Genomic DNA, 62,409 nt, shown 5'->3' on the forward strand with positions numbered 1-62,409 from the left:
TCATTGGTGCTGTTATATCTGAGGTTTTCTCTGACTTCTGGGCTTTCAATTAGGTAATACTATACACAGCTCATATTTCTAGTTTCATCCTTACCCCCAGATCCTGTTCTTTTCTTCTAACAGCATTCCATTTACCAGACTTGCTTTTGCCACTGCACTCAGACACATGCACAAGAAGCCACAGAGTGACTGAAGTCCTGATACAGTCAGCAAGAACCTTGTCCCTTTAATGCTTTTTTATATTCTTATCTGCCTCTTTCCCGATATCCTCCCTCCTCTCAGTCCTGGAGGTCCTACTTCAGTACTGAGTGCTTCTGGTTGCTGGGCTATACAGCTTCCAAGGGTTCTCAACAGTCCCTCTGGTCATGTGAGGCCAGGAGACACTCTCCAGAGCAGGGGAGGCTATGACTCAGCTCCTTGCCTGGGCTTAGGCAAATCAGGCTCTGGGCCTGGCAAAACTCTTTTGAGAATCCAAATCAGGTAGGTCTACACCCAGCCAAATCCTCTGGTCAGAGTGCACCATTCTGCAGATGAGCAAAGCCACTGGTTGGGATTACTGCTTGGGCACTGCAGGTATGAACTCAGTCTGCCAAGATTCGTGTGCTGGTAGTAGCATGCCCCTCCCCCCTTCTCCATTGCAGTCAGATTACCAGTGGTTGAGCCCCTGCAGATTCGACTACAATCCCTGTGGGATGAGATCAGAGTAGGGGTTCCCACAAAAAGGCCCACAATGCTGTGGGGAGGTGACTAGTTTTTCCTCTGGGTTCTCTTTTCCCACTGGAGGAACAGAGGCTCAGGGAGACCTCTGCTTATGGTGCTGTGCTGGCCTGGAGAAGGGGCAATGCAGTCAACTTATGGCTGCTTCTCTTACCCTTCTAATGCAGTCTGTCTTCATCTCTGTGGTGCAGGGGGTGCTTCAGTCTCACCCCTGTTTTCTAGGATTCTCTCAGTGGTGTCTTGTTCTTGAAAAATTGTTAGTTGTTCCTCTTGTGAGGGGAGCAAAGTCAGAAACAACCTATGTCGTCATCTTGGTGAAGTCACTCTCCTAAAGCTTGGCTTGTATTTATAAAATTAGAATTCTATTAGATAAACTCATATCCACTACAATAGTTTCATAAAGATCAATGATATTCCTTTAACTTTTTTTATTATTCTTATTGCTATATTCTATTCTTCCTGGCAAAAGACCTTGGAAATTCAATAGCATCATTGCACGTGAAATTTTTAACCTAATTATCAAGTCTCTTCCTTAACTGGGAAGGGGGTCAGAGGATGAGGAGGCAAAGAGGATGAGGAAGATGAGGAGGTGAAGGCAGAGGCAGCTAGTAGACTCAGCAATAATAAAATGTAATATCTTTGGATCCAAGAGGACACAGAGTAATATTCCTAGGGACCATGATAACTACTCACTAACAAATTATTCTTTGAACTTGCAAGATTAACTTTGTCCTAAGGACCAAGTCCTTCTTTATGTATGCTGAAATATCTGCTCCATAATTCAAAGAAAGTCAGTGGCAAGTAAAATTAGGAGTGCTTCAAAATGTATTTTTAAATAAAATATGAGGGGTGTTTTTTACAATTACAATAGTCAGTACTATAATATAGCATCTGTAAAACTTTAAATTTAAAAATTAATATTGCAGAAATGTAGACTTCTTTAAACTGATACTAAGTTTGAGATTCTTCTTTGATATAAAACTACTGATATATATCACTTGTTAATAGATTTCTAAAAGCAAGTGAAACATTTTGAAACTGCCTGACAACTACAAACTACACATGTATAATACCAAGAAGAGGCAAGCCCTATTTTAACATTTAGGGTGAACATATCAGGTTACCAACTTACCTTGAGGGATTACTTTTGAAGTTTCTCAGGGTAGGGGCGGAGTAAGAAATAGTGTACCACTGACTAGGCACCATCAGACCTAAGAGCTCTGAGTATAAGCACTCCACCCACAAACAGCTGCATGGCCCAATTTAAGCATGTGATTTTGAGAGGGAAACGTTGGGAAAAAACAGAGTCAGAGATTGCACAATTCAGGAGATTTTTGCCAAAGTGCTCCCCAGCTTGCCTGAGACACCCTGGATCTGGCTCTCAGACATGCTGAAAGGGCTTTCCTTGATCTCCACAAAGCCAGAAGCAAGGCGGCTGTAGCAGCCAACTGATTCTCCTGGGTCACTCAGACCCAAGTTCAACAGCCTCGTAACATCTGGGCTACAGCAGAGAAAGATTTTTCTCTTTTTTGTTGTGTCCAACATCAGCACAGAACAAAACTAAACTAGCTAAATAATATTCTGTCTGCCTTTTGATACTTCCATGTGTGATTATCCTAAATAAAAATAGGGCAGAGTTGGTTTTTTAATCAAGTTGTAGTACTAGGCTCCCTTTTCTTTATATTGTGCTTTTCTTAAGAAAAACTTTTTAAGAAAAATTTCTCACAAGAAAACATTAAATATACTTATTCAGTGGTAAACTAGTTGAAAAAATGGCCATAAATTTTAAAAATGGAATTCTTCAATGGTAAAACCTGATAAGATCAACAGAAAGTTAGAGGTAGAAACAGAATTATTAAAAACATCATTGTTCCCATGAAGATAAAAATGACCCTTTATTCTATGTTATACTCTCTATAGCAAAAGATACTTAATAGCTTCAATATATTTGATTTATTTTTTTTTAATCTGGTTGTCAAGTCCTCTTCTCTAAACAAAGAGAGTAGCCATGGGGGAGAGAAAAGAACCAAAAAAAAGAAAAAAGGAAGAAAAAGAAAATGAAGAAAGAAGGTGTAAAGCCATAATAAGATTTCCTTTCTTTAGTATCAGAGGGCTTGCAGAGAAGCTCCTGGGATGATGACAAGCACTTTGATAAAGTATGGTGTGCTTTAGGACTTTTGTGTTTGGTTCTTCATAAGCAATAGAGAAGACAATCAATGTATGACTATCAGAATTGTCCTGGGGTCCTAAGAGCAAAAATTCGCAACCAACATAGTTTTTTCCAGCACAAATAGGTATATAAATATCACATATGGGAATTCCCTGGTGGTCCAGTGGTTAGGACTCAGTGCTTTCACTGCCGAGGGCCCAGTTTCAATCCCTGATCAGGGAACTAAGATCCCACAAGTCACGTGGCATGGCCAAAAATAAATAAATAAATAAATTATTTTTTTTAAAAAATGTCACATATGGCCGTAGTGTGGTTTATAATACAAAAATGCACTTTAAGACACTGATTTTCCAGTACAATTTTTACTTATTAACCCTGGTATTATCTTAAACATGAGTTTTCTCTGTCTGCACTTTGGCAGGGAACCAGCTTAATTCTCCTCTAATGGATGCCTGGATGATAGATATTTTAAGCTTCTTCAGCAATCTACAGCCTCTGCCTGCTTGAATCCAAACCGGAAATGGCTCTTGTATTTATATAGAACCATGACACTTCCTGTGTAACACAATTAACTTTTCCCTGGAAACAGTTAGCTTAATATTTTAACATTTAATTTCTTTATGCTAAGGGCATGTGCTTTATAATAGATTCACTAAATCCAGTAGTTGATCCACATGACATGGGTCTTCCTGATCATGGCCATAAGAAGATACAAGATATAGGGAGACACTGTCTCTAAGGTAACCAGAAGATTTAAAGGAGTCCAATAAAGATATTTGTGCATCCCATACAGTTGTTTACTAATAAATAAATTATGACTTGTTCAATCAATGAAACCTTAGGCAGTCACTGAAAATGAAGATTATAAAATATACAAAAACCATGAAAATGTATATTCTATAATACCAATTTTTAAGAAAAAGTTATATTCAAAATTAAAAGTACATATATATGTGCATTGTGTATGTATGTGTATATACACATTTGATTGCAGTCTTGAAAATATATTGAAAAATATACAGGGAGAGAAAACAAATCAAAATGTTCGCAGTGGCTATGTCAATGTTGAAGACTATATACTATTATTTTTGTTCTCTCCAGAAGTTTTGATAATTCATTTTTTTAACCTTTTTGAAAAGAAAGGCTGTGGAAACCATTGTGAAAAACTTCTCAAATTATTTTTTAACAAATCCAGTATGGCTCATACAATAGGTTTTATCACATTGGTAGATATCTCTAGAATATATCCACCATGATTCAAGTAACTCTTTAACAACAGATGTATACCCCAATTAAAATATACAAAATAAAATCCCTAAATGAAATGAGTTTTTTAGTTAACAAAAGGCACAAATTCTTTATTTATGACAAAAGTTTAGCCACGAAATGGAAATTCCCTTTTCTTCTGAAATAAGAGAATACAATTGGAATTTTTAACATATATTGCAGATGGGAACAATTTTTAAATTATTTAGAAATGTTTAATTGTATGTTTTGAGAAATTGTGTTATTTCCTGACATAACTTTTTAATTTAACCATTATTTTCCCATTTTTATAAAATGGGGGTCATCAGTCCAAAGTGAAGAAGATAAAATGGCTACGTTTATAGAGTTTTTAATGTTTAAGGATTTCTAAGCATTTTATGCTGAAGGCTAATCCCATATCTCCAGTTCTGTCTATAATATTATTAGATATCTCCAGTTCTGTCTGTAATATTATTAGCATAATATTCTCTTAGCACAGCTTTACCAGCTTGTAACCTGCCTGACACTTTTCCTGTATTTGTGCTCTGTTTAACACAAGCAAGCCCGAAGCTTCCTGTGTGATGGTGATAACATATGCCTGGCTTTGTTGTTGGCTGCAGGAGTGAAAGGGAAGACAATGCCCTTTAACCTGTGCAGAGTAGAATAAGGCTTATCAGATCCTCCCCAGATATCATTAAAGGAAATGGGCTATGAAGGTTGCCTCTGTTAGGAAACATATATTTTAGAAAACTGTCACTGCTAATCTTTTTTGTTTGGGCACTAGAAAATTACATCTACAAATTTCAGTCCTTGTAGACAACGAAACCATACCAAGATAAACTGAAGAAGGTAACAAGAAAAGCATAACAGGCAATAAATTTTCCTCTTGCAATCACTATGGCAAATGCTCTTTACCAAAAGAATTAACTCACTATGACTATTGGAAATTGAGTCTGAAATCCATTGTGTTTAAAAAGTAAGACCTAAGGAAAATTTTTATAAACTTGTTTATAAAATACAAATGTATAATTTTACTTATATTTAAGTTGCAGTTGGTTTATTCCCAACTAAGTTTATTTAGTCTCTCAGGATATTCTACTAGGCAGAATATTGATGGTTGCACATTCAAATCTCCTTGCCCCCTCCCCATTTCCATCTTCACATACACAAGAAAATTGTTAGTCCTAGTAAACAAAGTCAGTAAATTTGCAAGACAGAAAATCAACATACAAAAATCAATTGTGTTTCTTTCTACTAACAACAAGCAGTCTGAAAGGCAATTAAGAAAACAATCCTATTTATAATAGTATCAAAAAAGAATAAAACACTTAGGAATAAACTTAACCAAGGAGGCAAAAAACCTGTATACTTAAAACTACAGAACATTGCCGAAAGAAATTAAAGTAGACACAGATAAATAGAAAAAGATCCCATGTTCATGGATCAGAAGACATACATTGCTAAACTTTCCATCCTACCCAAAATTATCTACAGAATCAATTCAATACCCATCAAAATCCCAATGGCATTTTTATAGAAATAGAAAAAACAATCCTCAAATTCATATGGAACCACAAAGGACCCCAAGTAACCAGAATAATTTTGAGAAACAACAAATCAGATGCTTCCAACTTCCTGATTTCAAAACATATTGCAAAGCTACAGTAATCAAATAGCATGGTACTGGCATGAAGACAGACATATAGATCAACAGAACAGAATAGAGAGCCCAGAAATAAACTCATGCATATACAGTCAACTGATCTTCAACAAAGGTGCCAAGAATATACAATGAGGAAAAAATAGTTTTCAACAATAGGTGTTGGGAAAATTATATATCCATATGTGAAAAAATAAAATTGGACCCTTATCTTACACAATACACAAAAATCAACTCCAAATGGATTAAAGACTTAAACGTAAGACCTAAAACTGTAAAACTCTTAGAAGAAAAAATAGGGAAAAATCTTTGTGACATTGGTCTTGGCAATGATTTCTTGAAAATGACACCAAAAGCACAGGCAACAAAAGCAAAAATACACAAGTGGGACTACATCAAACTAAAAAGCTTCTTCACAACAAAGGAAACAATCAACAAAATGAAAATACAACCTATGAAATGGGAGAAAATGTTTGCAAACCATCTATCTTATAAAGGGTTAATTGCTAAACTACATAAGGAACTTCTACAACCCGATAGCAAAAAATAAAATAAAATTAGTAACCTGATTTTAAAAATGGGCAAAAGATTTGAATAGATATTTCTCCAAAGAAGACATACAAATGGTCAACAAGTATATGAAAAGGTGCTCAATATCACTTATCATCAGGGAAATGCAAATCAAAACCACAAATCACCTCACATTTGACACAATGGCTATTATCAAAAAAAAAAGGAAAGAAAAGAAAAGAAACCCAGAGAGCAGAAAATAATAAATGTTGATGCGGATGTGGAGAGTGAAAGATTTGTGCACTGTTGGTAGAAATGTAAAATGGTGTAGCCTATGGAGGACAATTTGAAAGTTCCTCAAAAAATTAAAAATAGAATTACCATATGCTCCAGCAATCCTACTTCTGTGTACAGTATTTATCCAAAAGATCTGAAATCAGGATCTCAAAGAGGCATCTGTACGTCTATATTCATTACAGCATTGCTCACAGTACCTAAAGTGGAAACAAGCTAAATGCCCATAAATAGATTAATGAATAAAGAAAATGTAGTATATGCATACAATGGAAAATTATTCAGCCATAAAAAAAGAAGGCAATCCTGTCATATGCTACAACACGGATAAACTTTAAGGACATTACGCTAAGTGAAATAAGCCAGTCACAGAAGAACAAATACTGTATAATTCGACTTACATGAGGTATCTAAGTAGTCAAACTCATCAAAGCACAGAGTAGAATGGTGGTTTCCAGGAGCTGGGGGGAGGGAGAAAATGTGGAGTTGCTATTTGATGGGTATAAATTTTCAATTTTACAAGATGAAAAAGTTTTAGAGATCTTCTGTACAATATTGTGCTTATAGTTAGCATTACTATACTGTAGACTTAAATTTTTAAGATTGTAAAAAAATACTGTACTTGGGTAGCACACAGATCATTTTGCTTAATGATATGGTTGCAATCCAAAGATGTCATTCAAGAAATAATCATCGGAATAGCATTTGTATCAGTTTGTTCAATTTTTTCATAAGAATTACTCAGGTAAAATATCCTCTGTGTCATGTAATGTATAGTACTCAACAAATTCTGACCATCTTACAAGTGTCAAATAATAGCACAGCCCTTTTTTATTGGAAAGCTCCTACAATTGACACATCACTCCACTCCCTGCTCTTAAATTCCAGAACACTTTAAAATTCTGAGCCCAAATCTGGCACACATCCATTCTAAGAATTTCTAGATTTGCAACATGATCTGGTTATTTATAGATCCTATTCTGTCCACCCTTGCACTGTTTCTGTAATCCAGATCTCTTACCTCCAGGTAGAGATGGCTTTGTTAAAATGTTACCCTGTCTGTATTTTACATTTTATATAAATAACTTCAATGTCCTGTTGGTAAAACTCTCTATATAGTCTACTCTCAGCCTCTGTTTTCCCAACATGTAGTAAAGGATTTTGTTTGTTTGTTTGTTTAATGAACAAACAGCTCATGTAAAAAGGTAGAAAAAGGACTTCCCTGATGGTGCAGTGGTTAAGAATCTGCCTGCCAAGACAGGGGACACGGGTTTGATCCCTGGTCTGGGAAGATCCCACATGCCGCAGAGCAACTAAGCCCGTGCACCACAACTACTGACCCTGTGCTCTAGAGCCTGCGAATCACAATTGCTGAAGCCCATGCACCTAGAGCCTGTGCTCTGCAACAAGAGAAACCACCGCAATGAGAAGCCCACGCACCACCATGAAGAGTAGCTCCTACTTCCCGCAACTAGAGAAAGTCCATTCGCAGCAACAAAGACCCAACGCAGCCAAAATTTAACTAATTAATTAATTAATTTTTAATTAATTAATTAATTAAAAAATAAACTCATCTTTAAAAAAAAAGTAGAAAATAAGGTATATGATGAATCTCACATATCTCCAAAGCATGAAGAATACATAGATTTATGGAAAGCCAAGCCTAGAAACTGGAAAGTTATTAACATAAGGTTGTTCTCCATATCTCTGCTTTTCTCATTGCTTAGGAATGTGGGCCTTGAGTCAGACTACCTAAGTCTAAAATCTTGTTCCACCATTTTCTAGCTATATGACTTTAGATTAACTATTTATTATATCTAAGCCTTATTTTCCCCATCTAAAAAATGGGAACAAAAAAGTACCTCTCTAATAAAGATATGGTGACATTAGAGATGTAAAGTTCTTAGAATAATACTTGTAGTTATGTAATAAGTGCTCCATAAGTGTAAGTTCTCATATTATTATCTCTGCTTCTTTCTTTGTGTACACTGAATCACTCAAGTTCAACATGGCTGCTGCCCAAACTCTACAATCACAACCACCTGGTCCTTCTCCCCAACTGATTCATCATCCTATTTGAGCAATGCAACACAATGATATGGTTAATATTGGGTCAACTGTCCTCTATTGCTTAAATAATTGTTGCCCACAGCTAGGCTTTTGAGGCGTGAAGGGTAGGCCTGTCTAGGAGATGTGAGCATGCTGAATTCACATGGCAATGGGTCTTGGACACTGTGTCCTGAGTCTGTAAACTACATACTCTAGGTAAGTTATTGGTCATAGTTACAGTCATTTTTCTGTTGCTGTTCCCAACAAATTGGTGGCACTTATAGGGCCAGATCCAAAGTGCACTGATTTCTACCTGAGGGTATTTTCCTCTACCCTATGCCTCTAAATAGCTATTTTATACTAAGCAAGTTATTGCACTTCTCTGATCACTGAATTTCTCAACTATATAACGTGATTTTTTTTTTTTTGGCCACGCCACACGGCTTGCAGGATGCTAGTTCCCCGACCAGGGACTGAACCCGGGCCATAGCAGTGAAAGTGCCGAGTCCTAACCATTGGACCACCAGGGAATTCCCATATATAGTAATTTATATAGATCAGTGTTTCTCAAACTCTATCTCTATGCAGCCATGGCAGATGGCAGCTCACAGGCACAACACTCTTGAACAGATGAGATGGACAATAGGTTAGGAGAAATTCCTGGTACTTTCTCTGTAATTTTACCCCTTTTCCTACAACTCAAAAAATATATGCATATTGGTGGGTAAATCAGGGCACTTAAAATAACATAAGTAGATAACCTCTAAAACCTCTTCCATTCTAAGAGTTCTAAGACAGCTCAAGAAAAATTCAAAGAAGTTCCTTTCAGTAATCTAAAGTAGCATAAATTTGCTGCATTTCTCCAATAATCTAGTAGCCTTATTATTTTAAATGAACAAAGATTTGGGTAAGCATTCTCAAGAATAAGTGTTTTATATGTATTGGAAACAAAGGAAAGTGGTTGTTCCTTAGACTGGTTGAATGGCTAATAAAATCACAAAATTATTCTTATCTATTAACATTTGCAGAATTATTTTATGAAATATTGACAAAGATATATGGAGTTTACTATTCAATCCCAAACACAGGTGACTTTATTATTCTTAGCACTATCTCAAGAAATAATTCATGGAACTTCCCTGGTGGTGCAGTGGTTAAGAATCCACCTGCCATTGCAGGGGACATAGGTTCGAGCCCTGGTCCGGTAAGATCCCACATGCCGTGGAGCAACTAAGCCCATGTGCCACAACTACTGAAGCCCACGCGCCTAGAGCCCATGCTCCTCAACAAGAGAAGCCACCGCAATGAGAAGCCCGTGCACTGCAGCAAAGAGTAGCCCCCACTCACTGCAACTAGAGAAAGCCCGCATGCAGCAATGAAGACCCGACACAACCAAAAATAAATAAATAAATTTTTTTAAAAAAGAAATAATTCATTGAGTATCTTATATACAAAAGAATTCATTTCTAATATCTTTCAAGTATATTTTGGGGTCATTGTTGAATATGGGCACTTCCTTCAGTCAAAAACTTTGGCCCTCTTTGCAAAAGAGTTTGACAGAAAATAGACAAATCTAAAATTATCTTCCTTCTAAAGTATTAGGATGTTTTATTAACAAGAGCATTTCATAGTTTTATATTATCTTATTCCAATATTTCTACAGGACCAATTGCCCTGTCAGGCTATTCCCAGTGGGCACATCCCTACATTAATGGCAGAGAGAACAGTTCTTTAAGCACAGGATTTCCTGTTCAGTGGCTACAAAATTGCAAGGATCTTGGTTTGGAATAACTTTGAACCAAGTATTTAATAGTAAGTAATAATAGCATATATTTGACAGACCCCAGACAAAAATGTGGGTCTACCTACTAAAATAATTTTTATTCATTTTCTATTTTGTCTTAAAGACATTAACTTATATTCCTTCAATTCTCCAAAGTAAATGATACATTCTAGCAACCTAACTCCAATAAAAATTAACTAAAAAAACAAAAAAGGTATATTCTATTCTTTATTTTAATATTATATATGCCTAATTCAAGATAACAAAATGTATCAGTTGAGCAACTTTATATTAACCATTATAAGACTATAATAATGGGTAGCATGGCCAGTACATTCCTATCAAGACTCATTATATTTTCTGGTTAATTCTCTCCTCTTTTTAGAGAATAATCTGAAAATTATGCTTAAATTTGACTCTAGAAGAGAATTGCAGTATCATAATCAGTTAACAATATATTTTTCACAATTCTGCAACCAATCCAGAAAATATTGGAGCAAGCCTAGTAAGATCTCATGACAAATCATAGTGGTGTACAATTGTAATTGTTTAAGTGAACTGATAGGTTTAAGAATTCTCCAGGAAAGTGTTTAGGTGCCAATCCATTTTATGTACAGCATGAAGTTACTGTAGAAAGTAGTAGTGGACATTTTCAAACTATAGTAATCAGAATTCTGAAACTGTGAGCCCCAATTCCACCCTGAACTGATTTCTAGACTAGATGATACTTTCTGAGCAAGGAATGTCAATGACTGCAAATAACATAATAAAATGGCTTAAATAACAGACATTGTTATCTCACAAAGTAAGAAATTTGAAGGTGGGCAATTTCAAGGTTTGTTGACAAGCTAATGATGAAAAGGTTCTGGAATTTTATCTCTACAGTTCTTTTGACCTTTCCTTCATGCTTGCAAGATAGCTGCCATAGTTCCAGACATCATTTGTCTAAAGCAGAATTCTGGAAGGGAGAAACCAATGGGACTAGAGTATGATAAATTTGTATTCCTCCCTCCTTTTCATAAGAGAGGGGAAAATCTTACCTAAATGTTCTCTAACAGACTTCTCCTTTCTTCTCATTTGTCTGAACAGTTTCATATGCTCGTTCTTGGGTGCAAAGAATTATGGGAAAGGAACTACATGGCTAAGGAAAATGTGATTGCCGTGCTTGGCTCATACCACTTTTGAGTCTGCACAAGTAAATTTGAGATTCCATTAGTATTTAAAGAGGGTGAGTCTCAGAAAAAAAAAAAAAAGTTTTGATAATGTAGAGGAAAATAAGGAGTGAGAAATTGTGGAACCAAAATGAACCAAGTAAAATTTTTATTTTCGAGTAAATTTTGTGAAACAGTTGATAGGCACTTGAATAAATATTTGTGCTCTTTGAAACAATGGACAGTCTCCAATATCTGTTCTAAAATTTGAATGGTGATTTGCTACTACCTTGCGCCCATTATCTTAATGTGGTTAACTTGAGAGGTCAGTTAGAGGTCAAGAGTACTCTGTTGGGTTAGCTTTACAAGGTGCAGCAGCACCACCAAACTTCCCAAGCTTGTTAGTTAAAGATTCACGCATAATCCCCTTATAAACACATCACTTCTGCTGAGTAACCAAAGTTAACCTCTCAAAACAAAGCATTTCTATTAAAATCACTTGTTTGGCACATAATTAGGGTTGTACTATTATTAGTTCCAGGCAAACAGATGTCTTCCTGGATGAAATCCAAGCCAGGCATCTTTTTTTTTTTTTTTTTTTTTTGGCAAGTGGGTGAGATGCTAAATTATACTTTTTCCAGCTCAGTAAGTTTTTAGCATTAGAAAGAGATAAAATCTTGCAATTCCATTTGATTTGAATCGTAATCTATTCTTTTACAGTAAATACTACAGCAATTTGATTCTTTACAAAAGCAAGATAGTAAACTCCATGCTTTCTAAAAATGTAGATATACTGGCTGATGACATAAAAAGTTCAAGACCAGAGTATTTATAATCCTTTTGAGAGTTTCAATATCCATTTTTAATGAAAAATATGTGCAATTATTATTTCTAAAATGTGCATAGTAATATCAGAAATTAAAGCATCCCTCAGGAGTACTACCATGTGTGAAGGACTTTTAAAATGTTCTAAACACTTACACTGCAACTTTTTCTTTTAATATAGAAGCAGAAATCCCCTTTTCTCTTTTTCCATATAAATAAAGACACATTTTAGCAATGTTTTCCATAGTAAGAGTAATTTTAAAAATTTACTCTATTTAAGTTTGTACATCTAAAAATTAAAAGAAGTAAGTGTTGCAAAGGCAACTACTTTTCGCATTATGCATTCTCACCTTTTTTCTTTTAGTAATACAATCCTCCTGAACACATCATAACCCAGGTAGATGCCATACTTCTCAGCTTCCTTTGCCACCAGAGATGGTCATATGACTATATTTTGGCCAATAGCTTATGAACAGAAGTGATGTATGCCACTTCTGGATCATTTCCTTAAACAGAAGTCGCTTTTTCTTTTTTTTTTTTTTTCCTTCTTCCTCTGTGTCCTCTTTTCCCCTCTGTGGGCTGTTGCCAATGAGCTAGCTTTGGCACTAGGAAACAAGAAACAGTATAATAGAAGGAACTTCAAATTCTGATTGACCTTAAGAAGAAGAGCCACTACATTACCTAAACTGCTTACTTATCTCTGGAATGTTCTTAGAGGGACTGAACCACTGTATATTTAAGTTTCTTTGTTACAGCTGCTTAGCCTATTCGATGCATCAGTTTTTAATCAGTACAAATAAAATATGTGAACGATATCATATTATTTTGTCTGATAATCTATTTGGGGGTATTTTCAATCCACGTAATTCAGGTAGGGATGCCTTTATCACCAGCCTTTTCAACAAGGATACAGAGAACCCCGATCTGGTCACTCACAGTATTGCAACATGCTGACCATCATGAATGTTTTATGGCTGGAAACATGGCCCGTGCCAGGCCCATAAAAGCCTTCCCAGCTTTTTTTCGTTTAAAATGTCAGCAAAAAGATCCATCTCCTTCAGAACTTAAAGGCAAGCAAGCTTGGATTCTTGAGGCTCTCTTGGCCACCAAGTGGGGAACATCCACCTAGAAGTTCAAATGCAGCACAAAAGAAAACATAGCTGAGAGAAGAAGAAAGAAAAGGTCTTGATGATATTATCTAAGCTCCTGCATCCAGCTGTGGTAAAGCTACATGCATCCTGGGCTTCCCACTTTTCTGAGCCAATAATTTCCCACTTTTGTTAGAACTAATTAAAGTTGGATTTCTATAATTTGCAATTAAATAACTCTTGACTAAAATAGCTGTTAATTAGTCATTTTAATTGACAGAAAATATCAAGACTTCTAATCTAAAAATACTTCTTAACTTCAAAGTCATCCCCATGTTCCCAAGAATGTCAGTTGGAGATTCTTATTTTACATGATCATTCTGGCTTATTAAAAACTAAATCTGTGACATTTTTAACTCCATGACACCAAGTCTGATCAGCAGTTTTAGGCCATTACTTCTCTACCATAATCCAAACACATAAATACTCTTTAACACATGATGCCATAAACAAATAATTCAAGTATGGTATATAGAATGTAATTTAATAACATTATCATTTGAATTAAACTTTTTTCTGCTATTTTGTAGCATCACCATCCTTTATTTTAGATAATGAAAGAGATATAAGATTTATTTGCAAGAGAACTTTCAAACTGAATTATATAAGCAAAAGTATATAACTGGAACCTCTTTTTGTTCCATTCTATATGGCGTGAACAAATAATTCATAAATTCAAATAGGCATTATTACAGATTGGCAATTCAAATTAGTTCCACTAAGTTAAGACTCAGGAGTCTTGGGTACTTCCAATCACTGCCAACTCATTCAACACAAAATACTTGAGCACCCTGTGGCAAGCAGGGTTCTAAGCATTGAGAATACTGTATTGAAGAAAACAGTCAAGCTCTTATTCCATCAGAGGTGAGTTTTCTTAGAGGTTTTGAATCCCCTCATACCACCTGATGAGAGGTTCTCTTCAGGATCCATCCAATTACAGTCATTGTTGTCTTGAATACATTTCTAAAAGTCATGAATCCTGAGGAGAAACTAAAGTCACAGATAGTTGGCCTCATTGGACAGCTGACATCACCTAAGGCTTCTGTCTACATCTACTTAGAACCTTCAAACCTGGCAGAATTAATCCCATTCTATGGCTGTTTATCCTGTTCAGCACAAAATTCAGACCCCTTACTGAACTTTCCTTTCATATGCTCTCATTCCTGGACCACTCAACGCTTCTTCAGCCCTCACTGCCAATGCTCTTCTCTTTCCCAACACTTTCCTTTGTGTAATATGTCCTAGAATTATTTTTCATTGTTGTTTTCTAATTAGTTTTTGTAACAATGAATAAATATCACTTCTGTAGAAGGCAGTGTTAAATATGGATTTAATTCCTATTTTGTTGTTTTTATAAATACTGAGCAAAATTGTTTGCATAACAACGTGGGATGAGACAGAAGGGAATGAAAATTTTGGTATTAGCAATATAACTCAACTGTTGAACTCCTTTCAAGTTATTTGCCAACTATCACAGTGATTTATTATCAAAAAGTGTATTTTAATGATCAATTAGCTCCTTTAATTGTTTTGAAAGTGACAGCTAGAAATGCCTTAACTTTCAAAAAGATTTGTTTCTGAGCCATTAGAGACATTCATTGTCTTACCATCAATACAAATTTTCCTTTTGTTTGGTGTCCCAGTGATTTTCACACCCTGGGGTGATGAACACCAGATTGGATCTAAGATATGATTTTGTTTTCTAAAGTGAGAGAAGTATGATTGCAGAGGAAGTGGAAAAGGAAGACAAAGCGTGATGTTTTAACTCAAGTTCTCAGGCCGATTAATATTAGGAAAGAGTGGATATGGGATATGGGATCAGCACATTGAATCTCTTAAAATTATTCTAAGCCCATGTACTCTGTAAAGTCTTCGTGGACTTTAAGAAGTACACATATCTCAGTTTGAAGACTGCTGGTCCACTACCCCGTTAAATCCCACCTGTAGGTCAGCTGGCTTCAGCAACATTGAGTGCCATGTTTTCTCTCTCCCTTTCTTTGAATATCTATATTCCATCAAAATGTAGTCTACAGTATATAATCACTATCTCCACTTACTCACTTTTCACATATTCCTCAGTCATACTGTAAACAGTACGACTGCCTCAAAATGGCAAAATCTGAACTCATCATCTTTCCTGCCAAACTTGTGCCTCTTCCTAGAGTCTCAAATTTTAATGAATGCCACTACAAAGGCTTCTAAATTAGAAAACCCCAATAGTCTTTCTCAATTTCTCAACCTTCTGCTTCCATACGTGACCAAGTTTTATTGATTAAATCACACATGTATCTTCTCTATTCATGTCTGTTAATTTATCCTTTTAACAAATATTTATTATGTACCTCTTATATTCCAGGTACTATTCTAATCATAATTAACAGAAGATAAATATAGACATGTTCCTTGTATTTCTAAATGTGTGTATATATATGTATATGCATATGTATGTGTGTACATATACCCTCCATCTTAGAGTTGTATCATAATATTTATTCAACTTAAATTTTTAAAAGATTGTTTTGCCAAAAAAGGAAGGCCTTTAGAGATATCAGTTTACCTAACATTTCTCTATACTCTTTCCCTACAGTATGGAATAAGTTAATATCCTAAAATTTATATAGTTTACATTGTTTGATATTGGCTTTTTATTATGTAATTGATTAATATTGTGAGTAAATTAACACTGAAAATAAGTCTTTTACTATGAAAAACTAGCATGAAGGAGTGGAATTTCCTGTGAATTTCAAGGAAAATTTTCAAAGAAAAATGACAAGATTATAACCCAAAATTAACTAATTGAGATTTATAATACTTTATTAAAATCAGAATACATTGCCACAGGATCCCCCCTTACCTTCTGTGGCTTAAAACTTATTACAATGTTGACCACATTAAAAACAAGTGCCCAAAATGGTGCACTTTAATGCATTTCTATGTACTGTTATTTGAAAAATAATTCAGCATGTCATTTTTTCCCTCTAAAATGTAGTAACAGTTGTATTAAGCAAAATGACAAAGTTTTTGCATACTAAGGAAAACAACTCAATATGAAATAACTTTCACAAATATAAAGCTATTTCTGGCCTTTGAAGATATGACCTAAGGCACATCTTCACTATTTAATGTGAGATGAAACTGATGTTCAGATGAATTAAAGTGAAGTCAACATAAAGCCAAAACCAGAGATGCTACATTGGGTAGTCATAGGGGGAAAAAATAAGTTTAAAAATATATAACTCATAAATTACCCAACACATCCTCTTAACAAGAAAGTTTACCAGTCAGCATGACACTAAGCTAGTCAATTATTGCTCATATCCTTTAAAGCATATTTAAAAACTAGATAACAGAAGGGGGAAATGTCATATTTTTGATCTTCTCTATTGGTAAAATGTCTTTCATAACCTACTGAAGGAAAAAGCCACTGACAAAACCCAAAATACAGATGCAGGAAACATACTCATGACTGTCATTCCTGTGTGTGATTGCTTTCTTTTACTATTCCCTTGATGTAGATTACCACCCCAGCAGCTGACATTAATTTGAATAGGAAAAACAAAAATGAACATTTGGGTAGACAATAATTATTATAACCACACAAACTGATTACATTATTACATCTACATTTCATATCATCATTCTCAGAAAGATGAATAAAAACATGTTTATGAACAAGCAATGATTTAATAATTGTTCACCCAGCAACATTCAGATTCACAGTGCTATGCTGACACCTAGTGGAATAAAAACAGGAGTCCAGGGCTGCCAAGAAACCTGTTTTTAAGCTTTTCACAGTTTAACCTATGCCGTAAATAACACACACACACATCCGATACACATATAACATATGCCGAAAGACAATATGGCCTTGGGGCCAATTTAATAAGAAAGTAATTAAAAACAGATGCTATTGGATCTCAAATAATAATACCTTACCAAATCCTGTGAAAATTATATTTATTTAAAAGTAGCCATGAATTTTTCTTTATTTTTATTTTAACCAAAGTTTAAATGAATATATTTATAAGAATCAATGTTTATTAAGACAAAAATTAGCCTCTGCCCCGTCTACATCCCATTTCTCCTTCCCCAGAGGCAAATATTTTAAGTTATTTTACTAGTTGATTCTTTTTATTTTTATGTCTGTATCTTCAAATGACTTTCTAATTTTTCCATTTACTTCCCACAATGGAAGTTAAAGGTTTAGCTTTTTCTCACCCCTACACTACCACACACATTTACCCTTCCCATCCTCTCATTCTCACAAAAGAGTTCCAGCATACTTTTATTTAGGTCATTATTCAATGTGTTAAAATAGTGTGTCATGAATGTGTAAATACTAATCAGAGTAAAGGCATGTAGTAAACTACAAATATGTTTTGCATTTCTGTACAATATTTTTACTATTAGAACTAGTATTTGTTGAAGAAGTGTTGGTTGGTTGGTTGGTTGGTTGGTTGGTTGGTTGGTTGGTTGGTTGGCTGGTTGGTTGGTTTGCCGCTAAGCCTGGTTCCCTAGAAAACCAAGCCTAAGGTGAAACTTGTATGCCAGTATTTTACTGGGGGGGTGAAAACCCAGAAACACAGGAATAAAGGAAAGGAGAGAGGGGCAGGAAAATAGTATAAGCAAATATGAGGGAATGAATTATTGAAACTGATCTCTGCTTGATATCAAGCACAGCTGATTGCTCCATCTTGCAGGACCATCTTCAGAGTCTGTATTTCAGGAAAGTATGGAGCCAGGGCAGGGAAACAACTTATCCACCAGTTCCTGTCTCCCATTAGTCTCCCCAGGGATGTTAAATTCCCAGCATTTCCAAGCCCCAGTCATACTGGCTTGCCCATGGTTTTACCCAGTTTAGAGTTGAAAGTCCTGCTTCCTGGGCCCCCCTCTCAGATCTGGGCAAACCAGGACAGTTGGTCACCTGAAGGACATCTCATACCTAACAGCAATAGGTCAGACTGAGGAATCCAAGGCTGGAGATGAGCTGCTGTCAGATTGGACCCACATAAGGAAACAGTTACCCAAAAACCACCAAAAGAATTGTGACCAAGATAACCTGAGGTGGCACATAAGTGGTCTGATAAAGTTTACTCCTTAATTTTCTGTTCCTATCACTGATTTAACCAGAAACTCTGAAAATCATATCAAAAAATCCTCCCAAAACTTTTAGACACATCACATATTCTATGACATATTCTATCAATTTTATCTTTTTGAAAAAAATCTCCTGGTGTTTCCTCAACTGCTCCAGTCTAGACGGTTTTTCTTCTACTCCTTGTGCAGTTATTATCCTGGGTATTCCCTCTATGTATATCTTCTGTTAGAATTCCTATGTCCAATAGTGTGTGTCTTTCTCTTCATTAGTTTACTTCTGTGTTTTGCTGGAGTATATGCTCCAGTAGCTTCCTGAGGGGGAAAAAAATTGATGGAAGGTAAACATTCCAAAATCTTGCATGTCTGAAAATGTTTTTATCCTATCTGCACAATACTAGATATGGCTAGTTATAGATCTCTAGGTTTTGGTTTTTGGGGGTTTTTTTTATAAATTTATTTATTTAATTTTATTTTTGGCTGCTTTGGGTCTTCGTTGCTGTGCACAGGCTTCCTCTAGTTGCAGTGAGCGGGGGCTACTCTTCGTTGTGGTGCATGGGCTTCTCATTGCGGTGGCTTCTCTTGTTGCGGAGCACGGGCTGTAGCTGCACAGTCTTCAGTAGTTGTGGCTCGTGGGCTCTAGAGTGCAGCCTCAGTAGTTGTGGTGCACGGGCTTAGTTGCTCCGCGGCATGTGGGATCTTCCCAGACCAGGGCTCGAACCCGTGTCCTCTTCATTGGCAGGTGGATTCTTAACCAGTGCGCCACCAGGGAAGCCCTGATCGCTAGGTTTTAAATCACTTTTCTTTAGAATTTTGAAGTCCATGTCTTATAGTTTCAGTGTTGTTGATGAAAAGTAAAATTCTGATTCCAGATCCTTTAGTCAGATGCACTCTCTCTCTCTCTCAGTCTCTCCTCTCTCTCTCTCACACACACACACAGTGTAAAATCTTCTCTCTGATTCCATGATTATGAAATTTTACATTCATGGGCCTTGGTACTAGGCATCAGGGCCACCATATGCAGCACACACATAAGCATTGCACAACTCCACTTATGCATATAGGGTGCCCCCTTAGGGTGATTCAATGCCCAACCTATCTACCCACCTCAGCAGATGTGCTTTTCCACTTTATAAGCCCTTTCAATCAGTTAATTCATGCCTTTCAGTTCCAGCAAATGTTTTGTATCGTTTAATGTTTTCTTCTTTCTTTTCTTTGGTCTTTTTCTGGAATTTCTATTTATGAGGTATTACACCTCTTGTACTGTCTTACAGTATTATTTTCTCACTTAAATTCTCTTCGTTTTTTGGTGGTGGCGGTGGTGGTTAGTTGGGTTTTGTTGTTGTTGTTGTTTTGTTTGTTTGTTTTCTCTGGGGGGTAGATTTCCTCAGTTCTTACAATCCTCTTGGGCTTTCTTGTGTCATATTTTAAATTGCTAAAAGCTATTTTTTTGTTTTCTTAAATTTTCTTAATGATAGCATTTTGTTCTTTTTTGTAAGGTTTCGATAGACTTATCTCTCTGAAAAGATGATGCAAAACTTTTCATGTTTTCTTCTCCCTGCTGAGTCTCGGTTTCTTTTCAAAGTTTTTTGCTTTTAGCTATTTTATCTCTATCTTTTATGTTAAAGGTCTCCCTTAGGTTTCTAATCCTTAGTTACCAGCTCATATTTAAGAATGGGTGATGGAAAATCCCAGTTTGAAACTCTGAGTGTGCAGGTGGGGCTTGCTGACTGTAATCAGTACTGCAAGTGATCTGGCTGGGCCATGTCATTGTCACTGGGGAGCCCCTGTGGTCAATGTTTAGATCTTTCATCTTGGGGAAGATTCCCTAGAGAAGACTCTTCCTTCTTCTTGGAAAGTAAATATCTGACAACAGTGATCTAGTTGTGGATAGAGTAAGGGGCTGGGATTCAGCCTCTAATACATATATGCTTACTTAATACCTCTCTTTTCAGTATGATAGCACCACCCTTGATTATTCTTGGGGTCCCCCAATGTAGATCCCTTCTGTTTTACCTCCTGCAGAGAATAAATCTCTGCTGATTTACCTGGGTGGAGGAAGTTGTCTAAATGTTCAGAATGAGGAAGGGGAACTGGGGGTATAACTCCTTCCTAAGCAGCTTTTAATCAATTTTTCTTATTTTAGAATATCATCCCACTGCATCTTCCAACTGCCAGAGGTAGTTGATCCCATTAATCCTTAGGCTCTTTTGAAATTCTTCAAGGTAAACTGGACTGGTTCTCACCTTTTGCAACACAGGTTCAATATACAGCTATCACCAGCTGGCTATGACAGCTACCATTTTCCAAAATTATGTTGCTGTTGTGTCCACTCTCATCCTTTTGTACTTGTGGGTTCATTCCTTTTAAAACATTCCTTTACTATAACGTTACTGGGGTTTGGGAAGGTAGCTTAGTGAGAGTCATATGTTTCATTTATCAAGCAGCAACCTTGTATTCTATTCAGCTAGTAGATTTTTTTTTTTTTTTTTTTTGCCACTTAGGGCCCTGAGAAGGAAAGCCAAAATATATTACAGATATCAGTTTATAAGTGTTTCAGTGCAACAGAACTAAAGATGATATTTACAGAGTCCAGCCGTCCACGTCCACACCTGAATCACCTTGGAGGCATCATAAGCTCATGACTGCTTCCTCAAGTTTGTGCCTCTAGAAATATAATTTTATTGGTGGCTCAGAATTGCTCAGTCCTTTGGCAACTAGCTCACACTAACAAAAAATTTCACAAAGGACTCCTGTATAAAAAAGTATTATAATTTATTGACTTATAGTAAGAAATATACTATCAAATGAATAAAATATTCAAGTTTTATGAATTACAATTCTGTGCTCAAAGTACAGAAGGTCAAATAGTATGTATTAAAATAATATGATTATTTTAAAAGAATGAAAGCTTAATTAATAATAGTATGTTGCTATATTAGTTGGATGTACTCTTACTATGTCAATTTGCCGATCAAATCACTGTCAAAATCCTTAGTTATAAATAATTCAACATAAAAATGTTTCATGACAATTAAGTCTTATTTCTGGGGGAAAAAAGAATATTGCATTAAGATGAGTCCAAACTAATGTATCCAACTTTTTAATATGCATCTTCATTGAATGTCCCACAGGCACTACAGTCTTAACATGTTTAAACCTGTACTTGACATGTTTAAATCTGGACTCAAGATCTTTCTGCTCAACTCTATTCTTTCTTCTGTGTTACCTCTCCCAAGGGTTTGAGACTCATCTTTGACTCTTCCCTCTTGCTATCATCCATATCTCATTGGTTTCTAAGGCATTTTGATTCTATGCTTGAGACCCATTCTTTCTTCTATATCTCGACAACCACTAAGTTCATGAAGAGCCTCATTTTACTTACAAAAAAGTTACCTCATTTGGTAACAAAAAAGCAGAGACTCACTCAAGCTAATTAAGACAAGAGGGTTTATTGTACCAAGTAATTGATGAATCACACAATAAGCTGGGATATAAAAGAACAGGCGTTGATTAATAGAAACCATTTAAGCATAAAATTAAACAATAAAATATAATAATACATAAATACAAATTTAAACAACCCTGGTTTATCTGGTAGACATCCTCTAGTGCCTTATTCATTAATCATGCATGGGAGGTAAGCTTTCTAAATCCTATGTGTCCTTATATTTGTTTGATAACTTAGCTAGATATAAAATTCTAATGTTGGTGTCATTTTCCCTCAGAACCCCTCCCTGTCTTTTAGCATCCCCTGATGTAAATGAAAAATTGGATGCTTATCTGATTTTTGCCTTTTTGTACCTATTTTTCCCATAGTGTAAACAGTTAGGTTTTTCTCATTCTCTTCAATGTTCTGAAATTTATTAGCCAAATATCTAGGTATGATATAAATCATTATTCATTCATCTTTACTCAGCACTTGATAAGGTCTTTCCATGTGAAGGTAAGTTCTCCCCCTTTGTTTTAAGAAATATCTTTTAGTAAATCTTTGATAATTTCCTCACCTTCATTCTGCCCTTTGGAAATCTTAATAGTCTGAATTTGTCCATCTTAGATTAACCCTCTTTCTTTCTTTCTTTTTAATATTCATCATCTTGCTTCCTTTCTGCTTTATATTCTGGATTATTGACTTCATCTTTCAAAACTTCTATTGAACTTTTTATTTGACAATCATTTTTAATACTGAAAAGCTCTTTCTTATTCTCCGAATGTTACTTTTGACTGGCCAAACCATTTTTACCTCTCTCCTCTTACCCATTTTGGTAGCTTTCCAATTTGTTAATACCCCCTTTCCATATTTCTGAGATTTTTTTTTCTTTTGGCCTCTAGATTGTAAACCCATGACTAGCTTCTGCCAAGACTTGAAAGGCAGAAGTGAAGCTTTTGAGACCACCCAGCCCAACTAGCAATCACAGTTTAAAAGTCCTTTGGTTTTTCTGTAGCAATAATAGTGGAGGTACTGATATCTAATCCTTAGCTTCTAGAGTGACTGGGAGGGATTTCCAAAGGAAAAATCTCATGGAGTGAACAGTTTTCCTGAGTGCCTCACTTTAGAGTGGGATCAAACCTTGATTCTGTGGCCTTTCTAAATATTCTGTAAGCTAACTTATATGCTATAATAAATTTCTTTATACTTAGAATCAGCCAGAGTGATTCTATTGTCCAACCCAATGCTGGCAGATAACAAGGAGTAAACTGTTCCATGTTTATACCTTCACTTATCCCCTTTTTCACCAGTCAGTACTTTCCATCCATATACTCCTGGTAGTTTGTTGAAATTTGCCAATTCATTTTCTATTACTGTGTAAAAAATGACCACAAACTTAGTGGCTTAAAACACCACCCATTTATTAGTTTACAGGTCTATAGGTCAGAAGTTGAGGCAGACCTGACTAGGTTCTCTGCTCAGGATATTACAAGGCCAAAATCAAGGTATCAGCTAGGCTGTAGTTTTATCTGGAAGCTCTGGGGAAGAATCTGATTTCAAACTCATTAAGGTTGCTGGCAAAATCAAGTTCTTTGTTGCTATATGTCTAAGGTCCCCATTTCCTTTCTGGCTATTAGTCAGAGGCTGCTGTCTTCTTCCAGAGCCCCCACCACCACCACCACCACTGCTTTATCACATGGCCCCCTCCCTCTTCAAGGCCAGCAAGAGAATCACGTTTTAACCCTGGCCTCTCCTTCTGCCACCAGACAAAGATAACTATGCTTTTAAAGGACTTGTGAGATTAGATTAGGATGACCCAAATTATCTCCTTTTTATTAACCCAGTCAACTGATTAGTAACGTTAATTACATGTGCAAAATCTCTTTTGCCATATAACATGACATATTCACAAGAGAGGGAATTATGCAAGGGCAAAGGTCATTGGGGTCATTCTTAAAACTCTGCCTATCTCAGCCCTCTCTAGTTCACTTTAATATCAGAGGTTGAAACCTTTTTAATTTTTTTATTATTTTCATAAGCTCTTCAGATTGAAAAGGATCTGACATTAACTACTCAGTTTTGCATCTTAAACAATAGTATCAATCACACTCATAGTTGGTTGCAAATTTATATTAGACTTGGATGTGCAAAATATTTAAGTATGTTCTCTCTATAAATGATCCAATCACTTGCTAGCCACTACTCCCCTAATCACGGCGGCGGGGGGGGTGGGGGGAAGCATACCTTCATAAACTCATTTAGTCTGATTTAATAAAGTCTTTTTAGATAAATGGTATATATTGCCAAAGAAAAATTGCACTGGCAGAGTAAACAGGCAAAGAAGTCTATTCAAGACATTACAGCAGGGGAGAGAGATTGACCTCAACTATACTGGAACAAAAGGTGGGAGTTTTGAATCCTTTGGTAAGCTAGTTGGAAAGTACTGGAGGACCTTAAGGATAAGATTGGTCACTGCAATTAGACCATTTATGTTTGCTATTTAGTGATTATCAAAGTTAGGCACCAGCTGCCACAAAAACTGGGAGATAGGAGCAATATTTTTCTTGATTCTATTTCAAAAGGATGGCTAGCAGGTTCTTGAGAAAGATATTACTAGGTTGTAAAACTGGCAAGATTCTGTGAGAAAATTTGCATCTCAAAGGGGCAGTGAAAGAATTTACAAATGAAAGTTTTCTGAAGTAAATGCTCTACAAAAAGGGAGGTCAGGGACTTAAAGTCCAGCAGAAATCTGTCTGAAGTCTAGTCAAGGTGAGAGGAATGTTAAGGCTACTTTGGTCACTATTAAGGATAAAATGTTTAGCATTTCAGTTTTCTACCCATCACCTATTTCTCTCCACAAATGTATATGAGTGTTTGAGGAAAGTGAAGCTTATGTAACCTTGTGTCTGATGACAAAAGATGGAGACCTTGAATCCATACAATGTCCCCTGGATTCTTGCTGGTCACTTCTGTAGTGTGGCCACTGCTGATCACCTGTTGGTAATCACTGAGTTGTGCTGGACCTATTGGATTTTTTTTTAATGGAAGGTATCATGTTGGTCCCTCCCACTAGAGTCCTTGGTTCTATTTGCTTCCAGTCTTGAAGTCATTGATTCTGCACCCTCTTTGTATCCACTAGTATTCTGCCTTTCTTTTGTGACCATTCTCTAAGGGTAAACACAAATTCCTATATTCATTATATATCTTTACCCCTTGAGAACCAGGGCATTACCTCCAGTTCATTTACCTGTCTTCCACTGGCACCTCTGCATATTACTTATCGTGTTTTAGGGCACTAAGCTAGAAACTCAAGTTTCCTACTAGCCTGTACCTCCCTAACACTATTTCAGAAGTAAGCATACTACTACTACTACTACACACACACACACACACACACACACACACACACACACACACACACCCTAGATGTTCTCAGTCTTCCCAAACCCAGCTCATTGTTTCAATCATCCCTCCACCTACTCCCACTCTTACCCCAACACACACATACCCACCCCTGTTGAGATTGGCAGCTGACTTTTTCCACTGACTTCTGTTATTCTTCTTCCCAACCCCTCAGGGCATTCTCTTTCATACAATTCCCAGGCCTAATACTCTAAGCCCAGTTTTTTATATCTTAATCTGTAGCTATAATAATTTTTAATTCCTGTCTTTTATAATCAAATTATATTGCTAAAGGGCCTAAAACTTAGTTCATGTAATTCAAAGCTTATCAATGACTTTCTAGCACTAACCACTTCCCTCTTTCCTAGGGCATTATGCTTCAAAATGGACCTTGGAGGGGAAAAATTCCCTTAAATATTTGCAAAATATTACCCCTGTCACACACTCTTAAGAGATGAAGCAAACATATGGGATAGTCACCTGGCTATAAAAATGTTTTTGAAGTCTTAACAGACAGATACAAAAACAAATGTCTTATAGCTAAAGTTCTGTCTAGCAACCTGTGCTTTCTCTTTTTAATTTCCATAAAAGTATGAATACTGTTACTTTTATCATTTCCCAAAATAGAATTTATGAACCTATATTCAGTTGACATAATGACAATTGTGTCTTAAAGATGTGATCTTTTGAGAATGGTGTTTATCAGTTACACGTGTAGCAAGTATTATTACCTAATTATAATAAGTAAAACAATTTACTTATTTATTTACAAAAATAATTTGAACAATTATTTGCTATTGTTTGTTTCTTAAAGTTCCCTTCAAGGTAATTCTTAAATAACTATATACATAATATATGTAATATATATGGAGATATATTATGTATGTATGTGTGTATATGGAGAGAGAGGGAAATGGTGGTTGAATAAAGTGCCTTCACTCTGAAACCTTACTCACCTTATCATTTAGAAAGTGTAGATTGTCATTTATTTGGAGTTTTTTTAATTATAAGTATTAATAAATAAACTAAGTTAATTCAATTTATAAGTTCTTTTGGTCTCAATATGAAGTTTTTTCTTAATGCATAATGTTTAAAATCTAGTACCATTAATTAAATTGATGGTAAAGTTGGCAGTATGGTAGTACGTACATTAGTTGTTATTAGTAAAAATAGGAGGGTAGAGATAAAATTTAGTTAAGTTAAAACCTTAGACCTAGGATTGGATGCTCTTTATCCAGATGTCTCACATGTGAAAGCTGCCATTTCCATCATCTTCTTTCATACTGGGGCCTTTGGCCATTTTCTCCTTCCTGCTCTTGACATAATCTAGTTGTAAGTTCCTCCCATGATAAAATGAGACAAATATCCCCCATCTTTATGTTTGTGCCACCAACTGGCTATTTCCTGATTTCAATTTCTTAAAGAAATATTCCAGTAATATGGCTTCTTTACTTGATTCATACTGTATTACAGCTCTCCCCCTAGAATGTAGTAACAAAGCTCATAGACAATTTGAACTATTGAGTCAACATTGCATAGCTTATTCCTTAAATTGGGATTTTTAAATTTAGCGGGCATAGAGGCAATGGATTCCGCACCCCACCCCAAACACCCATCCCTACACAAACATGTAATTTAAAGATGCTCCCCTCGTTTAAAGACCATCCCCCCACCAACACACACATCCCTACTTAAGAATCTAATTTCCCAGGTTAAGATCCTGTCTTCCACATCATTGATCTTCCCCTAGCGCTTCATTCAGATTATGCACCTAGTAAGCAATCGGAAAATGTTTGTGGAACACTGTTGAATGTCAACAGTCACTCTGGGCTTTTGGATAAAAATGATGAATCATCACAGGATAATTTCAGCATCCAGAGCCCAAACTGTAACCGGGTTGTGCGACTATCCTAACACAGAATTCACAAGCCCCCGCCTGCGAGGAACCAGCAGAAGGAACGCGAGAGATTTGACAGCGATGACTTTGGCCACCAGCTTTTAAATCAGCCAGTTGGGTATCAGAAACACTCTACAGTCAGGAGTGTCGCTTCAGGAAGGAATGGAGGCGGGTGTGAGCTGCGGAAGCAAACTTCCGCGCAAGGCACTCTGGGACACTGCGACTCAACCGCCGTCTCCAAGGCAACCGGCGGGCACGCGGTTGTCATGGAGACCGGCGGGAGACTCTGAAAGCCTTGCGAAGGGGCTGCCATCGCCCCTACCCAGGCAAGATGCTTCGCGGAGGCTGTAAGGCCTCTGAAAGGCGAAGACACTTTAGCGACCGCCTCAGCTGGCAACAAGACCAGGCGCTGAGCAGCAGCATCTACCTCCTACGAGAGATGGGCCCCACCTCCTTTCTACTGAGAGAGGAAGAGCCGGAAAACAGGGATTTCCGAGTAACTACCGCCCCCATCCCTCCTCGGCTCCCTGCCAGGCCGACCCGCGAGGTCCCCCCAGGCCCACCTTGTATGTAGCCACTCGCTGCCGAACCCCACCCGCGAGTGTTCCAGACTCTAAACATGTGCACATTGCAGAGCGAAATAGTATTTGTTAGAAAAGTTCCATTATTGGAGGTTAGGACTCCAAATTGCATCCAACTCTTCTAAGATGATGGCCTTTGATCTCTGGGCTTAAAAAAGGGAGACATTTTATCTGAATATATGGTTTGCATTTATGTGCATTCTCAGATCCGTTAGCAGTCAATAACCCTGTAACTCAAACGAAATGAAAATCGTACAATCTGTTTACAAGCCGTATATATTTGCTAAATAAATAAAACCGGGTTTTCTTTACTTTTTAGTCAGTCTGAAGCTATAACAAGACCCTTTTAAAGTATGGCTTAAATGGTGATTCCTTGGAAATGTCTTAATGAATAAAAATTCTTTTTCATTTTGCTGAAAGACCACAGATATTTCATATTCGCATATCCTACTCTCACCACTCAAAAATCAGCCACCACTCTACCTCCCAGGAGTTGACTTGAAATTTTTTAATTTAGTGTCATGATGCTTATCTCAGACGTCCTTTTTTCACTATAACCCTTAGGGCATTTAATAAATAGTTTAAGCCAGTATAGACTTGGTGAATAAAATTAGTTTTCTTGAATAAAATTAAATAAAGTAAACTCACCAATTGAAATGCACAAAACAAAAATCCCAGAAGAACTACTTTACAAAAGGTCTTTAGCTCCATTGCAAAGTAGAATTTCCTTTCAGTTAAAAATTTATACATTTTTTTTCAAGTTTTTAAAATTAGATTTCTTTTCACTTGCCTGAATGTAGGTCTCTTAAAAACAGTCTTAGCTGACGATGCAATTTGTTGAACAAGGCAAAGAATAAGGAAGTGAAAAATTAGACTTGTGTCAAGAATTAAGATGTTCCAGTAGACTATGTTCAACCTTTTGGAGTCACCTAAACTAAAATATCTCTTGAAATCTCTTTTAATCCAATTATCTATTAATTTTACTCTATAACTCTAAAAACTGACTGGAACTTTTTTTTAAGTATGCATTTTTCTTTTGAAGGTTTCTCTAGGAAATCCTCATGTTTGTAATTGTTCCATATTTCTGAAAGGAGGGGAACTTTGTAAGCATATATGCTGGTAAGTGACATTGTGATGAAGATCTTCCACAAAGGAACATCTTGGTATATTACATGTTTTGCCTTTTTCATGGCTTGAGTACTGCAAGATTAAAGAAATTTGGTGTTGGGAGAACTTAAAGGTAAAATGGTTGTAGCTTGTCAATATCGTTTTGGATATTTTATTTCATCCCAAAAATTAAGTGAGGTTTAAAAATTAAGTGAGGTTTAAAAATTAAAGTGAGGTAAGCATACTACCACCTCTACATGTTTGGAATGTTATTGTTTTTAATAAGAAAAAAATCAGTGTTTAGATTTTCATTATGTACAAAGGTGAAATCTAACAATAAAACAAAAAATCTCCCCAGTTCACATCACTGATGATAATTGCATGGTTCATTATTATATTTTTAAATTTTACTATTTTCCTTTTCAATAAGCATTTGACTATGAATCTTTTAAGATTGAAGTAGGACTCTGCTGAAGATTACTTCTGTCAAATCTAAAATTTTTCCTCTAGAGTCAGAACCTGTTTGTAGGTGATCCCAGAAATGAAAAACAAAAAAATTCCTTCCATGTAATTTAAACCCACATCAACTCATTTGTTTACCTACTATACTTATACCAACAAATCACTAATTATATTATTATAGAAAATTTGTAATTGATATTTTAAGAGAAAAAAATCAAACAAGAAATTAAGAAAAGTGTGTATCTCATATTTCTAATGCTTTTCTTTATAGGTTAGAAAACAGTATATATACATATGGCTGTTATTTTTAATGCTTTTATTTACCAAGTTTTTTGTTGTTTTGATCAGTTTTTATTGAGCATCTACTAACACAAGTTATTTGCTCTAGTTAGCATAAAAATATAAAATATGGTCCCTTCAAAATTTGCAATTTGGTTTTATTATTATACATAAAATAGGTTTTTTCCATTTTTATTTTATGCCAGCTTCCTCAGAGCAAGGGCATTCTGTTTTGATTTTTATGTAATGTAACTTATTTTTTACAGTATATTTACCATAAACTTAATGGAAATATAATCCAAGTATTTAACATACTAAAGTATATTTAATATATTTAAGTAAGAATTTAATATATATTTCCCAGTTTTTTAAAAAAAGTCATATTCCATTTTAATTTGTGATATTTGAAAGTATTCTGTCATACGTTAAAGTGGTATGTATAGGAAAACAGTCATTTGTTACTCTATCCAGAAAATTCCTCCATTTCCAGGAGTAAGAAACTTCCAGGGAAGTTTAAAAAGAGTGCTGTGAATACTTAGATTCCCTCACTAACCTCTCTTTGTGAGCTACCCTATGTCATAAAGAAATACATGGACTCTCTCCGACAAATCTCTTTACTGCAAATGTCTTTTGTTTCCATGTATCATACTTTTTTCACATATGCTTATTTTAAAACAAAAATTTAACGACTCTTGTAACAGAAAACTGATGAGAATTTTAAGTGTTAGGGAACACTTTCAGCAATATAAATTCTGTAATGCCATTCCTATTCTAAAATTAATAATACCTTTTGAGGTTATGTCAGAAATAAATGTTTTATTTTGTTTTTCTACTTTCGAATATTAGGGTCTTGTTGAAAAAATTCAGGCTTCCAAGGAATCATGAATGTAAGTTGTGTTTGTGTGTTTTTACTAATTTGAAGTTAACGAATTTAATAATTGTTTATTTAGACATATTCTAAATTTAAACAGTTATTGTCCAGACAATCTGAAACCTGTAACACAGTTTGTTACATTTAAGACAGTTGGAACATTTTTCTTCCTATTTAACAAAATATGTAACTTTATATGCCATTTCACATTAAAAAGCACTTAATAAAAAATGAGGTGAAATAATGGTCAGGTTTTCAGTGGAAAAACTTTCCCTCATGAATTCTAAGCAAGGATTTACAGTAGTTTCTGTATCTAAATTTGTTTTAATTATGAGAAAAATGACACATGTAATTTTTCAGGTCCCAGAAATAGTTGACATGGTATATAATTTCATTTAAAAATGTTTACTGACAAGTTTTTATGCAAAAAATATATGTATTTTACAGTTAAATAGTTTTTATGTCCGTACCTGCATTGAGTTTAAAGTCAGGCATATGAAATTTTTTATAATTTGAAATTTGAAATTTAATTTAAAATTAAATTCTAGAGTCCTCAAAAATGAAAGAGAAAGAAAAATAATTCTATTACAGGTTATTTAGATTTATACATTTTATAATAAAGATGCTGTCATTATGGAAATGTTTCCTACAAAGATTTATTTAACCTATACTAGATTCATCTAAGAACTGCAAAGGCATTTAACATTTATTAATAAATGTTTATAATATTCATAAAGAATTAAAGTGATAATCAGTTTTCAATTTTTTTTCAATTCAGGGTATTGGTTCTATTTAGGCAAGTTCATTCCCCCCAACTATTATATAAGTACAAGCACAGTTGACATTTAAAAGTCCTACTAGATAATAAATTAATATTAGTGTTTCACAGGGATTTTTCTTTTGTATTCTTCTCTCTACCCATTTTCTTAGAAACATCTCATATTTTCTGTCTCCACCTGTTACCTCTGTAACAGTGATTTCCACATCTTATCAGCAGACCAGTATTTCCAGCTGCCTTCTGAGCACCACAATTTTGGAGGTCCCACAGGCATTTTGAATAGTAAATTCCCCCCATATGTGCTCTCCTGTTGTATTCCCTACCTCACATATTGGCTTTCCTTTTTCTTTAGTGTCCAAAGCTAGAAACCTTGGCATTCTCCTTGTTTTTCCTTTCTCATCCTCTTCTCTCATAAACAAATCCTGTTTATGTTACATCCTACCTACTTCTCAACAGTGATTTTACTTCCCCATCCTCATTCTTACCTTTGTTCAACCTTCATCAGCCCTTACTTAGTACTGTTCTTTGTAGCCTCCCTGTTTCCAGCACCTGCACTTTGTTGCTTTCTCCTTCGCATTGTAGACAAAAGGTTCTTTCTGAAATGTCACTTACTCTGTACTTCATCCTCTCTCCCAATCCCTTCATACACAATAATTAGGTTGGATGAGTTCATGGATATTGTTTTCTTCTCTATTTCTCCATTGTATACACCTGAAGTTAAATGTTCACATCCTCTCCAAAGTCTTAGTTATTATCTACACTATTTTCCATATCATTTTCACAAGCTTCTATACTAGGGCTACCCAATAGAAATATAATGTGAACCACATATGTAATTTTCTGGTAACATATTACAGAAAGTAAAAATAAACAGGAAAATTAGTTTTAATAACATATTTTAATTTAACCCAATACATCAAAATATCATGTCACCATGTAATCAATATAAAAATTATGATATTTTAATGTTCTTTCATACTGCCTTCAAAATCTAGTGTGTATTTTACATTTACAATGCATCTCACCTCAGACACTATATTTTCATTGGAAATGCTTGATCTGCATTTAGACATCATAAAATATTCAGTTGAAAAATTCATATAATACCCAAATTGTAATAAACATAAATTTTCCAGAAACTATAGATATCAGTTTTCCATTTAAATTTAAATAGGACAAAATTTAAAATTCAATTTTCAGTCACACTATCCACATTTCAGGTGCTCAGTAGCCACATATGGCTAATGGCTACCATATTGAACAGTGCAGCTCTACCCAATTACATTCAACAAATATTTATTGTACTGCATATTAGTCAGGAACTCTACTAGGTGATTTTTTTTATAAATTGAATCATATGAATTGCCAATATTTTTTCATCTACGAAAATAGCAATTTCATATGGATCAGTCTAATACTTGATATCATATTATCCTTTGTGCTCTTGAAGGCAGAAACTACATCTAATTCTTTTTATAAATATCCCTATAGTAGGAAATTTTTTAAATGTTTAAATTTGATCCTATACATTAATTTTGAAAAATTATATTTCCTACTAAAATAAAATATTTTTTATACCTCATATTTAAAAGACGTTTTAGCTACTCAACATTGAGAAAATCCTTTGTGCACAAATATTCAAAGAAAGTATAAGTCTCAATAATGTTGAAATTTATCATTTAAATGAAAGTTTGAAAATTAAAGTAATTCAAAGAAAGCTATAAACAATTATTCAATAATATTATGTAAAGTATGTACACAAGTGTGGAGAAGAAGGTAGTGAAGCAGAAGCACTTTGAACCTCATTCATAGATTCTTTTCTAAAACAAATCTGGAAACAATTATTTGTGCCCTAGTGTTGCATACAGGAAACCTGAGACTCTCTTTTATTTTTGAAGACCTATAAAGTTGATTACATAGGAAGTTTTTATAAAGATATCAGTTTTTGAACACTGAATATTATTTCCCATCACCCAACAAATGCTTCCCAGTAAAACCTAGCTTTATTACCTAATGGTTTTTCCTAAATACAACGTCTAGTAAATGCCATCTTGTCCTTTTTTCAATTAAATATTTATGAATAAAATAAAAACTGCATTTTAGGAAAAATTTTTAAATCCCCACCACAAAGATATAATAAACTTTTTATTTTCTATTTTCTTTTTTGACCTTGTATTTATGTATACCTAATAGTCGGTGGGAATTCTGTGTTCTGCTTTTGTCACACACTGTTACTTTATAAATATTTTCAGTGCTATGTAGTCTCTCTCATTCAAGTCATCAGTGAATGTTAAATAAATTATAATATACCATGTTAGTGTATGGTATATCATAATTTATTTAACATTCTTCCATTTTAGGCATTTAATTTACTTCTGATTACCTGTTATATTCTTTGTAAATGAAACTTTTTCTTCTCTCAATTATTTCTGTAGCCTGAAGTCTCATTAACTGGATCTTGCAGTAAAAGTATTATTTTTTTACTGAGATATAATTGACATATAACATTATATTAGTTTTGGGTGTACAACATAATGATTCAATGTAAGTATATATTGCAAAATGATCACCACAGTTAATCCAGTTAACATCCATTACCACACATAGTTACAATTTCTTTTTCTGAGATGAAAATTTTTAAGATTTATTCTCTTAGCAACTTTCAAATATGCAACAGAGTACTATTAACTATAGTCACCATGCTGTACAGTATGTCCCCATGACTTATTTATTTTATAAGTGGAAGTCTGTACCTTTTGACCACCTTCAGCCATCTCTCCTACCTCCTAGCCGTCCCCTGGCCCAACATCTGGCAACCATAAATCTGTTCTCTGTATCTGTGAGTTCGAGTTTCTTTTCCTTTTTTTAAGTATTAATATTTTTATGTCTGTCACCCATAGGTATTGCTTTATAGCAATATTTTGCTGGTTTATGATTTCAGCAGTATATCAATTTTCTGCTAGCTTTGATTTTGGATTCATGTTTTAGGCATATTTAACCATATTACTTAAGCAGAAAATGGAAGATATTAACAGCATATTTAAGTCTCCAAAGAAAATAAAGATACATGGAAATATTTTGAAAAGCTAATAATATTTCTATAATATTAGAAAAAAAGACTAAGTCACACAAAGTGGGAAAAAATAACAGATACAAAGTTCATAGTAATCTATTCATTCCTAGTAAATTAAGTAAGAAAATAGTTTTCATTCTTCCATACATCTAACATACCCTTAGAATCTAAAATGCCCTGAAATAACTTTTTCAAATAAAAAGAGAAAATAACATAAGGCAAACAAGATGTAACATTCTATTTACTTATTACCTTTTATTTAGATTTTATGCTGTGTCTGTACCTCATTTTGATTTTAACTCACTTTTCTTTTGATATTAATAAAATTGAACATCTGTTGACTTTAATATTTGTACTACATGTGTAAATTAAACTTTGGCTATTTATTTATTGGGATAAAACTACACACTCTTCCTAAATATAGGGATTACCCCTCTTTGCAAATGTTTTCCTAATGTCATAATTCTTTTTTATATGGTTTCATTAAATTTTGTTTTATATATATGTATATGGATTTTTGTGTGTTGCTAAATCTGACCATTTTTACTTTTCCTGTATATTGTTTTGATACTTTGAAAGTTGTCTTTCTTCCATAGTATTTTAGAGATTTTTTTTCTGCTAGCTTTTCTATTTTATTTTTATTCTTCTTTATAGCATCCATGTGTAGTTGTATTGATATAAATTGGAGGTTGGTATTTGGTTTGAAGTAATTAAATTTTCTCCATATTTCTACCTAGTTATCTCAATAACAGCTATTAAATAGTGCTTCTTTTCATCCTTGTTTCATAATTTTTATAGTGAGTTTTGTTTTTTTATAATACATTGTGATATCTGATAAAGTTAGCTGTCTTGCTCTCCTTTATAAAAGAATATTCTTTTATAGTCGCATACATTAATTTTTCCAAATTCATTTCAGAAGAGTTTATTTCTCCCTTTTATTCTCCAATTCATGTTATACCACATAGAACCGTTTGTAGCCAGCTCCTCTTATGAAATTTTATGTTTCAGTATTTCTGCTGCTCTAGAGAATCTTTATCCCCCAAAGCACAATCTTTTGTTCTTCATTTTCCTCCTCATTTTTTTAGGGAGCAGATGGTGCTGTGTCTCTGTGACAAATAGCCCTCATCCTCCAAAGTAATGGTTAATTAAAGTATGATATCCTCCCACATTCCACCTGCCACGCCACCTCAGACAAGGAACAGAGATTTCTGTAATGAAATGTAACTGTGATGTTTTCAGTATTGTTAGTGTTTAATTGGTAATCTTTTTAGAGAAAATGGAGCTTTTCATTACCTTGCAAATGATTTTTTAATCTCTATGTATTAAAGAATATATAAAATGAATAGAACTCAAGGGGACCAATAACAACTGGCATTTAAATTATAGCATGTTAAGAAAAGGGAAAGAGGAGAGGCCTGGGAATGGGCCAGAGAAAAAGGGAATCTAGGATGCCTTGATCAAAACTATATGCACTTAGTACACCATTTCTTAGAAGGACAGCAGGATGGAGAAAATTCAGAATTCAAAGACTGTGTATCCCAAATGTATAGGCAATATAGTTCCTAACAGATTGTCCTAAGGAATACTGACCAAATCTATGAAGAATGTGGCTACTGAGACACTTGTAGGGATGTAAAACTAAGGAAAATAGGTGCAACTGTGTCTTGCTCTCTCATTATCTATTTACTAATTTATTCATCTAACAAATGTTGATTACACTAACTACTCGAATCTCTCTTCTCCTTTCTGTATTTGTGCCCATTTCTTTTAATACTCCTGTATGATGATAAATATTTGTTTATGAACAAGAGAACAGATCAAAATATAAGAGGTGATTATAGCACCAATCCAAGGGGGAACACCGTCATACAATTAATCTGAAACCTTAATAATGCACTGGTTACACTGACTCTTTTCAGTAACAGGAAAACAAGAGATAACTTCTATTCTTTTTATAAATGACTCTTTTCTGACCTTTTGGCTCTGAAAGGAATACGAAAAGTGGTAAATGTCAGTGTAATCATTCAATATTGAATAAAGATTCAATAATCTTTCTGATATTTGGGGAAAAAATGCTAACTTTCCGCCTAAGTTGTTTCTTTGTCTCCAATTTGCCACTGAATTTTAATACTTTGGAATTTATCGTTAGCTGCTTTGCAATTAGGTCTTGTGGAAAGAGAAATCAGTGACTTGCTTCGAGGGATACATCGAGTTCAAACTCCTCAACAGGGAACGAACAATGAAAATGCACAGATTGAAGAAGATGGTTACATTAAACAGAAGGAAATTAGTTCAGATGATATCTGCTCTATTTGTCAAGAAGTACTTTTAGAGAAAAAGCTTCCTGTCACCTTTTGCAGGTGACATGATTTTTCTTTGGATTCTAGAAACTTATGAAAAATTTCTAATTTAATATATTTGTAATATATTATGTTATGAAACATGTTGGTAGAAAAATAATACATATTTAAACAATTATACTTAATTGGCCTTCTTTTATTTCCTAACATGTCGTGAGAGGTCCTGTTCTAACTCTAAATATTTCTGGGCTACATTTTAAAGGGTGAAAGTTAAAAAATAACTCCACTTTATTTACTTTTTCACTTTAAGTTATTAAAGTAGATAATTTTCATGTTTCTCTTTTATACACATGAATAAATGCCACAGCTTAGAGTAGTTACAAACAGTTTTTCTGAAAGTGAAGATTATTTTACTTTAAAATGATAAAAATTCTCTTCAGCTTTTCTAAATTTTATCTTTAAAACTAAATAATTCAAAATATCACTTATACATAAATGTTTATTGAGAGTATTGTACTTAACTATTCTTCAAAGGCACTGTAAATTTGGACTTGGAAAATTTGGGCAACCATTTGGTATTGAACTTTTCAATTCTTTTTTTTTCCTGATTATTTACCAAAATTTTCATCCACATTGTATTTTTTTCACATAGCTGCTTCTTTTGCATATTTTAAAATTATTATTTCCCAAAATATTATTTCCTCAGCAGATATTTATTGGGTACAACCACATTCATACTGTGTGATTTCTAGAAAAATAAGGTGACACCCCTGCTCTCAGTGATGTTTTTATTTAAAAATAATAATCATTGTTATAATTTTCCTTTTTGTTAAGACTATATGCATTCTCACTTTAAAAATGAAAAATATTATAATGATGCAAAATCTTTTACCACCATTTCATTGAAATGGGAAAGATTTTATTTGGAATTCTGATGTACTAAATTAAATATGATAGATTAGATTAGATAGATAAAATAGTGTTTATGTGTGTAATCAAGCTATATCTGGATAATCAGTTAAGAATCTATTTTTAGAGGAAATATAGATGGTAGCACAGAAAACTTTTATATATATACATATATAACTTTGCTGTATACAAATGGTAAGCTTGGATTTTATTTCTTACAGGTTTGGCTGTGGCAATAGTGTTCATATAAAATGCATGAAGATCTTAGCTAATTATCAGGATAAGATATCACACACTTCCACGTTGAAATGTCCCTTGTGTAGGAAAGACTTTGCACCATTAAAACTTATTTTAGAGGAATTCAAAAACTCTAGCAAACTTGTGACTACAGCTGAGAAAGAGCGACTAGACAAACACCTTGGAATTCCCTGTAATAACTGTCAACAATTTCCAGTTGAGGGGAAGTGTTATAAGTAAGTATCAATCAGTAATATTATAAATTTGTAGTCTAACTTTTTTTTTAATTTTAGGAAACTTTGAACATTAGAGTACTAGTCATTTAGCCTTCTTCTTTTCCTCCTTTATATAGTGTGTTTGCCTTAAAGATGGCTACTTATTTAGGATTTTCAGACTAGTGATCTGTGTCAGCCCAGTACCTTAAGAATTTCAGTTGTTTTATTTTCTTTACTCACAGAGTATTGGCTTTGCATTCCAGTCTAGACTGAGAGTCTGAAGTAGCATCCTTTCTTGGAAGCTCTGAACACAGGCTTTGTAGTTTGGCCTAAATGAGTTTCCAAGCTCACAGCCCTGCTAGATAGACCTCTCACCCCCTGTAACTTTCTTTGAACCACCAATGAGGTCATTGCCAAAAACTCCTAGGACTGAGCCAGAGAGATATTGACTAGATCAACTGAACTCGAGTTCCCCAACTCCAAACTGCAATGATGCATGTTTTGTTTTCTTTCACATCTTATACCTTAACAACAACAAGACACTTATTAGAGAAAGAAATTTTCATTACTTTTTGAGTATTCCTCACACTTTCCCACAATTCCACAATAAAACATCAATTAATTGCTATGCTTGGGATATTGTGCTTTCTTAATTGAAATCTTCACTGTATGTTAAGAAGAAAATATTTTGCTTCAGTCTTTGTTAAAATTTTTTCTAAAATGCATCAGTTTACTTTTCAGTCTTCCTGGAATTACATTATGATGTGTCTAAGTAATATTTTTAACACCCTCTCATAAAACCATAAAACTGTTTTTAATCACCCCCAATGGTGAATGATACCTTTCTCCTTTAAACTGTTTCAGTCCTTTGTTTTCTCAATGTGTCACATAGAAGTAAATCAACCAGAGCACCATTAGCAGAAGTCTTTATTGAAAACAGCAAGCCTGAGAAAGCTCACTTGAGGAAGAAGGGCAGAATTTTTATAAGGTTTAGCAGGAGGTGTTCAGCTAGTTTCAGGAATGTTGGTTAAAGAGAATTCTAGAAAAAGGAAAGACTTGATATTTGGCACTAGCAGCCATTTTTGGGGCAATCTGAATTTTTTCAAGAGGGGTGGGTAGGAACAATAAGGGGCTAAGGTAACGTGTGGAAAGGTGGGTTGGGAGGAACAGCTGGGGGTGACAAGGACACGTGAAAGCCACAGTGTAAAATTTTCCGTTTTTATAGTGATGTATTCCTCAAATTGTTAATGCATGGGTGGCTTTGGTAAATTATCTCAAATCTTGCTTTTAAGTATTTTGTTAGTGACAGTGCTCTCCTCTGTCCCTCTGACTGCTCTTTCTGTCCCCAAGGGTGATTCTTCCTCCTACCCCTCAGTACAGGCATTCTCCACTCTTCTGCTCTCTGCCCTGCACTCTCCTTTCAGAAGAACTTCTCTATGCATTTGGCTCACAATTATTCACATCCATATCTCCTTCCACTCCCTCAAATACTAACATTTCAGCCGTTAGCCTGAAAAAACTATTTCTGGTAGTTTTAGTAATGGTTTGGGTAGAAGATAAGGTAAACTAGAAAGCTTTTCAGTTTCTCTTCATTAAAGTTTCATAATATAGCTACTTACCTTTTAAGAAGTTAATTCCAAAACTATCATATATATATATATATTAAAATATAGAGATACTTAACTTTTTGTAGCCCAGCATAATTTGATGTATTGAATAAACCGCACCATTGCTTTGATTGGTTGATGTTAATTATTAAGAATCTTCCCTGTATGTATAAACAAGAATAATGGATAAGTTAATACTTGCTGCTTCTAAGATGTCTGAAGGATATATTTTCCCAGATTTCTCCTGGAAATAGTCTTCTGATTCTTTGATAACTTGAGTAAGAAAATAACTTTATTTGCTTGAAATGTTATTTTTGGTGAATATTGCTGAAAGTAAATTAAAATTCTCTGCTTGTGGCAAAATTTTTATAAGTGATACATGTTTAGATTAAGCTTTGTGGAAAATGAAGTTTTTTAGTATATCAATGATTTTTATTGCAAACTTTTTATACATATACCTTTTTCTATTTTGTGAGGACAGAGAAGGAATATAGTACAATTCCTGTTTTCAAGAAGTATTCTGCTAAGTATAACTCTAGCATTCATGAAATAATAGGAAAACACTGGGTAATCAAATGATAGAATGTCCAATAGGCTGTACATCCTAAAGGAACTTAGAAAAAGAGATATATGAAAGATAAAGCATTCCAGGAAGACATCGTGGTAGGGATATGTGGTAGGCAGAATAATGCCCTCCCAAATATATCCACATCCTCATGCCCAGAACCTGTATGTTAGGTTACATGTTGTAGGGGGATTAAGGTTGCAGATGAAATTCAGGGTGCTAATCATCTGACCTTGAAATAAGGAGGTTATCTTGGATTGCCTGGGTTCAGTGTATAATCACAAGAGTTCTTAAAAGTGGAAGAGGGCAACAAAGAAGAGAGTCAAAGGGATATGTGACTATGGAAGAAAGGCACAGAGAGATGCTGCATTGCTTGCTTTGAAGATGGAGGAAAGTGCCACAAGCTAAGCTAAGGAAAGTGGGCAGCCTCTAGAAGAAAGGGCAAAAAAACAGATCTCTATAGCCTCCAAAAAGAAATGCCATTCTGTGGACCCCTTGCTTTTAAACCCATTGAGACCCATGTCAGACTTCTGACCTACAAAACCGTAAGATAATAAAGTGTTGTTTAAGCTGCTAAATTTGTTGTAATTTGTTTCAGTAGCAACAGGAAGCTAATATGGGGTGAGATTTAAGATGGGCCTTGTCATATCTGCATAGTTCCCAGGAAATCTTGGTGAGAATTTTTCACCAAATACAATCAAAATAATTGGATTTTTTCTTGTATGTTTTGGTGTTTTGCATTTTTAGGTGTACCAAATGTATAGAATATCACTTATGCCAGGATTGTTTTGATAGCTGCTGCCATCTTTCTCACTCATTTACATTTCGTGAGGTACAGTATCCATCTTGAATTTCATATAGTGTTTGTATTTTCCTATTGTAAATCTAAGTAAAATCTAAGAATAGGTAACCCTCTGGAGTAGAGCTGACTGTGTTTGAATAAAAACCAAAGACAATAATTTTTGGAGAACTCTTTTTCATAAGGATTTATAGGCAATCAGTTCTTACCTTGGTAATTTATAAAATCCAACACAATAACAAATATGTAATGATATCATACATAAATCTTAAGGACAGAAATTATAGCCATCAAGCTTGAAAATTCATTTTTAAAAAAGATCTCAACACTACAAAATGATTTATAATGTTACAACCATTTACGGTTTTAAAATTTCTTACATCATGGAATTTTATTGCTATCATTTGAATCTAACAAGTAAATAGGTATCTCCTGATGCTGAATAATAATGCTACCTTCTACTTACTACACAAGATTAAACATCCACAATTACCATTATTGATTAATAGATAAATATTTTTACCTTAAAAAGTAATGTTATAGTAGCTGTGCAACAGTATATTAGACTCACTAATAATTTGCAAATTCTTTAAAGTGTTAAAAAGCTATCTTTTAAAATGATGAGTCTTTATTTATTTACATTATTATGTTATTGATACATAGCCTACTGATTTAATGCACAAGATAAAAGCTTCCACAATTTGCAAAGTAACATTCACCTTTTACCTATTACAGAAGAGAAATCAAAAATGGAGATCGTTGGAAAAAAGATCAGATGAAACTGTAAAATATATAGATATTAAAAATGAGGTAGAAAAGATGCCACATTTTCAAGAAAAGCAAGGGTGAGATTCTCAGTGAAATTTATATTTCTTGGGATATTTAAATTATTTTTCAGTTCGGATAAGTTTTATTCATTTCTTTATTCAATAAATATGTATTGAGTACTTATTATATATACTAGGTGACATAGTATTCAAGTGAAGAGCAAGGCTCTGGAGTCAGAATGCTTAAATCCAGTCCTAGTACAACCATAAGTTGCCTATGCAAATTTTGGGCTAGTTGCTTCACTTCTCCTTGCCACATTTTTATCTTTAAAATGGGGATAATTATAAAACCAGTCTCATAGGAATTTTGTGCGTGTGAAATGAATTAATACACACAGTAAATAATCAAATAATGCTGTCTATTATTATTATTAATTCTACCAGAGATTGTACTAGGTATTAGGGATATCTAGTTTCCTCAGCAATTAAGTGATCATCTAAATAAATGTAAAATTAAAACTGATATATGTTATGTAAAGAAAAAATACAGGGAGCTTTGAGATTTGCTTTGAAGTAAATGGCCTCTATGGGAAGGAAGTCTTTCTTTCCTTATTGCCCTCTATTCCACCCCCAGAGAAGGAGAGTGCTAAGGGGATTGGTTGTATTTCAAAACCCTGACTAGTGGACAGTCATCCAGACCTTTTGCCATACTTCGTATCAATTAAAGAAAATTAAACGTACCGTGTATAATTAACATATTAGATACACTATAAAATATATACAAAGCTCATTTTAATAGGATGGGATAAAATTGAAATATTTTTTAAAGGGCAATTTCAATGAATTAACCAAACAAAAATTGTGCTTGTATATACATATATATGTGTGTATATATGTATTTCTATCCCACATATATATAGTATATATAGTAGATAGATAGATAGATAGATAGATAGATAGATAGATAGATAGATAGATTTCTATCCAACCCAGTGGATATCTAGCCCATGCCCTGTGGGTACTCCACACACTTCAGAGACCAGAACTCTCTATCCCACATATATATAGTATATATAGTAGATAGATAGATAGATAGATAGATAGATAGATAGATAGATAGATAGATAGATTTCTATCCAACCCAGTGGATATCTAGCCCATGCCCTGTGGGTACTCCACACACTTCAGAGACCAGAACTCTTGTGGAGCATAAAATGCTTTGTGGGTATGAAAGGAGCCTATACAAAGGCTCTCCATCTCCATTTCCCTTGGCCCTGGCTGGGTATCACACTTCAACCTTTTAGAATGATAAATTGTATAACTAATGGTTTAGGAGATATTGTGGGGGAAGACAAGAGAATATTAGGGGTAGAAGGACATTCTAGGCAGAGAAAATGGAATAAATAAAAGGAGAGACTTTCAAGATTTAAAAAAAAAAAGTGATTAACAACCTGAAATAATAGAAACACACAGATTTTTTTTAGTTGACAATTAAGTGACATTGGTAAAAGCAATTTTTGTAGCATGATGAAAGTTTATCCAAAGAGTAATGAGAAGTATAAAGTTTTCTAAAGAATATGTTTGAACTTTATTCTGAATGACTTTTGAATAATAAGAATGCATCTAACCTTTTAACCAAGATTTTGTTTTTAAATATTTGTTTTATCTGTTTTATCAGTTGCTAGTGGCATCAAATTTACATTGTGTAATCTTAGTTATGTTTGTTGGTACTTTTGGTACAAAAATGGGGTTGGTATCTTTAGAGTTCATTAGCATGGTCTAACAATACAGAAGTAATAAGCATATACCCCAAGTGAAATAAGTCTCCTCATAGATTATGACCTACCAGTTTATAATAGTAGCCTGGAATATTTAATATGGTTTACCATGCATCTTACTTCCTACCAGATGACAGAGTGAATTGGGTTGTATTTTTCTAAACACAAGCCTGTGTGTTGGCTCAGACTGAAATAATTTGAGTATATGGTTCTCACCAAAATTATGTTCGGTTTCATTGATGTTAAAAAGTGCAAATCAAAAAATTTCAGGTTAGTATTTTTATTTGAAATGACTTAATTAAATTTTGTTCCTTATGAAGTTGATGTTGAAGTTGGATCCATCTTGTTCAAGATCAATACAATAGATTTTGTAACTTTATAATGTACGAGATTTATTATCTTCAGTTCTAGAAAGCTCTGGGTTCATTTGCATTATTTATTTGGAGGTTATTGCCTGTACTATTGATTACTTCCTTATCTACAATCACATATGACCATTCATGTCTCTCTGTTTATTCTCATTTAGCCAAGTTTACACACCAAAACTCGTGGTAAGGTCACTGCCTCTCTTACTGATCACAAAGAATAGTAAACTGCTTGCTCCAGGCTACCAGTGTCGACTTTGTTTGAAGGCATTTCGTCCTGGTCAGCATACAAGATTGCTACCATGTACTCACAAGGTAGAAGTCACATCATTTTAGTTTGACTTTCCCTGTAGGGCCAGTTTTCACAAATGAAGTGGCAATTTAAGTCTCTCCTTTTACTTTTTAGTTGAATTATGAGCAGAGATGTTCAAATTGAACAGTGTGTGCAGAAAGCTAGAGCGGAGACTATTGAGAAGGCAGCTCTGCCCCCCAAGGATGGATTCCTATTAATTAGGATTCATTTCTGTAAAAACTATTGAAGAAAGATAAAATGGCACTTTAAGTTAGATTCTTTTATCTACTTTAGTTACCTGTAAAAGGAAAAGGCTTATAGAATACTATTTAATGTTATTTTTATGATTCTTTAGATGAAACAGAAATGCTTAATTTGACATAGTTTATTATTATTTCAAATGAACTTACTGGAATCAAAGTCTAAAGTTGCTGAATCACTATGTAGTGGTAACCAGGTTTTTTCTGAGTTAAAGTTGTTTTAATAAATAAACTTTTATAGCTTTAGAGTCACCCTTATTTATAATGACTGATAATTTGTTTTCTTCCCTAGAAGGTGATTTGTCACGTTATGTCTTACCATCATCATATCAATTTTCAACTCTAGTTGGCTATGACATTTTTATTGCTTAATAATTTTCATTCATTAGAAAGCAACAGTGAAATTAATGGCTTGAATAAGTAGTGAGTTTTTAATGAAATTGCAAAAATGGCATCCATAGAAGGCTTTTCATTTTAATGTGGAAAATGAAGATCAGTCTCTAACCAATTACATTTTTAAGAGAACTTCAAAATATTTCCATAAAACTTGATGAATTTTATTACCTTCCAATATTATGAAACAGTGTTAAAAGTAACACAATAATGAAAGTGGGGAAATTTTACATGGATAGTATACATTATAAACAAGATAATATGTCTCTGATTAACTTATAACTTTTTTTTAAGTTTCATAGGAAATGTATTGACAGTTGGTTACTCCACAAGTGCAATTCATGCCCTATTGATGGACAAGTTATATATAACCCTTTAATCTGGAAAGATAGAGCAGTGAATGGACATGCACATCAGTCTGTTTCAAACACAAACATCACTCATCTGTCAAAACAGGAAGAACCAGAACTTTTTATTCCTGGTACTGGATTAGTCTTAAAACAAAATGGACTTGGAATTTTACCTATCATACCTCAGCGTAATTCTGAAAAGTTGAATACACCTCAAAGTCCAATAGATACTTATCAGAATATAACAATAGATGATCTGTATTCTGTCAAAGTAGATGATTCAAATTCAAGAAAATCAATCTATGAATATAAAATTAGCCAACATTTCCCCAGCTACCTCCAAGATTTACCCACTGGATCCTTTGGAAAAATATCATCTCAAACATTTTTTCCTTCTATTGATCACAAGAGTATTATATATCCAACTGGAGTGGAAAACCCATGTATCAGTAAAAAACACCATGCCGGTCAAAGCCAGAAGATAAACAAAGACTGTAAACGTGTTAACCACAATTCAAAGAAGACTCTTGGTAATAAAATAAGAGAGGACAACACGAGACCAAATACTTTGCTTCCAGAAGATTTAAATCTTATTGTCAATCGGGGTACAACTAAGCTTAGTTTGTCTAAGAGGTATAATAATTGTACAGGGAAAATTAGACCAAAATGTAGTCATTTATCCAGAAGGCCTATATCTCACCCTTTAAGTACAAAAAGTACTGAGCTATCTTTAATATTGGAAGGAGTTCAGTTATAAAGACGTATTTTATTAAAATCAGAAAATATTTGAATATTGAACATAAAAATGTTTTTTGTAGAACATAAAAACACTGTATACTCTTGACAAATATTCTCTGTTGTTATTTTGCCTACTTGTCTATGAATAATGACCTACAGCTAAAGGAAATGACCTCATTCCTTATAAGACTTAAAGAATTAGGTATCTTAATGAGTATGTTCAGTACGTTATGAATTATAAATAATTTTTAGAACTTTCACATGTGACTTTACACTGATTAAAATAATTGTTTTTAATTAAGGAAATAGATTTTCCTTGCCCTGAGTCATTATTTTCAAACATTTCACTTGATGACATGTAACATACAGGGATTCTCTCCAGGTATTTTTACAGTTTCTTGCACTAATAATCACCAGAAACCTATAGGAAAATCCAGATAGTGGTTTTATTTTTTACTTTATTCCTTAAAGGAGGTTTCTTGTATAAGAAATGAAATAAAATATCCTTATAATGCTATAAGCTATGCCACATTTATAGTGGTTTTACTGGGGTTTTTTTTCATCAAGAAATATATAAATACTACCAAATTCCCCCTTTTTTATTGAAGTATAGTTGATTTATAATATTGTGTTAGTTTCAGATGTATGGCATAGTGATTCAGTATTTTTTCAGGTTATATTCCAGAATAGGTTGCTATAAGATAATGAGTATAATTCCCTGTGCTATTCCATTATAGATAATTACAAGATAATGGGTATAACTCCCAAGTATAGCCTTGTTGCTTATCTATTTTATATATAGTAATTTGTATCTGTTAATCCCATATCCCTGATTTGTCCCTCCCTGCTTCCTCCCCCCTTTGGTCACCACAGTTTGTTTTCTATATCTGTTTCTATTTATATATATATATTCATTTTATTAGTTTTTAGGTTCCACATATAAGTGATATCATGTAGTATTTCTCTTCTCTATCTAACTTATTTCACTAAGCATAATATTCTCTAGGTCCATCCACATTGCTGCAAATGGCAGTATTTCATTCTTTTTTATGGCTGAGTAATATTGCATTTTATATATATATATATATATATACACATACAGACACACACACACACACACACACACACACACACACACACACATACCACCTCTTATTTATCCAGTCATCTGTTGATGGACACTTAGACTGCTTCCATGTCTTAGCTATTGTACATAGTGCTACTCTGAACATTGGGAAGCATGTATCTTTTCAAATTAGTGTTTTAATTTTTTCTGGATATATACCTAGGAGTGGGATTGCTGGATCATATGGTAGTTCTATTTTTAGTTTTTTAAGGAATCTCTTCCACAGTGGCAGCACGAATTTACATTCCACCAAGTGTACAAGGGTTCCCTTTTCTCCACATCCTCTCCAACATTTGTTGTTTGTAGACTTTTTGATGACAGCCATTCTGACAGGTCTGAGGTGATACCTAATTGTAGTTTTGATTTGTATTTCTGTAATAATTAGCAATGTTGAGCATCTTGTCATGTGCCTGTTATCCATCTGTATGTCTTCTTTGGAAAAAATGTCTATTCAAGTCTTCTGCAAATTTTCTGATTGAATTATTGGTTTTTTGATACTGAGTTGTATGAGCTGTTTACATATTTGGATATTAACCCCTTGTTGGTCATATCATTTGCAAATATTTTCTCCCATTCCTTAGGTTGTCTTTTCGTTCAGTCAGTAGTTTTCTTTGCCGTGCAAAAGCTTTTAGTTGGGTCACGTTTGTTTGTTGTTGGTTTTTTTTGGATTGATGAATTGAATTTTATTTTGTTGGAGTAAAAACCTTTCCTTTGAGAGCATTTGCTTTTTGTTCAACATATATTTGTCGAGTTTTCTTTTAATGTAAGATGGTGGAGTAGAAGCACTTGAGCTCACCTCCTTCCATGAAAACAACAAAATCACAACTAACTGCTGAACAACCATCAATAAAAATGACTGGAACCTGCCAAAAAAGATGTTCTACATCCAAAGACAAAGAAGAAGCTACAACGAGACAGTAGGAGAGGCCCATTTGCAATAAGATCAAATCCCATACCTGCCGGGTTGGCAACGTACAAACTGGAAAATAATTATATTACAGAGGTTCTCCCATAGGAGTAAGAGTTCTGAGCCCCACATCAGGCTCCCCAGCCTGGGGGGCTGGCATTGGGAGGAGGAGACTCCAGAGCATTGGGCTTTGAAGGCAAGTGGAGCTTGATCAAAGGAACGCCACTCCTGGAGTGTGCACACAAGGTCTGTGTGCACTGGGACCCAGAGAAAAAGCAATGACTTCATAGGAGCCTGGGCCAGACCCACCTGCTGCTCTTGGCGGGTCTCCTGGGGAGGCGGGGGCAGCTATGGCTCACTGTGGGGACAAGGACACTGGTGGTGGAGGTACTGGGGAGTACTCATTGGCATGAGCTCTCCTGGGGGCCACCATTTTGACACCAAGACCTGGCCCCACCCAATAGCCTGTAGGCTCCAGTGCTGGGACACCTCAGGCCAAACAACCAATAGGGTGGGAAAAGAGCCCCACCCTTCAGCAGACAGGCTGCCTAAAATCTTCCAGAGTCCACAGCCATCTCTAAACACACCCCTTGACACGGCCCTGCCCACCAGAGGGATAAGACCCAGCTCCACCCACAAGGGGACAGATACCAGAAGCAAGAGGAGCTATAACAAGAGGAGCTGGAAGACAGAATGGTAGAAATGACTGCTGTGGAACAGAATAAAGAAAAAAGAATAAAAAGAAATGAGGACCGTTTAAGAGACCTCTGGGACAACATTAAACACACCAACATTCACATTATAAGGGTTCCAGAAGGAGAAGAGAGAGAGAAAGGGCCTGAGAAAATATTCAAAGAGATAATAGCTGAAAACCTCCCTAACATGGGAAAGGAAACAGTCACTCAAGTCTAGGAAGTGCAGAGAGTCCCATACAGGATAAACCCAAGGAGGAACACGGTGAGACACATAGTAATCAAACTGACAAAAATTAAAGACAAAGAGAAAGGACTTCCCTGGTGGTGCAGTGGTTAAGAGTCTGCCTGCCAATGCAGGGGACATGGGTTCGATCCTGGTCCAAGAAGATCCCACATGCCGCGGAGCAACTAAGCCCGTGCACCACAGCTACTGAGCTTGCGCTCTAGAGCCCACGAGCCATAACTACTGAGCCCGCATGCCACAACTACTGAAGCCTGCACGCCTAGAGCCCATGCTCCACAACAAGAGAAGCCACTGCAATAAGAAACCCACACACCACAACAAAGAGCAGCCTCTGCTCACTGCAACTAGAGAAAGCCCACACACAGCAACAAAGACCCAATGCAGCCAAAAAATAAATAAATAAATGAATAAAAATTTTTAAATGCCAATCAAAACATTTAAAAAAAAAAAGACAAAGGGAAAATATTAAAAGCAACAAGGGAAAAGCAACAAATAACATAAAAGGAAATCCCCATAACGTTATCAGCTGATTTTTCAGCAGAAACTCTGTAGGCCAGAAGGGAGTGGCACAATATATTTAAAGTGATGAAAGGGAAAAACCTACAACCAAGAATACTCTACCCAGCAAGGCTCTTGTTCAAGTTCAACAGAGAAATCAAAAGCTTTAAAGACAAGCAAAAGCTAAGAGAATTCAGCACCACCAAACCAGCTTTACAACAAATGCTAAAGGAATTTCTCTAGGCAGAAAAGAAAAGCCCACAGCTAGAAACAAAAAAATTACAAATGTGAAAGCTCACCAGTAAAAGCAACCATACAGTAAAGGTAGGAAATCATCCACACACAAATATGATATCAAACCTAGCAATCGTTAGAAGAGGAGAGTACAAATGCAGAATATTAGAAATGCATTTGAAATTAAAAGACCAGCAACTTAAAACAATCTTGTATATATATAGACTGCTATATCAAAACCTCATGGTAACTGCAAACTAAAAATCTACAATAAATACACACCAAAAAAAGAAAAAGGAATCCAAACACAACCTATTTGTTTGTTTTTGCTTTTATTTCTTTTGCCTTAGGAGACTGATCCAAGAAAATATTGCTACAATATATGTCAAAGAATGTTCCACCTATGCTCTCTTCTAGGAGTTTTATGGTTTCACGTCTTAAATTTAGGACTTTAAACCATTTTGAGCTTATTTTTGTATATGGTGTGAGGAAATATTCTAATCTCATTGTTTTACATGTAGCTGTCCAGTTTTCCCAGCGTGACTTGTTCAAGAAACTGTCTTTTCTCCACTGTATATTCTTGCCCCCTTTATCATAGATTAATTGACTGTAGATGCATGGATATATTTATGGGCTCTCCATTCTGTTCCAATGATCTGTGTGTCTGTTTTTATGCCAATATCATGCTGTTTTGATTGCTCTAGCTTTGTAGTATAGTCTTAAGTCTGGGAGGGTTATGCCTCCAGCTTTGTTTTTTTTTTCCCCCTCAGGATTGTTTTGGCAATTTGGGGTCTTTTGTGGTTCCATATAAATTTTAGGATTACTTGTTCTAGTTCTGTGAAAAATGTCATGGGTATTTTGATTGGGATTACATTAAATCTGTAGATGGCTTTGGATAGTATGGCCATTTTAATAATATTAATACTTCCAATCCAGGAGTATGGGATATCTTTCCATTTCTTTGAATCATTTTCAATTTCCTTCATCAATGTTTTATAGTTTTCAGAGTATAGGTCTTCCACCTTCTTGGTTAAGTTTATTCAAAGGTTTCTTTTATTTGATTTTAAATGGTATTTTTTTTTACTTCCTGATATTTCATTATTAGTGTATAGAGATGCAACAGATTTCTTGTATCCTGCAACCTTGCTGAATTCATTTATTCTAATAGTTTGGGGTTGGAGAATTTAGGATTCTCTATATAGAGTATCATGTCATCTGCAAATAGTGACAGTTTTACTTCTTTCCAATTTGGATACCTTTTATTTCTTTTTCTTGTCTGATTGCTGTGACTAGGACTTCCAGTACTATGCTAAATAGAAGTGGTGAGAGTGGGCAGCCTTGTCTTATTCCTAAATTTAGTGGGAAGGTTTTCAGCTTCTCACCATTGAGCATTATGTTGGCTGTGGGTTTGTCACAAATGGTCTTTATTATGTTGAGATATGTTCCCTCTATACCCACTTTGATGAGAGTTTTTATCATAAATGGATTTGAATTTTGTCAAATGCTTTTTCTTCATCTATTGAGATGATCATGTGACTTTTATCCTTTCTTTTGTTAATGTGGTGTGTCCATTTTGATTGATTTGAATATGTTGAATCATCCTTGTGACACTGGAATAAATCCAAGTTGATCCTGGTGTATTATCCTATAGTTGAATTAAGTTTACTTATAGTTTGTTGAAGATTTTTGCATCCATATTCATCAGAGACATTGGCCTGTAATTTTCTTTTTTTGTAGTGTCTTTGTCTGGTATCAGGGTACTGGTGGTCTTGTAGAATGAATCTGGGAGTATTCCCCCCTCTACAGTTTTTTGGAATAGTTTGAGAAGGATAGGTATAAGCTATTCTTTATATGTTTGGTCAAATCCCCCTGTGGAGCTGTCCAGTCCTGGACTTTCGTTTTCTGGGATTTTTTTAAATTACAAATTCAATTTCACTTCTAGTGATTTGTCTGTTCAAATCGTCTTTTCTTCTAGACTCAGTCTTGGCCGGCTGTCTTTTCCTAGAAATTTGGCTATTTCTTCTAGGTTGTTCCATTCATTGGCATATAACTGTTCATAGTATTCTTATGATTTTTTTATATCTCTGTGGTATCAGTTATTATTATCTTTCATTTCTTATTTTGTTTATTTGGGTCCTCTGTCTTTTCTTCTTCATAAACCTGGTTAAAAGTTTATCAATTTTATCTTTTTTAAAAAACAGCTTTTGGTTTCATTGATCTTTTCTATGTTTTTTATCTCTATTTTATTTATTACCTCTCTCATCTTTATTATTTCCTTCCTTCTGCTGACTTTGGGCTTTGTTTGTTCTTCTTTTTCCAATTATTTTAGGTGGTAGGGTAGGTTGTTTATTTGATATTTTTCTTGTTTCTTGAGTATCACTATGAACTTCCCTCTTCTATGCTTTTGCTGCATCCCATAGATTTTGGAAAGTTGTGTTTTCATTTTTATTTCTCTTGAGGTATTTTCTGATTCCCTTTTTGATTTCATTGTTGATCCATTGATTTTCTAGTAGCATGATGTTTAGTCTCCACTTTTCTGTTCTTTTCCCATTTTTCTTTCTGTAGTTGATTTCTAGTTCATACAGTTGTAGTTAAGAAAAATGCTTGATATAATTTCTATCCTCTTAAGTTTGTTGAGGATGGTTTTGTGATCTAGAATGTGGTTTATCCTGAAGAACATTCCATGTGCACTTGAAAAGAATGTGTATCCTAGTTTTTTGTTTGCTTGTTTGTTTGTTTGTGTGGATGTAATGTCCTGTAGATATCTATTAAGTTGAACTGGTCTATTGTGTCATCTAAGAACACTGTTCTCTTTCTGATTTTCTGTCTGGATGATCTATTATTGATGTCAGTGGAGCATTAAATTAAGTCTCCCACCACTCTTATTGTGTTATTGTCAGTTTCTCCCTTTATGTCTGTTAGTATTTGCTTCATATATTTAGGTGCTCCTGTGTTGGGTGTGTGTATGTTAATGAGTATAGTATCCTCTTCTTATATTGATCCCTTTATCATTGTAGAATGCCCTTCTTTGTCTTTTGTTATAGCTTTTGTTTTAAAGTCTATTTTGTCTGATATGAGTATTGCTACCCCTGCTTTATTTTGTTGTTTCCATAGGTTTTTGATTGGTGGTTACCATGTTGTTCACATATGCTAACCCATAATTATATCAACTTGCTTTAAACTGATAATCATTTAAGTTCAAACACATTCTAAAAGATCTACCTGTTTTACTCCCCTCCAGCACATTTTGTGTTTTTGATGTATCTTACATTTTCATGCTTATCCCTTTACTGTTTAGTTATAGTTGCTTTGCTATTTTTTTTTAATCTATGTACTGGCTTATTTAAGTGACCTCAATCCTTACTATGTATTTGCCTTTCCTATTAGGATTTTTCCCTTTCCTGTAGATTCTTACTTCTTTTCCATTTAGAGAAGACTCTTCAACATTTCTTTTAGCATAGGCTTAGTATTGCCGAGTTATTTTAGTTTTTGCTTCTCTGAGAAATTCTTTATCATTCCTTCTATTCTAAATGATAATTTTGTTGGGTAAAATATTCTAGGTTGCAGGGTTTTCCCTTTCAGGACTTTGAATATATCATGTCACTCCCTTCTGGCCTTCAAAGTTTCTACAGAGAAATCTGCTGATAGCCTTACGGGGTTCCCTTGTATATAACTCTTTGTTTTTCTCTTGCTGCCTTTATCTTTAACTTTTGCCATTTTAATTACATGTCTTGGTGTGGGTCTGTTTGGGTTCATCTTGTTTGGGACCCTGTGTACTTCCAGTACCTAGATATCTCTTTCCTTCTTTAGGTTTGGGAAGTTTTCAGCCACAATTTCTTCAAAAATATTTTTGATTCCCTTCTCTCTGTATTCTCCTTCTGGAACCCCTATATTGTGAATGTTGGCATGTTTTATGTTATTCCATAAATCTTCTCTGTTTCTTGTGCTTTTTTTCATTTATATTTCTTTCTGCTGTTCTGATTGGGTGATTTCCATTATTCTATCTTCCAGATCACATGTGCATTCTTCTGTGTCATTTAGTCTGCTATTAGTTGCTTCTAGAGTGCTTTCTATCTCAGAAATTGAATTATCTGTTTTTAATTAGGTCTTCTTTATAGTTTCTTATTCCTTGTTAAAATGATCTGTGCTTAGATTCTCTTTCTTAATTCCATTGACATTTTTATTACCAAATTTTTAAACTCATTGTCTGGTAGACCGATTATCTCTTTCATTATTTTTTTTCAGAGTTTTTCTATTGCTCTTTCAATTGAAAAGGCAAGTAGTTCCTCTGCCTCTTCATTTTACTTAACTTTATCTGCCTTTATGAATTTAGGTGAAACAGTTCTTTATTTTTGTGCTGAAAGAGTTTTTATGTGATAGCATCCCTCTGTAGACTGCTTGTGACTAATGACATTGGTGTGAGGGTTGGATTTGACATGGATGCCAGCCATGTCGTTTCTCAAGGTGTACTGTCCACTATCACCTTGATAGGAGGTGTGGCTGGTGTTAGAGGAGCTGGAGTGTGTTCAGGGTCTCAGGAAGGACTTCCTCTCCGGTCAGTGGCATTTGCCACCCTGTCAGGAGTGGGGTCTGCTTCCAAGTTGCTGGAATGGAAGTCCTGAGGGTCAGGCTTGAGCTGACTCTATTCCTTTTAAGTGTGTGTTTTTCCTTCTCCCCACATTGGGACATTTGCTGCAAAGGAGGGGAGTGCTGAAACAAGTGGGGCTTGTGCACTTACAGAATTCCAATGCGCTGCCTGTATAGGCATCTGCAGCTCCACTCAGATGCAGCCCAAAGTTGCATCTTTTCCCATTGTGGTCATCTGACGTCAAGTGTGAGGTTGCAGTGTAGAGTGGGTAGAGCCCGAGGATTTGCTCAGCTGAAGGTGGGATCATGGTGTGTTGGTCACAAGAGTTCAAGCAGCCGTGCTGCTTCAGAAGTCTGGGCTGCTTCTGAGGCACTGTTTGAGAAAGTGTCAACAATGGCCACAGCTGTCCCACCTGGACCACTCCCTGGGCCCCCAGGTTGCCTCTGTATCCCTAGATCAAGTCTTTTCTCAGGTCTGGCTGCCCAAATCCAGTGCCAAGCTGTGCTGTGGAGTAAGTGGGGCCCGGGTATTTGCTCAGCTCAGATTGGGGAGTGCAGCAAAGTGGCAGCCACTAGGGTAGACCTCTCTCTGCCATAGCTGGTGGCAAGCCAGCACTCACACCCTTCTCACAAGTGGAGTCTGGGCTTCTCCAGCCTTTCTCTCTGTCCCAGCGGTTCCCCAAGCAGCTGAGGGTGCTTGTCTCCTCAGCATAGGGCCCCAGGACTGGGACTCGACCCACTCACTCCCAGGCTGAGTGTCTACCCATGTGATCATGCTTCTCCTCTTAGTTCCCTTGCAGGGACACAGGTCCTGACCCAGTGCTTTTCTTCCCATCCTACACGATTATGTGGGAATCTTTCTTGCAACCTTGGTTGTATAGGAGTTCTTTTGCCAGTTTCCAGTTAGTTTGCCATGAGAATTGTTCCACATGTAGATGTATCTTTGATGTGTTTGTCAGGGGAGGTGAGCTCCATGTCCTCTTACTCTACCGTCTTGATCCACCCCCCTAAAAAACTTTCTTATTATACAATCACTATTAAAGGATCTGTTTTTTTTTTTTTTAACTGGCTCTATTTCCAAAATAATTAACCATTGTTTCAAAATGTTCATTTGAAAAATATAAGCCTTAGATTCTTACTTTTTCATTTTTAAATTCTGTGGCTCAGTAGCTTTTTTAATTTTATTATTTTTTTAAAAAAATTGATGATTTCATTGATTTTATTATCTATAGCAAAGGAAAAACACCTCACATAATATTTGTCATGATGGTAATGGAATGCATAGTTCTATGAAACAAATCTTCAAGAGATCAGAAAGGGAAAGTTCTTTGAAAACAGCATTTGAATTTAAAGAAATGATTGATTAAATTGAGGTTAATCACAAACAAAAAGTAATTACTAAAATGTAGTTAGTCACAGTAACTAACTCTAATTAACAAGAGTTAATTAGAGCATGAGCAGCATTTTAAAAACTAATGGAAAGTTTGACTTGTTTCTGATATATAAAGGTAGGGCCAAAAATATACATTGTGAGAATTCTTTCTCACCACTGTCTCTTGAAGCCACTAGTGAGGCTACAGGGCAGTTGGCCCTCCATCCTCAATTTGTACCCACATATTCAGCCAACCCATCCAGAAACCAAGCCCAGATTTTTTCTCTGTCAGCTGGTCATAGGTATTAGCCAAAGGAGGGGCACTGGTCCAACATTATCTAACATTGCTGGCTGAAATGGAGGTCTGGGCCCACTGTCATGCAGCTTGCCTTCTGATACTGTTCATGCTGTCTCTATGTACCATTTCCATATTATGCTGGATTGCTGCTAGTCCTGACCAACTTTATGACATGATGAATCTGACCCATCCCAGCTCATGACTGGCTTTTGTGGATGCATGATCAATCTATTGGTATCTCATGGTCAGGGGCTCCATCTCTATCACAACTGTGAGTTGTTTTCCAGAAGGCAAATTTCATGGCCTTGCTCCAAAAACCTCAGGAACCCACATATGATTCCCCCATGTGGGTTTGCCATGAGTTACACTGGTCATCTGTATCATCACCAATACCTCTAACACCTCGAGATTGCGTGACCCTAGCAGCAGAACTGCTTACATTATACTCTAGACCTGTAGCAGAAGTCCTTCCTGCTCTAGGTCCCACCAAAGCTGGTAGCCATTAGTGTCATCCAGCATGTGGGCCACCAGCAGTATTCTCAGGTTTGGAATAGTGGAATATGCTGTCTCCATAACTCAGAGATACTGACCAGGTTACTTAAGCTTCCTTTTTTGTTGTGCAAAGTGCAACATGTGATAATTTGTCTTTTATTTTGGAGTGAATATCCTGGCATGCCTCTGTCCATAGGAACCCTAAACATTTTACTAATGAGAAGGCTCTGAATCTCTTTCAGTTTATCTCCCATCCTCTAGAACACATATATCTTACCAAGGAGCATGATAGCAACATCTTGCTTATCTGCCTCAATTAACGTAATGGCATCGATGTAGTGAATCAACTAGTAATGTTCTGCAGAATGTTCAAATGGTCCAGAAGCCAGGAGAACTAACATAGCCTAGAGCAAAAGAAGAAATGTATATTATTACCTATTCCATGTGGATGAGAAGTCCTTCTGATCCTTTTTTCTCTCTGGAAGAGAAAGGATGCATTCACCATATCAATGTCTTTATATCATGAACCTGAGGACATATTGATCTTCTCTACCAAAAATATCACATCTTGGCATGGCCATGCAATTGGGATTATGACTTTGTTGAGTTTGCGGTGGCCTGCTGTCATCTTTCCAAGATTTTTCCAGTTTTGGCAAGGGTCATAATGGTGAATTAAATGGAGATTTGATAGGGACCAACACCCCTGCATCCTCTAGATTCTTAAGGGTGACACTAATTTCCACCATCCCCCTTGGGATGTAACATTGTTTTTGTTTTATTATCTTGGCTGAGTTTGGGGAGCAGTTTTAGAAGCCTCTACTTGGGTGTAATTATCCTTATCCCATAGACCAAGAACTCAAAGTGGAGCTTGTGCTAATTATTTATTATGTTATTCTCAATTATACTGTCAGGGACAGGAAAATAACTGCTGGATAGATCTGAATAGTGGACCCATCACAAGCCAGATGTTTTTTCAGGACTCAATTAATTACCTGACCCCCATGTGCCCTCACTCTAATAGAAGGACCATAATAGTGCTTCAAGCTTCCAGGTATCGCTGTCAGTTCAGACTGTGTCCAACAGTTGTTGAAATATTGGCTATCCCCCTTTCCGCAACGTATAGTACTGAAGTGACCAGCTCATCCCAGCTTGCTCTTACCAATTAAAAAAAAATGTTCAATGTCCCAAGAAACCCCTGAATTCTGGGAAAACTGTGATTGTTAGCCACTCTAACAGTCACCCAAGTAAACAATTTGGGGGCAATAGTGGGGAAATCATGACTGAGTATATTTTCTGTGCTATTGCAATTTCCTTCCTATTAGGGACTTGGCCTCCTCTTCAGTCGAGGGGTTCTGGGTCTGAAAACAACCTCAGATCCAGAAACTTGGCACTAGATTGTAACTTTTAATTAAGGCAATTGCCCTTGGCCTCCTGGTCATCTGTTCTTCATTTCTTATGATACTGCAAGCTGATTAGGATACCTTTGTTGGATTCCCATCTATTTTGCCCCTAGTGACAAAACAGACATTTAATCTGATTAACCATCTCCAACTATTGTGTCAGGCCTCCTGGCTGCTACTTTGATGCTACCAGTTATTACAATATTTTTATCCACCTGGATTTTGGCAGTTAAGTGCTACCACCTGGCCTTTATTTGGGTCCAATCATCCCCATTGCTATAAGTGATCCTAATAGTAGGAGCCTATCCTACCATCAGCCTTGGGTTATAGAAGAGAACCACCACTGAACTCTTAGTGATTCTAGTGCCCCACACCAACACATTATTTATGGCTTTGGTAAATAGTGTATTGCCTTCCCGTAGAACATAACCATCTGGTAGGGCTCCTAGACTTACAAAGTATATTCATTCCAGCATGCTGGCTTCCATGGGTTTTTTAATCCCCTATTCTATTGTCTACTATGGCATTCTAGCATATCAATTAGCTTTGGCCATTGCTTTTTCTAGGCCTCTAGGAGTCACCTCAGTAGTGAGTATGCACCATCAGCTGGATCCCTCACCAAACTGTTAAATCCAAAATCAGTAGAAAGCTCCTAAGTAAATAAGCTCTCTTGACCAATCTTATTGTCTAGTCCCCTTAATTAAGCACTCTTAGAATTCAGACCCACAGGTTCTCCTCCAGCACCTGAAAATACACAATGGCTAAATTTTGTTTCTTCTTTAGGATATTAGGTATTATTAACACCAGTGTATCACTGGCTGAGTTATGCTATGACTTAACGCTAATTATATACACTAACGGCCATAACAAAAGGTAAAGGCAAATCCTGAAAGGCAGGAGGCACATGATATTTCTTGGGGAGAGAACTCTGCTTTGCCTTCAAGCAAGGGGGGTGGGCAGGCTTGCCCTCAAGACAAAGTAAGGAAGGGTGGATCACTTCTGCATTACAGAGAGTTCAGAAGAGTCTGGAGGTTCAGAATGTTCAGGATCATCCACCCAGATGTTCTCTTTCCAAATGTCAGGATCCCATTTTATCCCAGCCAGGCCCTGATCTTGTCATAACCAACATGCCTTGATTGGGCATTTAGTCTTATCTGAAGCTCTACCACTCCATTAACTCCTGGTTCTCAGCTTCTTCTGCCTTCCTGCCGCAGGAGGCTGTTTTAGTAAGCTATCAGGAAGGTTACTGCACTGACTTTCACGCTTGGTGATCAATTGCCCACACCTTTCCATGATCTTTTTCTAGGGTTATCAATGGGCTTAACAATAGCTGTTCATTCCCATTATTTTTAAAGTTTGTTTCCCACTTCTTCTCAGAGGTCTGATACTTTACACCAGCTAATGCATACTCCCCTCCCCCAGTGGTATACATCATTATTCACCAATGGAGAGAGTTTTAATAACTGGACATCCACCTTATGTCCGGGCATGTCTGTGTTCCCCTTACCAATGACAGGGTCCTCAACGCCAGCTGGGCTGAAAGTCATCTTACTCCCAACCCCCATCTTATCATCTGTTTTCAGACACCTCCCATTACCAACTGGCATAAGTTATTTCTTCCAAAAACAGGTGCTTAAATAGAATTTGATGTACAAGCTACTTATTAAGCATTAACACCTGTGGAAAGGGAGAGCCTGATTCTGTTTTTATTTAAAACACTGTTGTTTTGTTCATCATCTTTCCTCACCCTAGTCCCTTCCCTGGGGAAAGAAAACCAAATTTGTTGGAGAAAGAAGTAGAACTGTAAAGCCTTGGTCATACTCCTGCCACAATCAATCATGGGATGTTGCCATAGCAGGAAGGGTGTGCTCTTGGCCTAGGTACTGCTCTGCAGCTGAGGCAGATTCGGGAGATGCTAACAGCTGCAGGCTGTCTTCTAACTGCAATCCCAGCAGCCCGGGCAACAAGTCCTTCCGGGAAGGCCGATCTGTGGGCAGTGCGTCTCCTGTTTACTGTACGTATAGATGGAGAAATTACTGAATTAAAGAAACATTTAGAGGTTGTTGGTAAAGGAAAGGAGGAAAAAGAAGTCTAAAATAATTCTTTCTGTGGTAGATATTACTCATGATCGTCAATATCTGGTTCCTTTCTGGGCCTTTGGGAAACCACACTCCCCAGCCCCATTGTAGTCAGGTAGAGCTCTGTGACTAGCTCAGGACAAATGAAATGTGAGACAAGCTGAAGTACCTCACTGCCAGCCAGAGACAGTGAAAAGTTTCCTCACCATCCAGTCTCTCTTCCCCAGCTACTGTATTTGGGAAGACACATATTCCAGGTGGTACAGCAACAAAAGAGTGGATCCTCCAGCAGCCTGCGTCCTTGAGGTAAGCCCTTAAATGTAAGTTTGGAGCTCAGAAGAGGTCTGGGGTGAGATTTTAAATTTAGGCGTTATAGGCATGCAGATGAAAATTGTGTGACATCTAGTGTGTCAGGATCAGCTATCAGCTAAGTATTGAATACAAGTAAACAGAGGGCATTGGACAGAGCTCTAGAGAGCACCAACATTTAAAACTTGGGAGAAGACTGTAGCAAAGGAGGCTGAGAAAGAGTGATAAATACTCTAATTTGGGATCTAATATAACTATTTTACTATTTTCATAACACTTTTGAAGACTATATGACATTACTTAATCCCTCCTCCCTTAAAATATAAGGTACTTAGGAGCAAGGACCTTGTTTTTTTCACTGTTAACATGCTCAACATACAGTGCTTGACATACATGGATATTCTATAATATTTGTTGAACTATTGAATTATAAAGAAAAATGGCCAGATAAGAAGTGGAGGGGAAAGAACAAATATGTGATATTAGAAAACCAAAGAAAGAAAGTGTAGTCAGCTAGCAGGGACTGGTCAATAAGAACAGCACTGAGGGATGCAGTTTTGCTTTAGCCGTAAGCAGGGCATTCCTGATCCTGGCTAGGAGACTTTTAGTGGAGTGGTGGGAACAAAGTCCAGGTTGGGTTGGGGTGAAGACAGAATGGCAGGTGCGGACACAGAAACAGGATGTATACATAACTATCATTATGAACAAAGGGATAAAAGTAACTGGAAGAGGGTGTTTGTTTCAGGGGTTTTTTAAAACTAAGACTCAAACATGTTTAAGAGTCACTAAGATACAGCTGGTGATAATTGATACTAACAAGGATCTAGAGCACAGGTGCTGGGGGGTAGCCTATGGTAGGATGCAGGGACGTATCCCCTATAACAGAAGGAAGATGGGGGGCAGGGGGAGGGTATTACAGATGTAGGCAGGTTTGGATATTTGCTGGCAGGAGGTGGTAAAGTTGTAATCTAGGTCAACAGAGAGTGAGTAAAGAATTAAGAGGTTCACAGTCATCGAAAAATATTAAAGAACCTTTTATTTTCCTCAGAGAAATAGAAAGTGAACTGACTACTGACACATGACAGAAATTCAGGCAATTTTAAAGTCCTTTTAAGTTTGTTGGCTATGAATTGATATAGTTACCTATCTGACTTCCTTGGTTGATTTTTAGCTGCCAAAACAATCTTTGTGCAAGCACAGAGAAGTTGAAGAGTTGGATTCACTCACAGTTGCAGTTTTGGTAGGCAGTAGGAATTAAAAGAAAATGGACAAGAAAGTTTGGGGCCTCAACAAGGGAGTGATTGAAGATGGAGACTCAAAATCTAAACTGGATTAGAAGAGAACCCAGAAGAAGGCTGACCCATAGGTAAAATAAATGAGTAAATGAATCAGAGGACAAAGATTGGTCAAAAAAGAGTACTTAGGCAGGCAAGCTGCAAAAATAGGAAGTTTGGATCAAAGAAGGTAACGCCTGAAGAAGAGGTTTCAGAGGTGGGGCAGGTTTGAGTGAGGTCCCAGGTGTGGCCATGGGTTGGGGGAGGTAACAGAGAGAGGGCTGCTGGGGTGAAAACACAAAGGAAACTGAGCAGCAATGGCGATAACTGGGTCAGCCTCTTAGACATTACGTCCTTCTTGATAACAAGAGTTAGGGAGGAAAGAAAGTTTGTAAACCCGTTGCCAAAAATCCTCAGTGATGGAATGTCTATAATGTCTACAGATGAGGGGATATAAAGGGAGAGACATAAAAAGTGGTAAACCCCTCAAAGGAACTGGCATTTTTATAAGACTGTCTGGAGCTGTGATCTGAAATAAGAGGAAAGAAGGTGGGACTTAACTTGAGAAGTGACGGAGAAATGGGAATTTGAGGCAGAGAGAACAGGTCATTTCAAAGATTATTAAGAGTTTTTGTCCCTGCTGGGTTGTGGCTAGGTGGAGAGATCCACAGGTGGATGTGAGCTTTAGCACTGTATGCTCCCGACCCTCAGTCTGTCGGCAGCAAATTTGAGGCCCAATCATGTTGCCAAGTGTTACGCCAGAAAAACATAGAGAGAGGCAGCAGGAGCCTAAG

At 35.7% G+C, this 62,409-nt stretch overlaps 1 protein-coding gene across 1 annotated transcript; it reads left to right on the top strand.

The window, feature by feature from the left end:
* The first annotated feature begins 25,489 nt into the window (after nt 1-25,489).
* ZSWIM2 (zinc finger SWIM-type containing 2) lies at nt 25,490-47,194 on the top strand. The gene is made up of 9 exons (XM_082397632.1): nt 25,490-27,871; nt 28,999-29,075; nt 30,651-30,691; nt 36,676-36,886; nt 37,957-38,208; nt 41,107-41,191; nt 41,894-42,003; nt 44,230-44,383; nt 45,308-47,194. Exons 1-9 carry the CDS (start codon nt 27,707-27,709, stop codon nt 46,118-46,120), a joined length of 1,908 nt encoding a protein of 635 aa, XP_082253758.1. The 5' UTR covers nt 25,490-27,706; the 3' UTR covers nt 46,121-47,194.
* Nucleotides 47,195-62,409: the final 15,215 nt, after the last annotated feature.

This window comes from Balaenoptera borealis, assembly GCF_965194805.1.
Source record: "Balaenoptera borealis genome assembly, chromosome: 6".
Classification (NCBI taxonomy): domain Eukaryota; kingdom Metazoa; phylum Chordata; class Mammalia; order Artiodactyla; family Balaenopteridae; genus Balaenoptera; species Balaenoptera borealis.

Coding starts and splice junctions, on each gene's coding strand:
- ZSWIM2 (XM_082397632.1), top strand. CDS start 27,707: ATGCTTCGCGGAGGCTGTAAGGCCTCTGAAAGGCGAAGACACTTTAGC. Junction 29,076..30,650: donor CTTTGTAAGCATATATGCTG/GTAAGTGACATT, acceptor TTCGAATATTAG/GGTCTTGTTGAAAAAATTCA. Junction 30,692..36,675: donor GCTTCCAAGGAATCATGAAT/GTAAGTTGTGTT, acceptor ATTTATCGTTAG/CTGCTTTGCAATTAGGTCTT.